Source organism: Musa acuminata, chromosome BXJ2-11 (genome assembly GCF_036884655.1).
Source record: "Musa acuminata AAA Group cultivar baxijiao chromosome BXJ2-11, Cavendish_Baxijiao_AAA, whole genome shotgun sequence".
NCBI classification, from domain to species: Eukaryota; Viridiplantae; Streptophyta; class Magnoliopsida; order Zingiberales; family Musaceae; genus Musa; species Musa acuminata.
In genome coordinates this window covers 6,796,653-6,854,910 of record NC_088348.1, presented here as the reverse complement: position 1 = coordinate 6,854,910, position 58,258 = coordinate 6,796,653, and the positions used below count along the sequence as shown (strand labels likewise).

Below are 58,258 nucleotides of genomic sequence, written 5' to 3'. Positions count from 1 at the left end.
TGTATAAAACTAAGTGAGACCATTGGAAACATGTACACTCGTTTTATGGATGTCGTTAATGGTCTAAAAGTATTTGGTAAAAGTTTTTCTAATTTTAAACTTTTTAACAAGATATTAAGATCTCTTCCAAAAAGTTGAGATCCTAAAATAACATGCATAGCACATGATGAATTTGAGAACAACTTTCCAAAGAAGAGGAATGACATGACACTTAGAACCATACCACTTGGGTGAAAACTTAAGTGACGATGATGATGATGACGACTTGGCACTTCTTACAAGAAGGTTTAAAAAAATTCTTAAAAAAGAACAAAACAAAACAATACACTAAGAACAAAAATGAACTCGAAAAGGACTAAATAATTTGCTTCAAATATAAAAAATCGAGGCACTTCAAAAATGAATGTCCCCAAGTGAAAAAAAAGCTATCAAAGAAAAAAAAGGCGCTCAAAGCAACTTGGGATAATTCAAATGCATCCAAAGATGAAGAGTCAATCAACAAAAACAAAGTTGCAAATTACGCTCTAATGGTGCTCAATGACGAGGTAAGTGACTCAATCGAATCTTATTTAGCTTATGATGATTTACTTATTGCTTTTAATGATCTATATGATGAATGTAAACTAGTTGGTCAAAAATACAAGTTAAAAAAGAACATGTTTCTCTTGTTAGTGAATTTAGTAAATTAAAAAATAAGCATAATGATAGTATGTTAGCTTCTTGATGAGATAGATTCACTTAAGAAAGAAAATATCTTACTATAAGAAGTATTAGAAAATTTTAAAATATATAATAAATCTCTAAACATGATCCTTGCTAATAAGGGTCATGTTCATAGAAAGGAAGGAATTGATTTAGTGAGTAACACTTAACAAAAGCCAATTATCTTCATTAAAGGACCTACATTACACACGTCTTACCTAGAGAAAAATATAATTTTTGTGAAAAATATGATCATTTTGCCTACAAATGTTCATTTAAAAGGTCTAGTCCACATAAATTAGTTTGGATTGCTAAATGAACCATAAATCATTCAATGATAGATAGATTTATTTATGAGGGACCCAAGGTTAAATTGGTACCTAAAAGAAAATTTTTTTTCTTATAAATATGTCTACAATCACAAGATACGAGCAAGAGATGATACCTTGATAGTAGATGCTTATAGCACATACCCGAGATCCAATATACTTCTCTAAGCTCACTAGCTAAGACAAAGGATTTGTCACCTTCGGATAATAATAAAGGAAAAATTATTAGCAAAGGAAATATATGTAATAAATCAAACCTTTTGGTTGAAAATGTTTTATTAGTAAATGGTTTAAAACATAACTTGCTAAGCATTAGTCAATTGTATGATAAAGATTATAACATCAAATTTGAATATAATGTAATCTAATGCTTGCATTATAGAAATACCACATATAAATAGATCTTTGATTGCCTTAATGACCAACAATGTCTATACTATTGATCTTGATGAGTTTTGTGATGAAACTTGATTTTCGGCATTAAATGATGCTGCATGACTTTGGTACAGAAGATTAGGTCATACAAGTATGAAACTAATTTCACAAATTATAACTAAAAAACTAGTAAAAGGTATGCCTAAAATTAAATTTGTCAAAGATAAAGTGTGTGATGTATGCCAACTAGGAAAATAAATAAAAAGTCATTTCAAATCAAAGAATCAAATAAGCACCTTTAGATCACTACAATTGATCGATATGAATTTATTTGGACCAATTGATACAACAAGCCTATGAGGTAGTAAATATACCTTGTAATAGTTGATGATTTTAGTATATACACTTGAACATACTTCTTGGCACATAAAAGTGATTGCTTTAAATATTTTTCGAATTTTATAAATTAATTTAAAATAAAAAAGGTTTTATGATTGCTTCTATTCGAAGTGATCATGGTGGTGAATTTCAAAATCATCATTTTAAAATTTTTTGTGATCTAAATAAGCATAACCACAACTTTTCTACTCCAAGAAACTCTCAACAAAATGGAGTTGTTGAGAAAAAAAATAGGAGTTTACAAGAAATGACAAGAATCTTGCTTAATGAGCATAGCCTACCCAAATATTTTTGGGCCGAAAATATTAACACGACATGCTATATCATGAATAGGGTTTTTGTTAGACCATTACTTTCCAAAACTCCCTACGAATTGTGGAATAATAAAAAACCTAATATTTTATATTTTAAAATTTTTTGTTGTAATTATTTTATTTTAAATGAAAAAGATGCCTTAGAAAAATTTGATGCAAAATCTACCGAAGGCATTTTTCTTGGTTACTCCTCTATGTCTAAAGCTTTTCGTGTCTTTAATAAAAGAACTTTGATTATAGAGGAATCTATTTATATTATTTTTAATAAGCTTTTCGAATTTAATAAAAATAATTTGATATTTTAAATTTGAATGAAAACTCTCTTCCCCAAGCAACTTGGATGCATATTCTTCTAAAGAATTATTATCTAAATATTAGAAGTACGTAGATGCTCATTCTAAGGAGCTAATTATTGAAGACATCAAAAAGTGTTCAAACTTATTCTTCTTTTAAAAATTTTGTATGAATGCAGCTTTTTTAACTCAAATTGAACCAAAATACATTGACGAAGCCTAAAAGATGATTCATGGGTTATTGCATTGCAAGAGAAGTTAAATCAATTTGAGAGAAATGAGGCGTGGAAGCTTATTTCTAGACTTAGTGACCATTTAGTAATTAGTATTAAATAATCTTTAAAAATAGTAAGATAAACTTGGTATTGTGGTTAAAAACAAGGTTAGATTAGTGGCCAAATGTTTCAATTAGGAAAAATTTATCAATCATGAAGAAACATTCGCTCTTGTGGCTAGGCTTGAAGCCATAATGATTCTCCCTGCCTATGTTAGTTGTAATAATTTTAAGTTATTTCAAATGTATGTTAAAAGTATTTTTTTTAATGACTTCATTTCCAAAGAAGTTTATGTTGAACAATCACTCGAATTTGAAAATACCATTTTTTTTAATCATGTTTTTAAGTTATCTAAGGCTCTATATGGTTTGAAATAAGCCCCAAGGGCTTGGTACGAGAGACTTAGTTCTTTTCTAATTAAGAATGATTTTTTGAAAGGCAAGGTTGATACCACATTATTTATTAAATATTTTAAAAATAATTTTCTTACAGTTCAAATTTATGTTGATGATATTGTTTTTGATTCTACGAATGAATCTTTATGTGAATATTTTGCCGAAAGTATGAGCCAAGAATTCGAAATGAGCTTAATGGGCGAATTAATTTTTTTTTAGATTGTAAATTTAGCAACTAAGTGATGAAATTTTTGTGAGTCAAACTAAATATGCTTTAGATCTATTAAAATGATTCAATAGGATAGTTGTAAGGCTATTAACATACCAATAAGCACTTCCATAAAGTTAGATATGGACCATGATAGAGAAAATTTTAATCAAAAAACTTATAGGGGTATGATAGGTAGTTAACTATAACTCACCGTAACTAGACCGGACATTATTTTTAGTGTTGGATTATGCGATAGATTTCAATCGAATCCCAAGCAATCTCACCTAAAAGCTGTTAAGAGGATTTTTAAATATGTAAAAGGAACTCCTAATTTAGGATTATGGTATCTAAAATTTAAAAACTTTGAATTAATTGCTTATACCGATGCAGATTTTGCTGGATGTAGAGTAAATATAAAAAACACATCACGAACATGTCAACTCTTAGGTCATGTACTTGTCTCTTGGTCTTCCAAGAAACAAAACTCGATTGCATTATCTACGGCCGAAGCTGAGTATATAGTAGTCGGTGCATGTTGTGCTCAAGTTATATTGATAAAAATATATTAAAAAATTATAAAATTTATTAAAATATATATATATATAATATGATAATACTAGTGCAATATGTTTAACAAAAAATCTCATTCAATACTCTAGAACTAAAGTTTCATTCTTCCTTTTGTCATAAAAATAAGAAGAGGAAGAAGAATAAAAAGATGAATTCATTCATCACAAGAAAAATCAAATTATAAGAACCAAATCCATGAAAGGATTTGAAATAAATCAAATCCATGAAAAATAAGTTTCATTTAATCAAGCTTCTACTATCGCAAAGAGAAAATGATTCATCATTAAAGATCAAAATGTGTATACTAAAAATTCATGAATCAAATCTCTTGTAAATAGAAGGAAGAAGGATTCATAAAAGATCAAGTTTACCAAAAATTCATGAATTAAATCTCTTCTTTAGTGAATTGAAAGAAGAAGGAACGAAGGAAACGATCTCGATTTAAAAAGAAAACTCAAGTTACGAAAAATCAAGAAATCCAAAAAATGTATAGAGGAATTCATGCATTTGGAACGAAGGAAACGATCTCGATTTAACATACATAATTCTCTTCTAATAAAATTAAATTGTTTCTCGTTTAAAGGTTTTATAAAAATATCAACTAATTGATGTTTTGTATCAATACATTCTAAAGATATATCATGATTATTAACATAATCTCTAATAAAATAATGTTTGCACAAACCAAAAAATGCTTGCACATCTAAAACAAAAATGCTAACTTGCCCATTTCAAAAAGCAAAAGTAGTTATCTTATAAAGTTTTTGCTTGCTTGCATGAACGGGTGAAGAAATTACTCGTATAGTTTAAAATACTTGCATAAATTGTTGAATGATTCTCCTTTTTGTTTTGTTGATGACAAAGGGGGAGAAACGATGAATGTTTTGAAATCACACCCAAAATAATGTTAATTATGTTATTATTATTGAATCTTGGATTTTGATGATGAAACCAATCGATAAATATTTATGTTTTAATCTATGTTTTGAGTGACGTAGGATGCTTCGATCAAGATGGGATAATTAAAGTAGAAAAAATCATGTTAGGCCGAAGGAACATGTCAGAAGATTGGACGTCGAGCCGGAGGAACGGTCGACGTATCGACAAAAGGCTTCGGGCATCGGGCCAAGAAGAGCGGATATTGCACCAAGGATATTGGAATTGTGGAGTCAACTGACCGATTGGGCAATAGGCCGCAAGAGAGGGTGATGCGCCAAAGAATCAGACGAAACGTCGAGGGACCAATGACATGCCGAACAACTTGATTAATGCTTAGTATTAATTGTCTAGATCGAAGTATATTTTACATGTGCAGGATTAACTACGATAGCAAGGCATATAGCAAAATGAAATCCCGGAGTCAAGATCGAGATAACGTTGGGAGTTCGAGAGTTCGTTGAAAGTTCGGACGTTCGTCGAAAGTTCTGTCGGAACTAGCCGAGAAGTCTCGGAGCTTGCGAGAGAAGCTCATCAGAACTTACCAAGAAGATCGTTGTGAAGTCCAGGAGCTTGCTGGGAGTCCGCCGGAACACTACCGAAAGATCGTCGGAAGTTCGTCGGAAGCTCGCCGGAAGAATAGACATATGGACTTGTTTAGCTTAGCAAATGTCTTAGGATTTCATAGTTAGCACGTAATTGGGCTTAGATTTGGGCCAACCTAATTAGGGGCCAACTAGGCCCATGTAAGAACTGTGTTGGGTCCAATAAGAGGCACAAACAATGCCCCAAGAAGTCTCACCGTTATGACACAGTCTTCGAGGTTATGTCAGGCGGTGGTACCACCAGTCTGGGTGGTTGTACCGCCCCTTGCAGGGTGCTAGGCGGTGGTACCGCTAGACTTGGGTGGTGGTACCGCCCAAGCAGTGTCAGTGTCAAATTGACACTGGGCGGTGGTACTGCTCGTGCCCGGGGAACCCGAGATGGGAAAGTTTTAGGCTCCAAGTTTGAATCAACTTGAAGCCTATAAATAACCCTCTCATCCCTGGTTAAAGAACACAAGCACAGAGTCTTCAAAAGTGAGAAAACGCTACTGCAATCTCTTTAGAAATTTCCTCCTCCACTCTAAGTTTAGAATTCTATAAGAGGAGTATGAGTGCTTGTAAGGGTTGTCTCCTAAACCCGTGAAAAGGAGAAGAGAGGTGTAAAAGGTGATTGGCCTTCGCCTATTGAAGGAAGGCCTCTAGTGGACGTCGGTGACCTCGTCGGAGGAGGAAGCCAGAAGTGGATGTAGGTCACATTGACCGAACCACTCTAAAAATATGGTTTGCATTTTATTCTTGCTATTACCTTACTGCAAACATTTTTAAGTGCTTACTGCCTTCAGTTCATTTACGAATGTGTTTTAAGTTAAGATATTTCCGAGTTCGGGTTTTATCGTACAAAAGATTTTCCTAAACCGATGTTTTTATCCACTGCACTAATTCACCCCCCCCCCCCCCCCCCCCCCCTCTTAGGACTGACCCGATCCTAACAATTATGCATGATGTGATAAAATTGTGCATCTTATACTTTGATGACTTGAAAGTATAATGATGTATAATGTATAAAATTTTGGTATGATATATTATATTTGATCACTATGATCGAAATTGTTTCACTTGAATTCAAATGTTGTGATTCATTTTAAATTCAAGTATGTCTTATCTCAATATGACATATAGTTAGGGAGAATTAAAGTTAACTCGGTCATCAATTAGTTATCATCATCAAAATGAGGAAGATTGTTGAATCTCAAATTTTGATGATTAAATCAATTTATGAATTAATAATCTAATCCATGTATTGAGATAAGTGATACCAGACTAACTACGATCATGAGATAGTCAAAATGATTAATGAAGAATCCAATGATGGGTCGGAGTCAATGATTGGGCATCGAATCGGATGAATCAATTGTGATATACCAAAGGATTTGATGATGTAGTGAAAGCTCGCCGGAAGTTCATCAGGAGTTCGTCGAAAGTTCACCATGAGTTTACCAAAAGCTCGTCGGAAGATTGATGAGAGTTCTCCGAAAGTTCACTAAGAGTTCGATCGAACAATTGACGTGTTGGACAACTTAGATTCCTTGTATCATAAATTGTTTTAGCCTTAACTATCATAGTTATGACTTTAATTTGAGTTAGTTTTGAGAGAAATCTTACTAACTCAATTAAGGGCCAATTGAGCCCTAAATAAGACTGAATTTGGCTGATTGGATGGCTCATTCGGTCGCTTGGAGCCATGTCAGACGGTGGAACCGCTTGAGGCTCAGCCTCTCAGGTGGTTTGAGCGATGGTACCGCTCAGACCAGATGGTGGTACCACTGACAGTTAATGCTGTCATGTGGTGGTATCGCCCTATTAGGCAGTGATACCACTAGAGCTTGTCTAAGGCTCTATCAGGCGGTGGCACCACCCAGTGTCAGTTTGCAAGTGGTGGTACCGCCAGTACCCCAGAAACCCGGAATAAGATGTTTTTATTTCATTTTTTAAGCCATTGAGGCTTATAAATATCACACCCTTTTATGCATGAAAGAGCACGTAAAGTGTGAACAAAAGTCCTCATATTTTGATTGTAAAAATGTTGAAAAAGTGCTAAGTGTCATTCTCCTCCTTCTTTAGTCTTGTGATCAATCTAAGAGATGTGTGAGGGTTGTAAAAGATTGTCTTCTAAACCTGTAAAACAAAGAAAGTATTGTAAGAGGGTGATTGATCCTCGTCCATTGAAAGAAAATCGATAGTGAATGTTAGTAGCCTCAACGGAGGAGGAATTGAGAATGGATGTGGGTTCCAACGATTGAATCACTATAAAATGGGTGTGCACTTTCTTGTTGCTTTTCATTACTATTGTTTTCTACATTAATTGCATATCACTTTTATTCTAAGTCGAGCACATTTTTAATATTTTTTCGATATGTTTTTATCTATTTGAAAGTTTCGAATTGATTTAATTTTTATGATAGTACTAATTCATCCTTCTCTCAGTGTCATTCACGATTCTAATAAGAATAAGATCTCGATGAGATATGAAGAAGATTCACGTATGTTTTTTTCTTTTATTTTTTAAGATTCCAAGGTGATTTGCATACTAGTTAGTTCACCCTGAATCTATATGTACATGCAATAGCAAAATAGAAATCTCACATTCACTATAACAATCTATATAGTAAGAGTGACATCTTTTATATTAAAAGGTTAGAAGTTAATAAAAAAAAATTCATACCTTTTACTTTATCATCTTTAGTTTATAGTTTCACTCCCAAAATGCTTTTAAAATGAAACAATCTTGAGGATTAGACCTTTACTCCCAACTAAAAAAGAAAATCATTCATTTTTTTTAAATATACAAGATATTTTTTGGACATAATTTGAATTTAGTGTCCCACGATATATGGTTGCACAATCCATATTGAAAGATATTATCCTCTTAACTTAAATATAAATATATATATATATATATATATATATATATATATATATGTTAAAATAAAGCTAGTCATTAGCACTAACAGTATAAATTGCAATGACCACCCTATGCCAACTAGATAATCTCGTTTTGTTACACTTAAAAACAAAAAAAATTGAAGGCAAAATACATCACCAATTATTATTATTATTATTATTATTATTATTATTATTATTATTTTCCTCTCAAAAAATTGAAGGCAAAAAGGTGGGACCCACACCTAGAATGACAATCTTTTTTGTTTTCCCTTCTTTCTTTTGAGATGTAATATATATTTTTTAGTGAGTTGTTGGGTTAGGGTTGGGAATTGCTATAAATGACACCCAAAAGTGACCTTCTTCCCCCTCTTGTTGGGTATTTTGGTATTTGGGCGACTTGTGTGGGCTTGGGTGGGGTTTTCATCTCATATTTTGTGGCCGTCTCCGTTTCGGATTTGGGGGGAAAACCGAATTGGAGACGTGAGCGCTTCAAATCCCCGCCATCCGCTGTCGATTTCATCCCGATCGGTAATCTCTCCCTCTCCTCCGCTCCCCCACCGCGGTTTCGCCGATCGTACTTCGCCGCCTGTTACGGCCGCTGCCCGCAAAACCGCGTGCCGTTTAGGGTTTCTATAGGTTCGCGCGCTCCGAGACTTCTGCGGCGTTTTCTGGCCTTCTTTGGGTGCGATTGTTCTCCGGGCTTTCTCGTTGCTTCTTGCTGAATACGTTCGTTCTCTTCCTCCCGTGCTTTGTTCTCAAGTTTGGTGTTTTGGAACCAGGAGATCGTTCCGGTTTAGCTCGTAAATTAGTCTTAACGCCTTCTTTGCAATGCCAGCATGTTGGAGTTCGTATATGTCGTTTTTAGTTAGAATGTCGAACTTTGGTTTCGTTTCCCCTGGAAATCGCTTCCTTTTGTGTTCTTCTTCCGGGGGAGAGGATCCGATGAATGTAGTCAGGCTGAAACTTCTTTTCTCTCAATGTTTGACTCTCTACTTTCCTTTTATTTTATTATTAGGGTTGAGGCGATTCGTTGGTCTGCTGTATCGAAGGAATTATGCGAGTTTCTAACTGTGCTGTAGATTATGTTTACTTTGGCCCCGTGCAGTGAGATGTAAGAGGAAAGGGGAGCATTCTGATTGTCGGAAAGAAGGTCGGAGAATGGAATGCAACAAGGATGAGGCCCTCAGGGCAAAAGAGATTGCTGAAAAGAAGTTCCTGGAAAGGGATTTAAATGGTGCCAAGAAGTTTGCCTTGAAGGCTCAAAATCTCTTTCCGGCACTGGAGGGCATTTGCCAGATGATAGCAACTCTAGACGTTTATCTTGCCTCAGAAGAAATAGCTGTCGGTGAGAAGGATTGGTATGCAATTCTCAGTCTCAGTGTTTCGGCAAATGAAGATACAGTGAAGAAACAGTATAGGAAGTTGGCTCTCCAGCTTCATCCTGACAAGAACAGATCTGTTGGTGCTGAAGGTGCTTTTAAGCTCATTTCAGAGGCATGGAGTGTCTTATCTGACAAGTCTAGGAGAATGCTGTACGACCGAAAGAGAAGTGCTAAAGGGTTTTCACAGAAGACTTCTCAACCAAACAAAAATAACAATGTTCCTAGTAATGCAAATGGGTTTTATAACTTTGTCAACACTGCTGCATCAAAGGCACAGACTGTGAAGAAAAGCACTTATGTGACTCCAGCAACTGTGCATCCTTCATCTGAGCCTCCGGTGCCAGAAACATTTTGGACATGTTGTAATAGGTGCAAGATGCAGTATGAGTATCTAAGGTGGTATCTTAATCATACTCTTCTTTGTCCAAACTGCTATGAGCCCTATCTAGCTAAAGAAACACAGAGTCCTGCCAATGGTTGTAATTCCTCGGTCCCTTGTTCTGCTTCTCAGCAGCGTCACTTAAACTCTGACCATAACACAACTAGCAAAAATGCTCATGGTCTGGGGAGAAGTAATTCAACTTTTCCAGGCATGGGAACTTCAAGATTCCAGAATGGAGCAAATCTGGGTTCATGCAAAAACTTCCAGTGGGGCCCTTTTTCTAGAACTGCAGGAGTTGCAAGTGTGATTGCCTCATCAGCTGCCACTGCACAGGCTGCAAATCTCGACCATCAGACTTATGACAAAGTGAGAAGAGAGCATGAAGAGACAAAAGCAGCAGCTAGAAGGGATGATACTATTCACAGGAAGAATAGTGCCCCAAAGAGGAATGCTAATGCATGTGGGATCCTTAATGCAGGACCAAATGTTAGTTTACCCACAAAAAGAGGACGAGGCATTGGTGATAACTCAACAGAACAGCTTGGTGCATCTGAAACAAATAGGATGAGTGGAGTTCTTGGAGACTTTAAGTTCAGAATGGGTGTGAGACATGACAACTTAGGTAGAGAATTTTCTCATATGGATATTCGAACTATGTTGATTGAAATGAGTAAGTTAGCAATCGATAAGAAGATAGCAGAGTGGAAATCTGCTGCCACTGTGAAAATTGATGCAAAAGAAAATGCTAAAAAGAAACAAAAACTGGGTGAAACTGACAAAGAAGAGGTAAATGATGTGGTTCATGGGGATGCCACTAATCAAGACAGATCAGTTGAGTCTGTGACCAACACCAAACAGTTTACCATTGAGAAGAATTCATCAGATGTCCAATCTGCTGATTCAGATAATGAGAACAATGAACCTGTGTCGATTGATGTTCCTGATCCAGATTTTCATGATTTTGATCATGACCGTTCTGAGCGATCTTTTGGAAGTGATCAAATATGGGCCACTTATGATGACGAGGATGGTATGCCTCGTTATTATGCGCTGGTTCAGCAAGTTATTTCTTTGAAACCTTTCAAGGTGCGCATGAGTTTTCTCACTTCAAGGTCCAATAGTGAGTTTGGGCCTCTGAATTGGGTTGCATCTGGTTTTGCAAAAACCTGTGGTGATTTCAGGATTGGACGATATGAGGTGAATGATACAGTTAATATCTTTTCACATAAAGTCAAGTGGGAAAAGGGTCCCCGTGGTGTCATCAAAATTATTCCAAGAAAAGGTGAAACTTGGGCTCTCTACAGAAATTGGTCTCCAAAATGGAATGAACATACTCCTGATGATATCATCTATAAGTATGACATGGTAGAAGTCCTTGAAGACTATAGTGAAGAAGAGGGTGTATCTGTAATCGCTTTAGCAAAAGTATCTGGATTTAGAACAGTATTTCGTCGTCACATGGATCCAAAGGAATCAAAGAGAATCCCAAAAGAAGAAATGTTTCGGTTTTCACATCAAGTGCCTTCTTATTTACTGACTGGTGAAGAGGTTGAGAATGCTCCGAAGGGTTTCTTTGAGCTGGACCCTGCAGCAACTCCTTTGGAGCTTCTTCAAAAAATCTGTGAAAGCAAAAAGGAAGTGGCATTGGAGGCTGTTGAACAGGCAGTCAACTAGTAGCTGTTGCCTTGGTATTTGTTAGAACTTTCAGAATCATGTCAATCCAAGTCCATTTTGACATTTAGTTTCTGTTGCTGTATAGTATCAAAGGGTATATAATTTCAAAGATTTTACAGTTGGCGACTGGGACAAAGTTGCTGGATGAAGAGTTGTTTTTGCAGTTACTTGTAATAGGTGTCTGGCAATGATTTTGTCTGCAATAGGAAGATAGCTGAGACTTAAAAAAATCCGTTGAATACAGATTGCAGAGATTAAAGACTTTGCTTACTACAGCTTTTGCAGGTGTTTCCTTCAGAGATTGATACTTTGCGATTGGTAAGATGACCGCCACAGTCTCCTATTTATTGTACTTGGATGATTCATGCAGAATCTGTATATATTCCACTAATTTTCTATTTCTTTGTGATGTCCTTCTTGTATTCTTAGGTGAAGAAAATTGCATTTATTTTTTCTTTTATTTCTTTTATCTGGCATACTTTTTTTCTCATAGGAGACTGAACCCACATCCTGATGCTACTTTATTAAATGTTGTTTTCCTCAATGTTGTTAAGTATTACCTTGATGGCATTTTCATGCTGAATTGGTGGACCATAATTATCAATTTTGATATACACTTTCTTGTTTGTTTTCTGGAGAGGCATAGCTATTTGTTGTCTTCTCATGTCTTCTGGAATGTTATTAATTTTGATATACTCATTCATGAACGTTTTCTGGAGAGGCATAGCTATTTTTATCTTCTCATAGATGCCCAGATTGTTATCTATGTGGGAGTTATAGCTGTTGGCTTGAGATGCTTGCAAGCAAGCAGCACTATGTTGATCACATTTGCCAAACTTAAAGTTTGAAGGCTTTTAAAGAATTGGATCCAGATTGAATGAATCCTGTTTTACTATATATGTAAGTGCTCATCTTCTAGCTCATGAGTGAATGAATATTTATGGAGTTGAGGCATGCTGTTCCTCTGCATGTGAGACAATTGATAATCAATAGTGGATCTGTTTGAATGTCTCCTCCCCTATTTTTTAATATTATTTTTTTTCTCTGCCCTTCCTTCTCTTCTATTTTTTACTGTTGGATATAAACCTGCCCCTGACCCTTTTACCTAGACATGTTCGAAGTTCTAAGTAATCAAATAAAACATACCAAAGACAACTGACCATTAAAAATATAAGTCACTGCTACCAAATTGCTATAATAACAGACAATAGCTACATAACTGCATGGCATTGCTACAATATCACAGATTACTGCTACAACACCATCGTCCTCCAACATGGTATATCTACCTTCATGGTTCTGTTATTAACCCATCCAGCACAAACAGAATCTGCTATCACTAAATTTAGCTTCAAGGCCAGTTGTTGGATAAATTTGACTGAACAAAAATACTTATTAACCCATCCAGCACTAACAGAATCTGCTATCACTAAATTTAGCTTCAAGGCCAGTTGTTGGATAAATTTGACCTAACAAAAATACTTATGAAGAATGGCCTGGACAATAAACGTTAATTGTAAATTTTTCAATTGATCATAACGTTCTGCAAATTTAGATAATTTTGGACTATTGACACTCATCTACCCGCAAGATTGAAAAGCAATATGCTCAGTCATTTCAGGTCAGTAATGCTATCTGCCATCAACTTAATAATTGACAGTTGCATTTAATGTTTAAATCAGGCATGACAGAGTGGTAGCCCTTGTAGACTTTGCCCCAGTCCTGTATTAATCTTGCCACTCTAATAGTAAGTGATTCAAGAGATTTCTGCATCTTCTGGCAATAGTGTCATTCCCCAATATTTTACAATTATACTGCCAAGAAGAGTTATTAGATGCAGAATCACTTCAGTTCAGTAGGAAATAGGGACTGCAAACCTATTGTCTACAGTGGTCAGCTGTTCTTCTAAACCCATTAGGATGGCTCCCATGAGGTAAAGACGAAATAGACTTGAATGGGTGATCACAATAAACAAAATGCTACTTTTATTTGTATGGGCAAGAATATTGTGTTTACTATTATGGAATAGTTATATCTTGATTTCACTAGTTATTTATTATTTTTATTAGCGATTATGTTCCTTTTTTGGTATGGACCACTTGAAACATTGCTCAAGTAGTCTCTCTCTTAAGACATGCACAGACACATCCCTCTCTCCTGACGATTAAAATGGCATGTTTTGTTGATTCTCCTTTTGATTGTCACTTGTGCTGTATCAAGTTTACAGTTGAGCTTTAAGACCCAGAACATGGTTATGTGACAGTAATGGAGCTATGGGTGGTTAGATTCACATGGAAAAGAGAATAAAAAATAAGGTAAGATATACTAGGTGTGGTTTCATAACTACCAACTTAAGCTTTTCAATCGTATTCCAATTACCATGTTAATCGTCTTGTCAGTTTGGTATTTACATCATTGGATCTCATTGTTCTTGGTTATGTCGACTGATGGATGCTATGTGTGTCAACCTTTAAATGATGATGGCTAGACTATAAGGTACATTGAGTCAAGGATTTCATAGTTCACTTACGGATTGGCTTGTGAAAGGAAGTGTGATTATGTGGTTTGATAGTCTCACATTAAAGGGAGATTGTTAGCACATGTGGCAGTGGTTACTGGTTACTCCCATGTGGTTAAGAAAAAGCAAACTCAGCAAGATACTCTAGGTGTTGGCACATAATTTATGAGCTTCAGTTTTTTGAATTTATTGTACTCCGGTTACAATATTGATGCCCTTGCCAATTTGGTATTTTCACTCCCGATAAGGAAAGATCTCCCTAACAAAGACGGGTTCAAATGGATTTCAAGATTGGTAAAACTTCAATCTATCTTTGGATGTGTTTGATTAGAACATTTTTCAACAACCATGCGTGTTATATTGATTCCTCAAATTATCACTCATCAAGCAAGCATTTGAACAAATAATACAAGAAGTCAAGTCTATCAGTGCCTACTTCAATGGATTGTGAATGCAAAATCATGGTCCTGGAAGCACAGATAAAGCTCATTAAACATAGAGCATGTGATAAGATATAATGCTAAAGGTCACGAATAAATCATTATGTCACTAAGTTTGGAAATTGACATATATTGCTGGCAAAATGACTTCTACATTCAGGAATGGTTACATAGACTGTCATGTTGACAACAATAAGCCATGTTAGATATGTATGTATGTCAGAGCAGGACATCCCTTTGACTTAAGTTGTACTATTCCAATACCTGACAATATAACATGTAGGTACTCTTATGATTCAAAGGTTTCTTATTGCCACCGCTAATTTTTCTTTCTTCCATAGTATAAGATGGATATTGTATTTTCTTTTGTATTTAGCTATCCTTCTCCATGCATCCTCTAACCTATATTTTCTTTCCTTGACAAATCAATTGTGTTGTATCTGCATTTGTATCATTCAATACTGCCTAGAAGGCTAATCATCTCAATCTGCATTCTGTTGCTCAATGTCATTCTTGAGCATTATAATTGTGATAATTCTGAACCAAAAGTATATGCACCATGAAAAGCAACTAAATGCTTTTGCAGGCATCATGCTTGATGATTGTATGCCCAAACATAAGGATCCAGTAACCTCACATTACTATGATGAATCTTTTGGTAATAATTAAGCTGGGAAAAAAGATGATTCTCTGGCAGTGTGATCTTTGGATGAGATCAGTAGAGGAGTAAGTTGATAGTCTATTTTTGGTGGAATTTTGTCTTCAAAACATACAGGTTACATACTTCAGAAAGCATGAGAGCTTTGGGTTCAAGCTGCCATTTAGTCTTGAAGAAACTCAAGGTAGTTCTATGAGATGAAAATTTTGAAGTGTGAAAAGATATGAAAAAACCTTTGGTGGTCATGACCCAAAATTGCTGTGGTTGGCTTTGGGATCAAAGTAGTTTAGATCATTATAAGCACAGATCAATATAGGATTGATGTTATTGTGTCACAAGATATTGAAGACAATTACTGATTTTTTTTTAAAACTTCTTTTGAATTATCTGAATTGTTTTTTAACTTTTATTCTTTATGGACCCTGATTTTCATAATTTAGTCAAGAACACTAGATATTCTCAACAGATTTCCTTCCCAAGCAGGTCTGGGATTTGCTTCTATATAGAGTTTCTATTAGCATTAATCTGTTTTTTCTTAATGTCGATTCAAGGCAACTTGCCAACTTTGCATAGATATTATTTTGGCTGCTTATATGGAAGTTGTAACAGTGTGGCTTCTGGTTGTTGTTACTGTTTTCTGCTTATATGGAGCTTCATAAAGAGGCTATCTTTATTTTCATGCTTGACATTTTTAGTCAAGCTGTTGCCCTGTAGGTTATTGCAAATGCTTAATCTGGTAATGAATAATTTATTAGAGAAAGCAAATAGAAATAATCATGGACTAGTCAGTCAGTGGAACCAAACTTCAGCAGATTCAAGCATTGTGATACTATGAAGTGTTACTGATTTTTGTGTATTTTATTATCTCAATACATTGAGGATTATCTGACAGTGTTTGCACAAAATCATCCTTTTGCTTTGATGAACTGAATACTCCTTATTGTTAAGTTTTAGTTGCTTAAGTTTGTCATTTGTTTTTACTATATTAGGACCTATTTCTTATGGTCATTGTTACTAACTCTTTTTTAAGTTTTCTCATGTATCGAAAAAAGCAGAATGATTGGAAGTTGAAACATAGAAATTAACATGATTTTTTCTTTCCATAAGAATATAAATGCTTTGCATATGCTTCACTTCAATTAGCACTTCAATATTGTGCAAGAAAAATTAGATATTGATATTGATAATTAACATTGTCCCTAGAAACAATTCAATTCAAACGATGCAGATTTTGTTACTATCAACATAAAAAATCAAAATCATATTTATATTTGAACATGCCAGTCTTATGCTTTTTTTCATGCCACACAACATAATTGGCTAAATTTTTTGTATCATCATTGTTTCATGGCTCAATAATAGATCATTTTATAATTTTGAAATTTTCTTAAGGTGAATTGAAGAAATAAAAAACAAACGCAGATGTATGAGACTAAGAGCTGGCTCTCTATTTTGATTCTACAAGGCTAATAAAATTCTTTTAAAGAGGGAAAATATAATATTTTCATTGTTCCATCCTAATGCTTGTGCCATAGGGCAAGAGTGTCATTACATCTGATGCTTGGATGACCATAAAAGGACACTCAAGATTTTTCATGTGAATCTGATTTATGATTTTGACTAGACAATGGGATGTGAATTATTCTTGTTGTTTATAGAATTTGTATGTTGCTGTTATGTTGACATGACTGATATTATGTTTTGCTGCCTTTAGGAAAACTCAGAGATAAGGGTAAAAAATTAACAAAATATTCTTTTGTGTTGATGACTTATCTTGGGAAAACTCAAATGCTAGTTGACCAAGACACAGATTGGTGCCTTATGATTTTTATAAAATATGAACCTTGAATTGTTATCTGTGATTCTTATCTTTATCTGAATTATGATTTAGAGAATTTGTTTAGTGACTTGACCTGGTGGAGAATTCAGCTAAAAATGGTACAGATTGTACAATCCAAAATACTGGTACTATACTTGTGTCGAGACTGATTGCCATACTAGTATTTAAAGCCATATTTAAGACATATTTTCATCTATTTCCTGTGTGCTCAGTTACTATTCTCTTTTATTTTTACAGCTTTTGAGCTGAATTTCCAGACTAAAGACAAGTTTTGATGAATGCCCACCACCGTCTGTGCATAGCTGATAAAGCAAGCCCAGAGGTCTGGGCATGGTGGAATTTGACCCGGTTGCTTCTGGAGATTCATTCCCTGGGTTCTATGGCTGATGGGTATAGATTTTACCATGTTTCCCTCTTTAGTGCTTTGCTTGTTTCCATTCACATTGGAAACATCAAGGTAACAGGTTTAAGAAGATCATGGGAGTTTGTTATCGGTTGCTGATGATATACAACTAATGGTGGGTTTTGTTCCTCATTTGCCAGACCATGCTTTATACCATGGCTGTGAAATGGTTGATGATTGAAGACTCCTTGTTAAATTCCACCGATCATTCAACAGGAATTTTCCTTTCTCTTTTTACATATCCTAGTGTTTCTTTCAGTTGCATTTTAATCCACTCATATTGCCTTGCACTCAGAATATGAGGTTTTATTAATCTGACTTAAATACTTGGGTTTAAGGCTTGATGCCAGTGGTTATGGCCATGTTAAACCCTAAACTTAATTTGACCATTTTAGATGCCAAGTGAGCTAGTTTATAGGTCTTAGTTTATAGGCCAACTTAATTGTCTGTCCAAGCACTAAAATTGGTGAGTTGGCTGTTATATTCTCAATGGTTTATTGCATCCATCAATGACATGCATGGAAGTCCTGCCTTCTTTTCCTCAGAAATGCTAGATTCCTGAGAATGTTATGTCAACAAGCTAAAAGATTTTCTATATACTTTCTTGTCTCTGCAGAGCAATAAGGTAGCAAGAATGTTTTTCCTAATGTGTTTTCTACTTAAGATGCATCCATGTTTGAAATCTGTTTCTAGCTAGAGTTGCCACTCTCTCTTCCAGGATCTGTTACCTTATGCATCAATGTGTGTCAGTGGCAACATCGACCATCTGCCGCAGGTATCCAACTTAATCTCTACTTTAATGCTGTCAATACACTAGCCTTTTACTCCCCATTCAACAACTGCTTCAGATTTTGTTATACTTACATTTTTTTTTATTGTGATTAGACGTTCAATTTTAGCTTCTGGAGGCTCCAAAAAAAATTAAATTATCTTCATTCATTTCACGAGTTATTTCTGATCTGGAAGTCAAAATGGGGTTCACATGTTTATGACTATAGAAGAATGGTACGTGATATCTTATGTGTGTTTAGGTCGTGTGTATGTTTAACATTGGACGAGTTCAGAATTAGTTCATCTAGCTGACCATATGATTGATATATGTGTGTTTGAGAGAGAGAGAGAGAGAGAGAAGAGAGAGAGAGAGAGAGAGAGATTTGTAGTTATTATCTGACAATTGATTAATAGCACAATGAGATGTTAAAAAAAAAGATGGAAGTAATAAAAAGTATTTGAGTTTAGTGGACAGATGCTACTGGGAATCATCTAAATATTTGGAAGGGTAAATTTACAGGGGCAAATATGATACTTCCAAACTATGAAAGGATAGATGTGTAGAGTCCCTTTAAACTAAAGAATGTGTCTGTTATCTATTTTATTTGGTTGAAGTAAGCGCCTACTAGGACAAGGTTATATCCATAACATTTTCTTAGTTTCCGACGTGTATTCCTTTAAATTATACGTAGTAGGGCACTTTTTGTAGCTTTGTGTATAATGTGACGTCGTCTATCTCTCTCTCTATCGTGAGCAAATGCTCCAACTTTTTGAGTCACAGTATTGAATGACATAGTTGGCTACTCTGTTTTATTATCATCTGCAACACCCTCTCTCCCCACGTATCGTGGAAGTATTCGGGCAGTGTTGTATATATGTACTCTGAGGAGATCAGTAGCCCAAAAAGATACAACTTCGTTTTACCAATGTTAAACAGTGAAAGTCGATTTAATCTTATGATTTTGTTGGTTGGCATCTCTAAAAAATTTAATGCATAAGTTATGAATATTAAACATCTAGTAAATTGACTTTGACATCTCAGATTGAATGAGAACTTGATCAGTGGATCCGGTGAAAATTGACTTGAAATATTTTTGTAGGGAGATTTTGGTGTGACCCAGTCATCATCAGGCACCTGCTTCCTCTGATTGATTGTTAATGGAGCCGATGATGTTTCTACGGACAAACCCATGCGACCGGCCCCCATCACGCAGATAAGTAATATATTAGCCATTGCATTCCATCATTGTTTGCCGGTGCCATCTGCTGTGCCTCGAGGACCTTTTGCCCCAGCCAGGATTCACATAGTGATGATACATACAGCGACCTCGCTGCACTTGTACCATCCTAATGGGTCACTATTGTTGTGTTATGCTTGTACCATCCCACGTTCGTGCTTCGATAGCTCAACCATATATTCGCTCTTCACCTATTTTATTTTCTCCCTTTGCAGGTCTTGTGAGATCACAAAAGGTTAAAGGTACGTTGATTTTTTCAAGAGTATGTGTCAAATGAATTCAAAACATATTACATTAATCCATATCTTTATACAATAAGCAGTCAAATATCTTTTTCTTCTTTCTTTTATTATTACTTTAATCTGGCACTAGCATAGCAGCAGTCTCTGTTTATGTGCATGGCATGTGATTTCCTTAGTGTATAGCTAATCACTGTTCTCCAACCGATGGAGCTCCCATAATGAGGATCATGGAGCAACAGTGCCAAATGTTCTGCTCCTAACATCCTCTCATCAGTCACATATAAATGATCCTTAATCCTTTATAACTAGAAAAATATTTTCTAGATATCTTTTATTACGATTTTATGATGATGTAATGTATTCATTCGGCTTGTTGTTTTCTGATAGGTTGACCTCCACATGCCCGGTCTTAATACAACGGCGAATAATGCCCGTATTAGGTTGATCATGCAGCCGCACCCATCAAATCGTATGCGTTGCCTCACCAGCAAATGTTACGCGACGTACTCATCCTCGAAGTTAACTTCTTGGAATTGAATGTTGCATCGAGATATGAAGATTGCATGTGCATATAGAGCAAAAGATTTTGCTTTGATGGGCACTTTTGAATCCGATTTGCCATGTGGATCAGCGGAGTTAGATCGATGCCTCACGGTGGCCCCGAGCATTGGATTCCTCCATGCAAGTACGAGGGAGGGGACGAAGCTCCATGCACCGCCGTCCACCCACCCATGTCCTCGATGAGCAAGCAGATTAATCGGCAAACATATGCGTTCGTCTCTGGATCATCAACCGAGAAAGGAGAACTGTTGTAGGATTTGGATCATCAGAAAGCCTCGGTGACTTCAGATCGGAGGAAATGGCTCCGTTGAAGCGGAAAAGATAAAGCTCCGTTCCCGAGGAGCAGCGCGGCAGAAGAGGACAGGGAGGAGGGGGGAGGAATTTGGAAGCAAAGCTGAAGACGACGAAGCTCTTGGCTGCGTGAGACGTGCCAGTCCGCACGCTTCGCACGTGCATTCTCTGCCACGTCCGCCAGGCCTTGTCCCTACAACCGCGTCTCCTCCATGGCCTCTGCTACTTACTGCGACTGAGGGAGACGAAGGAGAGAGCGGGAGCGCTGCTTGCCGGCTTTGCTTCGTTCGCGAGCGTCGAGCGACATGGGAGAGGTATCGGAAGTCGAGGTTTTCGATTGATTTTTGTTGGTTTTCGGTTGGTCTCGCTGATTCTTGCGGAAAGCTCCTATCTTGTCCAGGAGGAGAAGAAGCCGGAGAAGGAAGGGAAGAAAGAGCCGCCGCCGCCGCCGCCACCGGCTGCTGCGGCAGAGGAGGAGAAGGAGAAGAAGGATGGAGGTGTCGGCGACGGAGGCGAGGGGGAGAAGAAAGAGGGAGAGAAGAAGGAGAGCGAGAAGGCGGCCGAGAATCCACCGCCTCCGCCACCGCCGCCGCCGGAGGAAGTGGTGATGAAGGTCTACATGCATTGCGAGGGGTGTGCCAGGAAGGTGCGCCGATGCCTCAGAGGCTTCCAAGGTACCAAGATGTCAAAGCATGATCTTTTAAGTTAAATTGCTCCTAAAAATGGATCTTTTTTTGGTGCTTCGTCTGGATTGGAAGGCGTGGAGGAGGTGGTGGCGGACAGCCGGACGCACCGGGTGGTGGTGAAGGGGAGGAGGGCGGCGGAGGATCCCATGAAGGTGGTGGAGAGGGTGCAGAAGAAGAGCGGGCGGAAAGTGGAGCTGCTGAGTCCCATTCCACCTGCGAAACCGGAAAAGGAGGAGAAGAAAGAGGAGAAGCCCAAGGCAGAGGAGAAGAAAGAGGTGAAGCAATCACATCACTCACCACTCTTCTTCTTCTTCTTCTTCCTCCTCCTCCTGTTCTCATCTCAACTTGTGCGCCGCAGCCGCAGGTGATCATTGTCGTGCTCAGAGTCTACATGCATTGCGAGGCCTGCGCCCAAGAGATCAAGAAAACGATCCTAAGAATGAAAGGTTACTCCTTTACATCATTTCCCCATTTGAACTCGGAACCATGCAAGACTTGTTCTTGCAAGGATCAAAGCTCGCGTCTTTCTAACAATTGTAGATGATTCGATCTGTTGATGGATTCTGAATCGCATGACATTGATCTAAATTTCTAGTTCTTGTTCCACGAGCTCGCACCTTCTCATTTGGGTTTGCGGAAACAGGGGTGCAGACGGCGGAACCGGACCTGAAGAGCTTGGAGGTCACGGTGAAAGGCGCGTTCGACCCGGCGAGCCTGGTGGCGTACGTGCACAAGCGGACGGGGAAGCACGCGGCGGTGGTGAAGCAGGAGCCGGTGGAGAAGAAGCCGGAGGAGCCAGAGAAGGCCAAGGCCGAGGAGCCGCCACCAGCTGAGGCGGCGGGAAAGGACGAGAAGAAGTCCAGTGGTGGAGAGAAGAACGAGAAGGAGAAGAAGGGTGGGGAGAACAAGGAGGAAGAGAAGAAGAAGGAGGAGGGCGGAGGGGAGGACTCGAAGAAGGACGGCACCGTCGCAGCGGAGCAGAAGAACGGGGACAAGAAGAAGGAGGAGCAGGAGGAGAAGAAGGAGGCCAACGGCGGCGGCGAAGGAGTAGGGCAAGGGGCGACGGAGGTTCCGGCTGCCGTCGTGGCCGTGGCGGCGACGGCGATCGACGGCGGCGGAGCGGGTAAGCCGAAGAGGAACGAGTTCTATTACTACTACCCGCGCTACCCCGTGGAGTACGCTTACCCGCCGCAGATCTTTAGCGACGAGAATCCTAATGCATGCGCTGTCATGTGATCAAAGGTTTGTGGATGGGGAAGCATAACATTCCATGTGTATTTTTCTTCTCCATTCCCCTATGAAAAATATATATATTATATAAATATTCCTAATAAGATGTTGTCATCTCTAATATTGTTCTCTTTATTTCTCTAGAAACACCCTACTTTGGTTATATATATATATATATATATATATAAATGCGTTTAATTCGTTGCAATTGAGGTGAGGATCATATGCTAATATGTGAATAATCAAAATAATAAAAAATAATATCCAAATGATTCTATAAAAAGATAATGGTAAGGGTGTATGTATCGATTGTTTGAGAACTTGAAGATTCTTTGACTAAGTTGTATATGAAGCGTAAATAGGTGCAAGACATGATTAATAGCAAATATGTACCACCAAGCTTGGACGTCATTTATGCTACTCTCATCTGCTCCTCGAGTCACTATATTTCACGAGCCGGTGGCGCGCATCTAAACCATGAGGAACAAAGGCGAACTACGTACATATATAATTCATCTCTCTCCTGGAGCCTTATCATGATGGTTGATCAGAGTCAGGGGTGATGGCATGTGAAGGACGGTATTGATTGCTAAACTCCAAAGAGCATCACATCATTCCTTGTACGTGCCATTTTGATGTGCTTGTGCGAGGCCGTGACTCCACAGCCGGCGACCTCTCGTACTTGACAGAGACTGCCACTGTCCACAGGGACGAAGTGCCTCCCATCCCCACCCCACCCCCCCTACCATGTTGGAGTTGAACCCAGCGTTGTCTTTCTGCTGCTAACACATCACTGAGACACTGAGAGACTTGCATGAACAATTAATTGCTTTGGTGATATACATGTAAAGAAAGTATACCTTAAGTGCTCTGAAGCCTGTACATACTTTTCCTGCACCCTCAATCTTCTCTGCATGTTGGAGTTGAATCCAGTGTTGTGTTCCCGCTAAAGACACCTTGAGACCTTCTGCTACAAATTGATCAGCTTCAAGTTTTCTGAATCGTGTTGCCTATATATGATGTGGTTGAAATATAGGCAACTTCATCTACAGAGAGAGAGAGAGAGAGAGTTCTTTGGTGATACATATGTTATCTCAAGTATTTAAGCATCAAACTTGAGTTTTCCGAAGCCTATACGTACTTGTGCTGCACGTTTCATCATCTCATCATGTCTGATACGTCAAGTGAGACAATAGTTTGCCACCCCCTGGACCGATAGATCAGCCCTCGGACTGCTGTATTCTTTACTGCTCATCAGATGAATGAAGGTGGTTCTGTGGGGTATAAGATGACTCAACAAGAAGAAGCAGTTGTGTAGAAGAACTCCGATTTGATTCTATCCATGATGTTTTCCGCAGTTGCTCCAGCTGATTTGTGGATCTTGCCATTGCAGCATACTCTCATCAAGAATCATTCTCATGTCCAAAGTCTTCGATCACTCACCTGTTCAGCTATGTATCTCACATAACCTTCTTGTTTCTTGGATAAGAAAAAGCTGAGCGTTTTTCCTGCATCACAAGCGACTGAACATCTTACGCATCTCTTACAGATATCTGAAAGCTCCACCACTCTCTCTCTCTCTCGGGTGGATAGTGTCGATGAACATGGGACAGATCTGAATCTTACCATAAAGAAAGCCTCCGTAACTTCTGATGGAAGTGGGTTCATCACGAATGCTAAGGACTTCATTTCAGTCTTCAACGTGACCGATCATGAGGGCCATGAATTCAGGGTCGACCATGATACCCTCAGCTGTTTGAAACCCGCATGAATTCTCGCATTAGCTATCTTATAACATTCGATGAATGCATACCTCAATATCATATATATATATATATATATATATATATATATATATATATATATATATATATATATATATATATATATATATCCACCAAACTGTAGCATTAACTTGGTCCAAAAACGAGAAGATACCACCGTAAGAACATGCAGTAGCAATGCCTAGCATAATCCTGCATGCATGCATGCAGTCCCTGGAAGCAGATGTCTGCTGCCGCCCTCCATGGATTACACCTCGATCGAGCTTGTACAGGCTGCAACAGACGTTCCCTGCTCTCGGAAGTACGTGCTGTTCTCAGAGATCACGACTGCAACGTAGTGAAAGTGAAAGCTGAGGTCTTCCACTGCAATGTTCTTCGAGGGAGGGGAGAGCCGGCTCGCTGTGACGAGCTGCACCGAGAGAGAGAGAGAGAGAGAGAGAGAGAGAGAGAGAGAGAGAGAGAGACCACACAGTGGTTGCTTTGAGGTCCACGGATCGATTCAAGCTTCTGTTGAACACGCCTCTTCAGTGTCACCTTGATGGGTCCCAATGGGCCCATAGCGTTGCTCCTCCAATAAGAAGGCTGGTTGATGAGAGAGTTAGCAAATGATGGGATGATAACAGTCGCATTTTCCGTTCGATAATATCGAATAATTGAGGAAAAAATAATAGTGGAAATTAATTAGGACGTAATTAAAGATGATTGATTACCAAATCAAAATTGTAATTTCTTGTATCAGTATTATTAGATTGCTTCCAAGTCACAATTAAGGAATTAAAAGATGAATTATAGTCTTTCAACCGCGTGCCGACTTTTGGAGCAATGAAAGCGATACTAATGGATCGTCAAAGAGAGAAATCAAAGAACAACTCAAGAAGAATTGGGACATTTGGGGGCGATCGAATTGATTCGGAGCTGCCCGCCCTCAAATCGAGGCGAAATTTGAAATCCCCTCAATTATTTTTTGTTTGCCCCTCGTAAAGCGTGTCCAGATCCGACTCACCGTCGTGGTGGTCGTCTTGCATCCGGCGATGGTCACGAGGCAGGGTCCACTCTTCGTGTGGTCGATGAGCCACCGAAATGTACGGGTCCCGTAAAAAGATGAGTTGTTATTGGTTGGTTTCAGGATTCAGCAAAAATTCGTGCAATGCATCCGTGCATCTTTCCGCCCTCCATAAACCCTCGATTCTCCTCTGCCGCCAACCGTGAACTCTCTCCCTCTCCCTCTCTCGCCTAGGGTTTACTCGCCATGGACACTGAAGCAGGGGAGGAGGCCAAGAACGCCGGCGACGGATCTCCCACAGCAGAGCAGGAGGACAAGGAACAGGGGGATGGCTCGTCCGCGGCGCCGCCTGAGGCCGGAGGAGAGGAGAGCAAGGAGGAGGGCGGTGATGTGGCGAAGGAGAAAGTAGAAGGTGAGAAGCGGAAGCGAGGGAGGAAGAGGAAAGCGGCGTTGGACAAGAGCGGAGAGGAGGGGGAGGGGATGCCGAAGGAGAGGAAGCGGCGGTCGGTGGTCGTGCGGGAAGGAGCCACCCCGGTGGAGAGGCCGTCCAGGGAGCGGAAGACCGTCGAGAGGTTCTCGGAGATGTCCCTTCCGAGGTCTCCCGTGCCGAAGACTTTGTCTTTCAAGCAGGTTAGGCGTTCATTAACTCAGGTTGGATGGATCTTGAAAGCTCTTTCTTTCTTCTCTAAAAGATTTGGGCTTTCTCTGTGGATTTCAGGGTTCTGGAGAGAAGCTGAAAGACATTCCAAACGGTATTGGCCGACCCCAGTCGAGCTTTATGCTGTTCCTGTTATCATTACGTTTCTCGTAATTATTTGGATTCCATTACTTCCCATAGCAGCCAATGATTGACAATTTTCATGCTTCATCTAATCTTGACTCAAGTCTCCATTGAAAATTGTAGTGAAAATGGGTTAGGACAAGTTGTGTGCAACTTTAACACTAAGCGACAAATTAAGGAGAGAATGATGAAAAAGGTTTAGGCTTTTGGATTAGATTCAAAATCTATGGAGGGACTAGGAAGGGTATAACTTATAGACTAAAGTAGGATGGTTAAATTGGAGAGATATATTTTGTGTGATATGCAATTGTTTCTTACTCAATTGGTTAAATGGTAGATTTTATATAAGAACTTTTAGATTTAACATTCTTTAAATGCCAGACTAGGTATCATGAAGTACCAAAATGTGTAAGCTTTGGATAATTCTCGATCGATTATGAACAAAAGGGTGAGTTCTCTTTATTGAAGTTGGTTTGCAGGTTCTGGCCCAACCAATCATGTGCCATTGTTTGTACCTTGGGGGCTGAGATCTCCAGTTGCTGATTGTCTGTTCCATATCTCTAACCTTCAGCTATATTATTATCCTCACATTTTGGAGGAGTAAAAATGGATTGCTGATTGGATGGCAAACTTTGGAACGAACAATTTTGTTTTCAGAAGGATGCTCCTAATTTTTATATTGTTTTTGAGTTGTGACAGCTTTCCCTCTTTCCATGAAAAATTAAGACAGTGAGAAAAAAGCAATCTTACTGGCTAAGAACAAGTTGGCTGGAACAAAAGAGACCCTAGGAGGTCAAGATCAGATTTTGGAAGACAACCAAGAAAGTAATGATGCTCCATAGTTAATAGGCATAAACGTTTTGCGGTTAAGATGAGGTGTGACACAATGTAGTAGAAAAGCTATCCTTTTTGAGAAAACCTTATTAAAATCATTCAGTTGTGTTATTGTAATAATAATCATAGTTGTAATTGGGAGGTAGCACTAAGAAAATAAGGTGGTAGACAGTTATGTCATCCCTTGAGAAATTAGTATGCGTCTTTTAAACTAGAGGTGCAACAAAAATCTGAGAAAGAAGAAGGAATCGTAGGTTTAATAAGACATGAAGTGTATGACTGTTACATGCTACCGGCGATATAGCTCTTAATACAATTTGGTTGTTTTTGTTACTTTTAAGCATCAATTTTTTTCTTAAAATTCTGCTGACTTTGCTAAATGCTGTAGTTTTTTTTAAGTTGTCAAAACGAAAATCTGATGACAACCTTCAAGCGCTTCATGGCATTCTTTTTGGAAGGAAAGCAAATGTAAGGTTTTGTTATTATTGAAGTTCTTTTACATGTGCCATTCCTATTTTCTTTATAGTGATGTCTTTCTCATTCAGGTACATTATCTTAAGAGAAATATTCTCCAGTTCTCTGGATTTGTTTGGAGCGAGAATGAGGTACCATGTCGATATGTGCATAGATTCATGAGTTAAATTAATAACGTTTAGTTTGTCTACATTGGATATTGTTTTGGGTTTCTGATGCGCCAAATTGAAAGTGAACCATTAACAAGGAATACCAAATCGTAATGCCCATAGCTGATGCCAGTCTTGAAATTGAGCTTGTAGATTGCACTGATTCCAACATAATTTCTGAGAGGATTTTGACAGGGTTTCTCACAAAACAAAGGATAGTTTTCTTGTTACTTTCTTTATGGTGAAGAAACTAAATGTGTAGACAAAGAAAGGTGTAGATTTATGGAACATGGAGTACATCACAAAAGTGATTCATTTCCATTGCTAATTTAGGCTTGGCTGACGGCTCTTTCTTTCATACTACTTGAAAAACGACTCCAGGATAACAAACCTGATAAACTTCTTTATGTTTTCAGTATCTAGATTCCTCACTTCTGTTAAGCAAGTAATTTTTGAAACATACTGGATATATTTGTCACCTCTGTAGGGGAATCTATTTTGTAAATCTCGAGATTTTGGACAACTGTTTTGTTACAACCTTTGCTACGTGTTTGAAATTTATAGATGAACTGTGACCATATATCCATGATGTCATTGCTTTTTTAAGGGGAAAATCTATCTTTGATCAATTGCCTTTTAATTTGTTTTGAGTAACATTAAGAAGGCTGCCACTAATGAAACATTTTTTAGGAACATGTTAAAAGTTACTTTTTTGTTTTGCTTTTGGGTGGTGCTAAAGCATTTGTTTTGTTCAGGCAAAGCAGAGGGCAAGGTTTAAAGAAAAGCTTGATAAGTGTAAGAAGGAAAGGTTGCTTGATTTCTGTGACTTACTTGATATTCATGCTGTAAAAGCCTCTTCCAAAAAGGTAAATCAATTGAAAATTTCCCCTAAATCAATAGGTAGATATATTGTTCTTATCTAGAGAGTTTATCTTAAGTTGCTTATTTTCAGGAAGAAATTATAGCAAATTTGATGGAATTTTTGGAATCTCCTTGTGTAACTAGAGATGTAGTACTTGCTGAAAAGGTGGAATTTTTGTGCTTGTGCTGTTTCTGAATTGTTGTTATTCTTTGCATTTAGCTATTAGTATATGCAAAACTTAGTCTCACTTCATTTTTAGGAAGAAAAGAAACGAGGGAGGGCAAAGGGAAGAAGTCATTCAACACCTGGAGAAGCATCTTCAGATAGACGAATTAAGGTTTATTTATTTGTCTCATGAGTTTATTTTCTGTCCAAAAATTTGATCATGTTCTAGGGATAGTTCTTGAATGTGGTTTGCATAAGATTATTGTATATTTGACAGATGAAAGACTACTAGTATCCTCATTTTTTAAGAAAATAGAATAGTTGTGAAATGATGCCAAGTGGTATCCTTCAAATGCTTTGTAGCATTACTTTACTTTCTTTTATTTTTAATGTAAAGAAGTGGTCAGCATTTTCTAGTTGTTAGTTTGATAAATTATAAAGCTTGCTCATCATTGAGATGATATTTGCGACAAACAAGGAGCTCTTGTTTGGAGATATTGCAGTTCATTTTGCATCTTTGTCTGGTCTCTGATATTGTACAAGGTAGAGAAAAAAAATGATGAGCCATCGTTAACCTAGATGGTTAATGTAAAATGTTTTTGGTCAAATTTTTTTTAGACATTTTAAGTTTCAACTGTGAAGCATTGATTTTGGTAATGTTGGCTATGTACTTTTCTTGTACTTGACTCGTTCTTCTGGAAAACTATTACAATTAGCTCCATGTAGCACCTCTTAATGTGCAGAAACAAAGAAAGAGCCACAAGCAATCAGCTCAAGACGAGAACGAGGATAATGAAGAGGGTGCTTCAGTTGACACAAAGGAAGCATCTAGTGATGGCGAAGGTGATGGGCATGCACAGGAAGAGAGTGATCGTGATCTGGATCATGAAGAAAATGAGGAAGATGAGCAAGAGGAGCCTGAAGCCACTAATAAAAGGTGTGCTACTAAGCAAATAAAGAAGACTTCTAAGTCATCTAAGATGAAAAACAAAGTTTCTCCTGTTAAAAACATAACTTCCAATAAAATTTATTCAAAAGCTGCTTTAAATGTCTCTAGCGAAGATGAACCAAATTCAACCCATGGAAACAAAAAGGGTTCTTCCAAGGAGATGAACAAGCAAGGCTCAAGGGCCTCAACAGAAGAGAAATCTGCAATGAGAAAGAATTCTGCTAAGGTTACTAAAAGTGCCTTATCATCACCAAGAAAAAGTGATCCCGTGGATGATAGTGATTCCGAGCCACGTTCAACCACCAAAAGCAAACAGGAGGGTGGAAGGAAGGGACGGGCAATTGAGAAACCTCCAGCTACCAAGGAAAACACCAGGAAGAAAAGATCTGCTAAGTCAGAGTCAAAGGTTACGGAGAAAAAACGAGGTAGCTTCATGTTTTATTTGCATTTATGTTTTAAAATAATCTTTAATGCCTCCTGATCATGAAGGCCACTTCTATCATCAAAGCCTTTCTCTTGTGATGCATAGGAAAAGTCAAGACTAGTAAGGCCACCAACAGTGAACCTAGCACAGAGGAGTTGCATGCTGTTGTGAGTGATATACTGAAAGAAGTGGACTTCAATACTGTACGTAGCTTCAGACTCGATGCTCTACATTTACTTTCTTTGTCTCTTGATATCACCAAATTCTGTTCATGGCAGGCAACTTTGGCCGATATTCTGAGACAGTTAGGTATGATAAAATCAACTCATGAACACGTGTAGCTACTTTCTGCTGTTTGCTGCTTGTTATGTTAAATCTTTTAGATCGCACAAGCTAGAATGAAGTAGATGCTGTGTATGATCTTTGACACTTCAATTTAATCGCATACAGGGGCTCACTTCAAGATGAATCTGATGGACAGAAAAGCGGAAGTGAAGCGCATAATTGAGGATGTCATAAACAGTATGTCTGACGATGAAGACGGTGAGGATGAAGATCGTGCCGAAGATGCCAAGGAGGACGACACAAAGGAAGGTTCTGATGATGGAGATGGTGATAAGTAGCTCGGTCGGATGGGTTGACAAATTAGCACCTTCCTCGTGAATGCGTGGCATACCAGCACCATGCTAAAACCTATTTTATCTTCGGAAAATGTGATACTGGTGGCTTGGGTAACCCTAACCATTTCATAGAAATGTGTATTCGACTGCTGTGGTAGCTAATTCGTGTTGTTCCATTAGCTCATTGTACAATAGCCTTCTTAATTTTATGGAAGATTTTCCTTTAGCTTTACATAGTCCTGACTCCTGACTACAATGTTCTATTTGTGTTGTTTTCTCTTATCACCAATTGGTTCAACAACACGTTTCCTAGATTGTGTGTTGGTTCATCCTCGGACATGTCGAATGTCATGTTGGTGTTGCTTGTGTGTTGATTCTGACCTAGTGCTGTTCTAATGCTTTCTCCTACTTGAAGGGAAGGGAAGCATTTTGTCTTGACTGATGCAGAGGAATGCCTTTGACAAAAGCCTTCAATTATCACTGAGTGTAGAGAAATAATAGGGATTATGCTTTGAAAGCAACTCTCAGTTATATTGTGTAGCTGACAACCATTTGCCGTATCATTTACCTTTTATTTCCGTGGGATGCACAATGTGACTAGACATTCAATATGACTACAGCAATCAACAGTATCTCTACAAACTGGCGTCCTGCTTCAAGAAATTGATCACTAATCAGTTTCTTACATAAAAGTTTAGTAGAGCAAATCTTCAACCATTATGGTGCATGTAGTATATATATCATGAACAAATTATACAGCACCAAAGCATTCCAGGTTTGCATACAGTTCTTTGTAACCTGTCATTGCCGGGTCAATGGCGGTGGCGGTGCCGGTAATGGTGGTTGGCCAAAGGTATTGGGCCCCTCCGATGCTTGAACATTGTGGAATGGATTTGGAGCACTTGGACCGAGATGAATGCCAAACATTGGCGGATAATTTGGGAGAGGTGGCAGAGCTGAACCATAGACATATGGGATGCCTGTCATAGGTCCAGCAGCTGACGGCATGAACTGAGTGGTGATAAGTGGGGGTGGTGGCGGCTGTGCTGATGGCAGTGAAGTTGATGTAGACGGCAGCGGCTCTACAATGGGGCTTGGATGAGTCCCTGGTGGTAGCAGCGGCAGCTGATGCTGTAATTGAGGATGTGGAAGAGATGGCAACGGTGGCTGAAGCGGAGGCTGCAGCAGCAGCACATGAGAAGGCACACTGTTTTCTGTTTTAAGCCTCTTATTGTCGGAAGAAAAATCTTCTTTGTTTGCCTGGCCAATGACACCCTCCGAGGCCAGAGAGGAGAGGACATGGCACAGCATTTGGGCGGAGGAGGCAGACGCGGTGAGTTTTGCTGCCACTTCAGCAGCTGCCGTTCTCCGGTGTTCACTCTCAGAATGAGAAGAATTATTTTCGGTGAGAGGTTCCTCCTGGGTGCATCTGGTGGAAGTTATTTGTGCTTCGTCCGAGGAGCCAGCAGTAGCTTCAGGGGCAAAACCAGGAGAGGTCTCAGAGAATGCCAATGATGATTCCTTGGTTCTCTGCTCGGCTGGGGGTTGTTCACCATTAAGCTGTGCGGAGGCAACCGTTGCTCTCTCATATCGTGATTCAGCCTCCTGGAAAATGATTGAACAACGGTGATCAGTTGGAACATCAAGAGTCTCATGTTCTTTGATAAATCAGCACAAATGAATATTTGATAAATCCACGCATTCTTTGTTATTTTTTATTATGCAAATCTACAAAACAACTACTCTCATATGATAATGCATTACTCAAAACCATAAATACATGTGACGGTACATTAATCTACAAAAGAGTGTGTTGAGCATCTGGAGCCTTGAATATTTTGGAGCAATTTAGACTCACCCATATATTCTTCAACCACAAAGTACAATAATCTTACAACAGATTCATACTGCCTCCATCTTGTGACTGTCCCAAAAAGGCACCGTGCGTGGTACAGAACCTGTGCAAAATCTGCCTGTTGATATATTTGATTTCATAATCCTGAGAGGAACTCTTGACTTTTTTTAATTCTTTATATAACTCCAGTGGCAGACCTTAAACGATGGTGACTCAGCTATAGAAGTCTGGACCCCGAGATATCTAGGAATTGACATTATAAACATCATCATGAAAAACACCACAATCGTGGATAGTGTTTCCACTATATATAGTTCGACTTATCAAAACTTGAAGAACACTCAGATACAGCATCACATATGTATTAGTGGCCTTACTAACAAGAACAAGAAGCACCATTTTTTCACTTTTACATATATTTAGGTAAGGCTATCACTTAATTTATCTGTCACTGTGCTAGCCATCATGTGTTAAGAAGAAACTGATCCATTATCTGAATTAACGTGTGCTAAGCTTTATTTATTAAATGATGCTTTTGATAGATTTGGATAAACAATACACTAAAAGTGCATCATATATTACTTTTATGTAAACAGAACTAAGAAAGTCCAAGAAGAGTACCTGAAGTTGGTGACGAACTTGTTCGATCTTTATTTCCTGAAAAACCAATCCCAAACAGAAAATAAAAAGTGATTAGGAGTATACCTGTGACTAGAAAAAAAAATCAGTAAATTAAAAGCTAGCATAGGTCAAACATAATGACATCTGCCAGTGACTCACCTGCTCATGGAGGGCTTCTTTCAAATACGATATCAAAGTTGCTCTGGACAATTCAGCTGCCTTTAGTTGTTCTATGCACTCTAATAGCATGTGATGCTGCATCTGCAACTCTCCCATGACTTCAGATCCATTTATACTCCCTATTCATCAACCAGAGTCACAAAAACTCCATGTGGGAAACAAGAAATACAAATATGAATACAATCATATGTCTACACAACACATACCCTGAAACATAGCTTGACAGTATTTAACAGCAGTAAAAATGGTACAATCACAACAAAACTAAATGTATCCAATGACTACACAATACTACTACCAATCTACAGATGAAGCATGGACATGAACACGATACAGACACAACATGATATGCTGATACGGCAAATCATAAAAAGGAACACAATAAGGTATGCAAAATACATATCAATATAAATGAGTATTTCTGTATGTCTATATGTAGATATAACATGTCCACTTTAGAAAATATATAATCACCAGGTATGTAACTTATGAGCTGTGTGATGCTTGTCATATAACTATTCACCCTAAAAGCACACGAAAGAAACATTAAGGAGCCTTCTCACGTTCATGTTCAGGGAAAAAGTCTAATACATATGTATCCCTAGTACATGACATGCCCAACAGCCTTACATAGATGATATGTATTTAACATACATATCATACATTCAGTATCCTGTATATGTTATGATGTCCTGAAATATCTTAAAAGTCTGAAGCAATATTGAATATATATATATATATATATATATCAAAGTCCAACACAAAATCATTTTAAAGTGTCCATGCTCCTCCGTGATGATCGCTCATTTTTCTTGTAAAATGCAGAAAATGTGAAGCAAAGAATCACAACACTTGAAGGAAATTGATCTGTCATTGGTGAAAGAAAAAAGTTCAAATATAGTGAAGCAGACCTAATAGGAACTTAATATGTCAAATGACAGATGATTATTTGCAAAAGAATAAACCATCCTCGTAGTCTCTTCAGATTGACCAGACAAGCATTACGGTTAAACACAGATAGGTAAGCAGCTTAAAATGTCCATGCTTGTGTCCTCTTTTGTGAAGAAATATGTAGCAGAGGCAGAAAGAAATTGATCTGGCTTCGGTAAGGGAAACTAGAATTCTTGTTTTAGTGAACTGAACCAAATCAGCAACTCAATATGGTACAAGGCACAAATAATTAGCTAAGGAAAATCAATCTAAGCATAATTTTCCCGATTGACCATTGTCAACTTTGTTTCTCACAATTCCTTGACATCCCACAATATTACTGGTGAAACTGTCAAGAATTAACCAGAATCAAAGATTTTAGGCCAGTAATACAGGAAAAGAAATATAATCCTTTGTTACGAAAAAATTTAATAAATGACAAAAAAGAGATGAGGAAGAGGAGAATATGGCAGGAGCGAAGAAGAAGAAAGAGGAATATAATGACGAGGAGGGGAACAAAAGAAACCAACATGTTCTTCACCCGACAGTCATCAACTGCTTGTCAGACACTGCTCATCTGACTGCCCATTCTCAATTGCCAGATCAAGTGCCACTATACACTGCATGCCCGCTTGCTGGGCATTGGAAGGGAGAAATCAGACATAGAGACAAAGGGAAGCTCACTCAAAGAAAGGATCTTTCAAATTTTAAAGTATAACAAAATTAGAACATTTGATGTCTTTCGTTCCTGCTTTTTCTTTTATTCGTTTTAATATTTTTATATATTACATTTAAAAGAATATTCAGGTTGATCTGAATTCACTAGTCTAACCTAGTCAATCTGGTCAATTCCAGTACGAGAACATAGGGCCAACCTTGTCGCTGATCTTGGCAGGTCTTGCATCTTAATGGAGAACATATAGATCCATTCAGATGTAAAATTACATAGATTGACCATTGCTAGCCTGAAGCATGTTCTCTAGAAGCTGGAAAAACCTGAACAAGCATCTAAAGAAAGAGATCGCACTTAATACCTTTGTTAAAAGCAATGACATTGATAGGATAGCCAGTCTAAAACAAAATTTGACTGTTCCACCCCAGAGCCATGAAGCAATCCTAGACATGACTCAACAATTGCATATTTTATATAATCAGGAATCTAGATAATCCTATTCCCTATTTCATTAATGTACTGTATTCCAGCCAAATATTGGCATGATTCAGGTGGATGCCAAGGTATTGGCATGCTACAGTAAAAAATGTATATTGGCCTTTACCATGTCATATTTACCAAAGTTAGATTGCCTATTTGGGCATCGTTAGTCATACAGGCAGGCACAGTAGGAATGTGAAGTCAAAGCACAGGTCATCACAAATAAAAAAAATGATGTTTGAATAATACAGTAGTGATAACAGTCTTCATATTTAAATTTAAAGCCTTTATTTTCTTTTTCATGCAGTAGTGAGGTTAAAAGAACAAAAGGAAATCAAAGGAAATATCTCTCTCTCCCCCCTCCCTTCTATATACTTCTCCCTCTCTCTACCTCCTCACTCTTGTATGAAACCCCATCTCTAGTACCTGCATAAGCATGCAGAAGATAGCTCTCTTCAAGGAAAGTTAAGCCCTGAGGTTTAAGCAAAGAGTCAAAATTGTTGTCAATCTTGAGATAATAAACAGATTAACTTTTCTAATTTATTCACCAGTTTATCAGTGAGATAATAAACAAAATGAAAGTTATGTTTTCATTTCCCATATCGTGTGAATCAAATGAGCTGGCCAATATGACATTCACTAGGCACAGAGTCAACGACTGTTAACAGTATACAAGCCGAGGTACAAGGACCTCAGTTCAGGATAGGGGCTAACTTTTTCCAATACAACCTACTAGAGTTGCATCCCTATTGCTCAGGTTATTGGCCGTGTCTTTCTTGCATATGTTACAAGAGCCTAAAGTCAAAATATACTCTATGGTGTCCTACTGAACTGAAATGTTCACATATGCACATATAATCATGTAGCATGAGTCCATTGATTGATGATATATGTTTGGTGATCACACAACTCCTGTAAGTCTAAACTTATTCTGTACATTATGACATATTGATGTATATGTGTATATGAATACAATCTAGTAGCTTGTTACATTGGTTAATATACTGTTATTTCCTTTTGCAATTCAATGCCTCTTAAAATATATTTTTCTTTCAAATTTGCTTATAAAACTATAATGCCAATATTCGATACATTATTCAGGAAACGTATAAACGGGGATATTCAGGTGTACGGTGTGATTGTCAGCGAGAACATAAATCTGAAAATCACTCAAAACCAAATACTTTTAGCTGCTACATTTCATTAAAAAAATCATATATAATCTACGATATTAACTATAAACTGATAAAACCACCACAATTTGCTTGTTTCAACATGGCAAAGCACAGTATTTGGTAACGAGATGATAAATGAAACCAGTATGGTACATATGGCTTTACTCCTTTGTCACATCCAAAGTTAACTTATTATGTGATCCAAGCATAACTATATAAACAAAGCGAATGAAAGTAACTTGAACATTTCCGAGTAGATTAGAAAGGATGTAATATGTACCATATTCAATATCACTCCCAAGTTCCTTTTCTAATTTATCAACAATGCTAATAGCACTTTGACATTTTCTAAATAAAGCTTCTTCATCACAAACATGATCATAGCTTGAAATGATCTTCTCCAGAAATTCACTAGATTGCTTCTGCACATCATACATGCAGACAAACATTAGTGGTCAACATCTTGCATGTTTTCATGCACAAACTTACATCAGAGCATGCTCACATAGTCAAAGATGTGATTAAGGCTTCTTACCGACTTGTAAATAATGGCCTTCACATTTTTATTTCCATTTTCAAGCCTCCTTCCCGATATTTCTTCCTTAAGAATTTGTCCACGAGAACCGAAAACTTTACGTTCATCCCATATGTCAACCTGAAAAGATAATCAATTTTAAAAAGAAATACATCAAGTCAGCTGATGAGATCGGATAAGGCTGAGATGTGTGTCTGCGGTCATTAAAAAAGAAAATAAGATGTGTTTACATTCATGAGCAAATAAGTGTGCATGGTAGAAGATAGAATAAGATAATTCCTAAAGATGGTCCAAACGTGTCAAAAGAAGATCAATACATGTCCCAGTCATCCAAGGTGACTAATGGGATTGGTGGTCAAGAGGAAAAATGAGAACACTTAAGAAACCTAATTAGAAACAATAAAATGATATTCAACTTATCATAGTTTGACTAGTGCTATTGCCCTAGATAAAGATCCATGGTGGGAAAAAAAATCAATGTAGTCAACCAAAAACAAAGGGAAGTATTTTAGTTTACCGTGTGTTAGAATAGGGGAACGGGAAAAAAAAGGACAATATAATAATAGAAATATCGCTTCTTTTTTCTTCTTCTTAACCAAAAACAAGGGTAGAAATCTAAGAGATAGTGCCATGTTGTCACGGACAAACTTCTAAACAAGGTGTTCGATGTAATGCTTATACATGTCCGTGTCTTTTGGCATGTTCATGCCTTGTACAACATGTAGAGGGGCGGCCGAAGGCTTAATAGTCTCATTTTAGTTGGGTTGGTGGCCTCTTTAGGCTTGTAAATAAAGGTTGTGTCATGTGGACACGTGCGAGAGATTTTCGGTCTGTAATGGACCATTTTACCCTTTGTTGTGCCACTGTTCAGAGCTTATAAAGTATGTTTGTAATTTGCATTGTCTATGAAGTGTTTTTCGGACATGTTTGCTTGTGGATCCCGATTGAGGCGTTCTCTCTAACCCGTTCTCTCTTTTGGTGGTCCTAAGGGACAATGGGAGGCTTCGGGGAGGCTGACCTTTGCGGACGGACACGCAAGGGTGCCGCACGACTTAGGCAAAACCAGCTAAGTCCGTGTCATATGGTATCAGAGCGGGACAAGCACTCATAAAAACACTTAGTATGCAAACGTGGGGGACCTAGCGGGGCTGCGTTGAGGGCAGTCAGCACACGCGTGAACGTTTGGGGGAAAACGGGCATGGAGATGTAGGGGAAAAGGAGTCGCTCAGAGGAGCGAGCATCTGAGTTTGGCATTCAGAGGAATGGCCAACCCTTCGCGCAAGAGGCACCACGAGAACAGGCAAGCTTGGAAGAATGTGGAGCGCACAAAGGTTGGGATGGCTGAGTTTGAGCTACGGCTCAACGTTGACAACTTTACTTGATGGTGCTCAAGGCAAGCGAGGCGCTTGGCAAAGGACGAGACCATGCAAAGTGGAATGAGTTGCTCAGCGACCGAAAGAGTTGTGCAAAGCTCACAGAGGTGAGGGGAATTGCTAACTCGAAGAATTCGGTACTCATGCATGGGCTTGTATGCGGACGATGGATTGTTCGTGGCCATCCCAAGGCGGTCGAGACTCGGCGCCATGGAGCATTGAAACTTTCTCTTCGGCATGCGAAGGATACGTCCGGAGGAGGCTGAAGTGTGCAACGAGTTCAGCATGTTGCTAGGCCTTGAGGGGTGCAGCGGTGGTTGTATTGACGTGGAGGCGCAATCTAGCAAGTGCGTTTGCAAGAGGCAGAACAATGCACAGTTTGTTCAACAGATCGGAGTAGTCCAAGGGGATGGTGGTCTCCGAAACGAAGAGAGATGTTGCTCCAACGGGACAGTTATCCAGGAGGGATAAGTCTCGGCTCTCCAGAGGGAGAATCATGTGAGATGGACTTCACATGTTGAGGAGGAGTACCTCACAAACAACAACTCCACGAAGCTCAATGGACCGAGCAAGCAGCGAGGAGTTGTCGCATGATCTCGCTTGAGAGAATGCATTGGTGGATGCATTGCGAGATCAAGTGGGGGAGCGACCTGAAGCAACTTAAATGAAGGTACACTTAGAGTCGATATGGAGATCGGACTCAAGGGAGGGCTGACCCGTGGAATGGTGGGCACGAGGGCCACCATCGACTCAATGCGAAAACGAGGAGCGGAGCAACTTGGGTGTAACTTGACGAAGTACCCAAGCCGCATGAAGGGAGCCAGCAGAGAAGTTGGAACATGGAGCAGAAGCACAGTGCTTTCCTTAGACAGAGGTCAAAGACATGAACTCTTGCAGAGGCAAGGGTAGGATCATGTTGTTCCATGGGTCCTTCATTCTGACGGAGCGGACTCATCTTGCATGGTGCCAAAGACGAAGGGAGCTTCTGGGCACATGCACCTTATCTCGGAGGAGCATTTGATGGAGGAACTAAGGCGACTCAATTTGCGGAGGTAAAGTTGGGTTCAGAAGGCCTTAGCACGGGGCAAGAGGACGCAGAGACGGGTACTCTTGAAGAATATGCCACAGTGTTGCCATTCAAGTTGCCATGAAGGAAGCGGTGCGCAGTGGAGATTGTGCTGGTAGGGGCAGAGGCCCAGGATCCAGACAATGGTGCACAAACTACAGTGAAGTCGGGGGACTTCGGGAGCTACTAGGCGACGGATTGTCCTAGAGCGGTGCTTCATCTAGGTGTGACCCAAGAGTGGGTGGATGAAGGTCGATTGCCAAAGGAGCGAACAAAATCGAAGGTGGAGGAGACCCTGCGATGTATTGGCAGAGGCCACACATAGAGGGTTCACAATTCGAGTTTATTCCACAAGGATCAGAATGCAACAGAGATGTCACCAGGAGGCGACATGGTGCAGCGGATCGTGGTGGAACAGTTCGTAGCAATGCGATACACACGACACAGTCCCGTGAGGGATGAGATCATATGGAGGTATGATCGGGAGCTACTAGGAGCTCCGCTTTGGTGAACAACACGACGGCAGGAAGGGCTATGGATTCAAGGAGTGAAGGCCATGGTACCGCAGAGGCGGGTCTTCCGGGCGTGCACCGAATTTTGCATCGGATGAAAACCTTGGTCATCAGCATATGGGGGCTGGGTTCCACCAAGGGAAAAGTTCGAATGCAAGTACCAATGAGTCCCATGGGAGGGACTTGATCATGCAGAGGTATGATCGAAGCAGCTGGAGAGTTGGACTGCTCCAGAGTTCATATTCGCTTAAGGGAGCCCGACAAGTCAGAGGACAAGGTCGAGTAAGCGAACGTTACTACCAAGGAAGCTAAGGAGAACAGAATCGGTGCAAACTCTACAACGTGATGGCAGAGGCCATGCATGGGAGTTGCAGTCTGTCTTTCCATCGACAAAACGGACTGCTTGGAAAACACAGAGGTGTTGAAGCAGGGGGTCGAAAGGGGCGAGGAAGCGACGACGAGTCCAGAGGGACTTAGCTACCCAAAATCAAGCATCAGTTAGAATGGAGGTGGACTCAGAGGAGTGCCACAGAGACATATCTACTGATTGTGAAGAAAAGGGATTCAGAGGCGAGGCGACGGATAGTAGTGCCATGGGCATGGCAGCGCCATGGTACCGCAGAGGCGGGACCTCCGTGAAAGTCATTGATCCCTTGCTCTCATGGAGGGAGAGCGCTTGGTCGTGAAAGGGGCCGAGGAGGTGGAGCATGCAGAGGCAATCTCCAAGTACCGAGACAAGGCTGAAGGGCAGAGGCCAAGAAACTTCGTAAGACCGGTGTCAACAAGTTTCTCATCAAGATAGCCGTAAGTGAAGGACTTCGGGTCATGCAAGAGTGCACGACCAAGGAACGAAGCAAGCAGTACGCGGTGTTGTACCTTTGTTACTCAGTGGAGTAGGCGGCAGGGTTGATGGAGAAGACGGTACAATCCCAGGGGCGACCTCATCTATCAGAGAATTACTCCAAGTTGGGGTGAAAACTTCCTGCATTCCAGAAGTTCAATGGCATTGAGAAGGTGAATCACAGTAACTAACTCAACGCAAGGAGTGCAAACACTTCAAGTGCTTCAGAAGTGTGAGCAAAGAGCAGGCGAAGGCCAGTAACCAGCTCGATGCATGAAGTACAACCTCGAGGAGGCGGGCGAAGTCAAGTAACTTTTGCCTTCTCAACTCTTAAGAGAATGGGCGAAACCGAGTACCCCAATTCTCTTATCTATCCAGCAGAGGAGCTCTGCACAAGTTCAAAGACCCTTCGAAGATAACGGAAGACAATAGTTGTCAAATCCTCACCAACGGTGATCAGTGCTACTGAGAGTAGATTGTCTGCTTCATTTCCCAACGAAATGCCAATCGAAAGCGGAAGTGATGCGAACCTACTTGGATGTGACAACTAACTGAAAGAAGAGTCAATGAGCAGATTTTGTGGAGGAAGGACCCAAAACTTCAGAAGTTTACGAGACGATGCTCGTTAAAGCTCCAACAAGCATCCACCCAGTTCGAGCAGCATGTGGAATTTCTGAGAGACTGGCGCAGTAAGGATGGTCTTTTCCTTCATCTGGGAGATCCGCAGGAATCAATGAGGATCAACACAACTCAGCCAACCCCACACCAGAGTCAGAGTCATTGGCGAGTTGAAGCAGCATGGCGGATCAAAGGTTCGACTACTCAGAAACAGCAGCGGAGAGCAGCTGGGAGCCAGGAGGCGCATTGCAGCTGGAGCAGAAGATTGAAGACTCAGCAAAGGCGAAGAGTTGCAGTGTTCACAAAGGCTTCGACGAGGACGTCGAAGGAATAAGTGGGGGAGAATGTCACGGACAAACTTCTAAACAAGGTGTTCGATGTAATGCTTATACATGTCCGTGTCTTTTGGCATGTTCATGCCTTGTACAACATGTAGAGGGGCGGCCGAAGGCTTAATAGTCCCATTTTAGTTGGGTTAGTGGCTTCTTTAGGCTTGTAAATAAAGGTTGTGTCATGTGGACACGTGCGAGAGATTTTCGGTCTGTAATGGACCATTTTACCCTTTGTTGTGCCACTGTTCAGAGCTTGTAAAGTCTGTTTGTAATTTGCATTGTCTATGAAGTGTTTTTCGGACATGTTTGCTTGTGGATCCCGATTGAGGCGTTCTCTCTAACCCGTTCTCTCTTTTGGTGGTCCTAAGGGACAATGGGAGGCTTCGGGGAGGCTGACCTTTGCGGACGGACACGCAAGGGTGCCGCACGACTTAGGCAAAACCAACTAAGTCCGTGTCAATGTGGCAACTTATAACTTTGTATCAAGATCCCTTCTTTAGTACTAAAGTATCCCAAAAAAAAACTACACTAAGATTAAAACATGTTAATTTAATCTGAATCCAAGTTCATCACCATTTCAAAGGGCTTCGGATTGACCTCTTCTTTCCACACCTAGTATAAAACCGAAAACGTGTCTCAATTTCCATCACATAAGACTCGACCAAATATCCTCTCTAAATGAGTCTGATAAAAATGAATCAAGTTGGACAAAACTACTGCCTCATATGTGAGAAATATTCTGTAGAATTTTCTACACACCAAGCAATAAGCTTGATTAAGGATGACCCTGGGTGTCACAACAAGATTACTTCTTTGCTATCTAGGTGACCAAGGTTCCAGTCATGTGAAAACTTCTCTGCTAGCAAGGGTCTGACAGATAACTTTCACCGTTGCCAAACACCAAATTAGCTGGAGCCTCGTGCACTTGGCCGCTCTTTTTTGTGAAGCAATCTCAATACAGATTGGTGTCAACTGATATTCCCCAATCTGTAAATATCAGATGGCACTTATTGGTCCAATTGGCATTCAAATCGACACCCACTACACAAATATGCAGAAACAAGCAATAAAATTGACATGCACATAAATGTTCACAATAAGTTACTGCCAGTAGTTGGTAATGCTTCTTCATAACAAGTAAAATTATAGAAGCCCATGCATGTTTAGTCCTTGATAGAAACTTAAGCATAGGCATGAAAGACATCTGGGCACTCATTTTCATCCTTACATAAGAAGAAACACCAAAAATGTTTCAGCAGAAGGTCATGGAATCATGCTTTTAAATGATAATATGAAAACACAGAATATCTAGATCATGAGAATTGACTAGTTTCAATTACCAGTCTTAGTACAGTTTTCCTTCCAAATTCATCTCCATTACCACATACATCATTTAAAGCATCAGGAAGAACTTTCCAGAATTCATTAATGAACTCTAAACCTTTTCTCCGGCTGTTCTGCAAAATATCATTAGCAAGGTAGAGAAATGATACTCTTTGTTCCCTCGGAGAGCAATAAAATTGTCTCTCCCATGTTTCCACAACTTGTGTTGCTTTGTTCATGTGGAAGATGCACCAATGTGATAAAGCTTGTTAGAAGTTAAGTATGTTACATCACATGGCTCCACTTGGGTAAAAAGAAGGGAGAGAACTGAAAATAACTTAATTGCTTTGACAGTTGGAAATAATTTAACCTCTATAGTGTTAATCATTAACCTCTAAAAAGGTGACCAGGTTCACATAATTTCAGAAAAGTTTGAACAGTAGTTTGAGAGAGGAAGAAATACTGGCCTCTTATGTAAATCTGGTATATATATGCAACAAGAAATAAATAGAGGGAGAATACTGAATATCATATAAAAAGACAAAATATATAATTAATTCACTTATAGTATGTTGTATAAGCAAAATATTTGTAATTCGTTTTATATAGTTCCAAGAGATGCAACTTATCATTTATTCTAAAATTGCTTGAATTTAAATTAACTAGCATTTTTATAAGTCCAAGAGCACACTTACACCACATTTTATGCAGTCCAAGTATTACTTAACTCGTTCTTGATAGAGGACAAGCACATGAAAAAATCATGCGACTTATAATTTTCTACAATAACTACAAAAACAAAAAAACAAATCATCTGATTTGCTATATAGTTAAGGTCCCTGAGTATGTTGATTTTTTGTAATTAACAAGGCACACAAGTAACAGCAAAATAGCAAGGTAATCATCACACTGTACAAAAGCATGAAATACTTCCAGTCATAATAAATACGAACACCAAGTTCATTATGTGCTGCCATCAAGAACTAAGCTATTAATTTATTTATTTTCCAAATTAATTTCTACTAATTCAACTGAAGGATACTCTCTATGCTCTGCTGCGTATTGTTGAGCTTAGCAAGCTTATCCACCAAAATCTGCCCATTAAATGATCCGTTCATTATTCCTGATCTGAAGTTCGGAAATTCAAAATACCAGAAAACCTGCAAAATGAATTATCAAGACAAGTATAAAGTGATGATGCAAAGAAGAAGAAACAATAGACATAAACTAAAAAAATAATGAACATGTCCGAAATGAAGAATGTATATTCCAACCAGGCATGAATATTCTTCACGTAACAACTTCATGAGAGAAAATAAATTCAAATCAACCAATTGTGAAGAATGCAGGTGTGGCAAGAGAACATCAGTGAACTCGATTGTCTCAGTAACTTGATCACAATAGATATAAAAGTAGGAGAATATTCATTGTTTTAACTGAAAAGGCTAGCTGAAGATGTTTTTAAATTTCACAGCAAGGGGCATGCTGTGTTGAAATTACAACATAATATTGGAAATGTCACAGGATCCACTCCAGGTGTCAGAGATGCTATACCAAGCTAGTATTCTGTTGGGATGCCCTCAACACATCATGAACCATCATGCTATTATGGTAAGAAACAGATGGAATGGTCAAAAACTTAAATCCATAGGGGGAAGAAAACCCCAATCATTTTATGAAATCTTACAACTAGCTATTGACATGATAATAATCTTAGCAGTGCTAAAGCATCACATTTTGAGAAAGGGCCAAATACTATGCCATCAAAATAATGGCTATTATTATCTATATAATTTTTCTCATTTGTTAGTCTATGTTGCAGTTAGGTTGTTAAGAACTACAGTTTGACAATTCTAATTTCAGGTGGCATAGCAATTTAAAATAACCACAAAATCCAAATCTTATGATAACAGAGAAACAGACATAAAACCTCCATCAAGCATATTCCTCAAATTATCAAGATTTATCAACTCCACCAAGTAAAGCAACAATCTTAATTACATTTCTAATTAGACCATAAAACTAAGAATTGAAATTTATTGAACACGATAATCATCAGATCATCAGCATAAGGGCCCCTGGAGTTGCTAACCTGAAATGACCCAGTCAAAAAAGTTGGAGCCAAATTCCCAGCCAAGACATTTTCCGTCAAAAGAGAAATCTTAATAAAACTTGAAAGGATAGTTGGTAGATTGAAGATCTACATTTTTGGTTGTACTTCAATCCATGTAATGTTAAACCCCTCTAAACATTAGCATTAAGAATTGAAACAACAAACTTTCCTATAAGAAACAATGTTTATGTGAGAGACGAAAATAAGCCAAGGAGCTGATGGAACAATATCACCTAAATGGAGCACAACCTGCTATGGTACTGAAACATATCCAAACTAATGTGAAATAGTAACTGGATAAAACAAGAATGTCATACTACAAAGATTATGTTTGTGTATTGTCACGGTGACATCCAAGACCACTAAATAGTCCTTTCACTAAGTCAAGAGCACCACTAGGAACTAACATAGACGTTCAGATTATAAAGCAGTAACAGTAAACCAGAGTGAATATTTGATTGATGCTTGGGAGGAAAAAAATTTTGACTCTAAGGGAACATGATGAAAAGATCATTAAGAAAAAAAAATTCGCTTTCAAGATAAAAACGTCAAGGGTTGTCTGAGAAACACCGATCAATGTGCTCACCGGTTGCTACGTGCAGTAACCAACACAGTACGTACTTTATGCGACACGCACCATGAAACTAATTGATACGATTATTTGAAACCGATTGCAAAACAATCTAAGAATCGGGTCAGCATTCATCATCCGCAAAATTCTTTTTTTATCTTGAATTAGTAGACACCATGAAACTGACTGGCTTGTACCCGCGACAATTTCTTTATTATGTCAAGCCCTAGAACAATCGCCAGCCAACATAATTTTGGGAGTAAACTTCAGTCAAACGTCCCCAAGACGTCAAATTTGGTGATTCTCGACAGAAACACCAATCGCGACCAACGAAGCTAGTAACCCCACTATGAACGAATTGGAAGGGCAACAAAGAACCACGGCAAACAACGAAGATAAAAGAACAAGCAACAGCATCAGCAAGAGGGGAAAGGAGAGGGCGAAACCTTCGGACCAGCTAATCGACTGGTAATCTTACATGCAAAATCTAGTGCGGGCGGTGGAAGAGCAGATCCAGGGTCCGGGATTGCTGCATTCTTGGGTGGGATGCCGGAAGGGTTAGGGTTTTGCCCTACCTTCTTTTCCTGGCTCGAGACGAGAGAGTCGGTTCGGATGAGTTTTTACACATTAATTCTTTTTTTAAATTAAAATTTCCTATACCCCCTTATAAATGTTAATATAACAAAAAACAGATTTAACATATCTATCCTCTGTATATATTAATTTAAGATTTCATATATCTTTCTTATAAATTAAGAGGAGAAAAATGACTTGGTCATCCATGTCTTGATATCAAATCAATCATAGATGATAAGTATACAGAGAATAGTATGGGCGACATAGACGTCAAATATAACATGACGAGAATCAATAATGGAACATCATAACAGGAGTTAGGCTATACGACTACAAGGAAAGGATTCACGAGAGATGGACGAGGTTATAGGACATCCTGATAATATTATTTTTTTTTTAGAATTATAAAAATTTTAAATAAAAAATCATGATACTAGTTGAGTCCAAATAAAGTAAAGGAGATAGGAAATAATATATAATTATCTCGAGATAATATACCTTCTGCAACGAGAATGAAAAGAAACAAGAAACAACACAAGACCACCTGCCGTCTCTAGCAAGATAAGTCCTCTCTCTCTCTCTCTCTCTCTCTCTCTCTCTCTCTCTCTCTCTCTCTCCTTGTTTTGTGCATGTCATGGAGGTCAATTATATAGGAGAGTTGCAGGAGTCAGCTATCTCCTTGTTGAATTCATACGTGCTAGGAGACAACTAAAAATAGTTGTGTCATCATGTAGAAGAAAAAGAAACGTATATATATGGTATTTTATGGATATGGAGCTAATTGTGAGTGCATTACAATCACATTGAACACTTTCATGTGCCTTAATGTGGCATGTGATATATATTACACTTTGCTAAGAGTAGCATGAGAAGAGGTTTATTGTTTCATGTAACAATGTATGCTTCTTTTCTGACTTGTCAAAGTTGTTCTTGTATTCATCTTTTTGTGATACATGAGACTTGTTCACCTGCTACTAATTGGTTTTCATTTTGTCTTCTTTCTGATTGAGCTTATTACATATGTTAAATGAATTTAAAGTCATCAATATAGTCAGCCATACATATAAAGAGGTGATTATAATGAATAGGGCCGAAACCATAATATATTTTACCTTTTTCTTGATGAAAAAGGATACTTTTATAATTGTTTGATTAAGCAATATATTTTACTCTTACAAAAGAAAGAAATTTCATGGAGAATTTCATCCAAGAATTGTCTTGCATTAGGGGAGAGGAGGAAGATTTCTCTCTCATTCCTTATAGCAACTTTTATGTTGGTTCTGAAAGCATTGTGGAGAAGTGTTCATCTAGAAACCACACTGAAAGGAATGAGATGGTGAGATGGGACAAAGTGAATCACTTTGTAGGTAGAGAAATGTACCAGTCAAGCTAACATATTTACCATGACATCAATCACCTTACCAAAGGTCTTTAAAGTCATCCAACTTCTAGGAATGCACTGAATCATGCAGGCTTTACTTTCACTCTACTAAAAAAAAAAGAGTTGCAATCCTTTGGCTTTGCATATGATGATTTTTCACACTTATTTACTGAAAAATGACTTTTGTCTGTAGCAAAAGCAGAATGACAAGCTCACATGACTGGAAGAAAGTTCTCACACACACATGTTGATGTTTCTTAAGAGTAGTAACTGCAATGACAGGTAGTCCATGATGCTCATATGACTCATAATTTGTGAAAAGATAATTATCTGAACATTGTTACAGTTTCTCTCCTCCTCTGGAATATATATATATATATAAAGTAATTTTCATATTTAACCTCTTTTAAAGATTAGCATACATATTCATACACCATTATAGTAAACCTCCATTAGTTGGTTATTAGTATAATGATATTGAAACTTAAGTTGATAGGAATTATTCATCCAAAAATTTTGGAGAACATGAGAAGTGAAATATTTGATGAAAGTTATTAAAGGTTTTTTAGATATTTAAAATTTAGTAATGATAGGTGTTGTTAGAGATAGTTTCTTTAATTTATTGGATGGATGTTAAGGGAGTGAGATACATAAAAAAGAATATATATATATATATATATAATATGTAGATGAGGTGACATCTGCACCATTGTCTTACTGCTATGGTGACCACTGGAAAAGTAGGAGAGTGGAAGAAGTGGTGAGAAGAAAGGTTGGGTGCAAAGTCTTCTGCATGGCTTTGCCAAAATGTCCAAGGATGTGGTTAAGTTTGTACCACCATCCAGATGAGAATAGAGACTCTGAGGAGGCCTTTTGAGGTCTCTCAGCTACTGCAACTCACAAGGTTTTTACTGCATTTTGGCTGCAGGACTGTCTTAAAATTACTGGGCTTCAAGTCTTGTCTATGGAATGTTGTTTTGCTGAACATAGATAGTGCAGTATGGACCTCAGCTTGTGACATGACAAAATGTAGTGGTAACTGCTGCAAATGTTTTCTTTTGCTTCTCTTACTAGACACCTGAATTTGATCAATAGCAATTACTTGGAATAGCAGAAAGTTAAAAGGAGACATAAGATCTCTTTCTTTTTTGGCTTCAGAGAAGCATGCTGATAAAAGGTACTGATAAAAAAGGGCAGTGACTTTTTTTTGAAGTCACTCAAACATTATTTAGAAAGGTACTAGAAAAATCTACTTGGGAATGGGAACTAAGTCTCATTTTTAGAGAAATCAACTTAAAAAGTCTTGCACTATTATTCTTAAGGGTGTTTTTCTTGGAAAAATCCTTTTCTTTTCCGACTTATCCCTCATAGACCACCACTATTTTTTTTGGGGGGGGATCTAAAAATAATGGTCTACTCCGATTTAATTAGTTAATGTCGGTCTAATAACTGTTGATTTAAGAGACAATATGAGAAACCAAATGAAAAGGAGTGAATCATCACCTTAGCAATTACAAAAAAGTGAGGCACTCTGCTGGAAAAGAAAAAACCAAAGTGGAAATAACCTACAGGTAAAAAAAAAGTGAAAAAGAAAGATTTATAGGATTTTTTATTGCCCTATTCATAACGATACGTTAATGTATTTAAACATGATTGCCTAATGAACCGAGAAAAATGAATCTTTACTGAGACATCCAAATTAATCAATGAATTGTTACACAAGTAATAAATCTTAAGTTCAAGTTTATGTATAATCATCATATATTATTATTTTAAAAAAAACTATAAGACGATATCCTCTCCTCTTTTGTCCATCTTCTTCCTTGCAGACCAAGCAAATCATGGGAGATCTAAATTTTCAAGGACGAATCGAGTTTGGAACTTAAGATAACGATAACTATGTGGGTTGATCTGGGTTCAGACATAGGCGCGTGCAATCCAAGCTAATCTATCACAACTATTAAAGGAACACCATGGAATTCTTATCAGACCACCTACATAAGAATCAAATACCTTCTTTCCTATCCGATCAATCTTAAGCAGAGATGTTCGGACATCCATTAATGGATCTAACTTGATCAGTTTCTCAACCAGAATCCATCAGACTACCTCCAAAAAAATCGGGTCTGGATTATTAGGTTCTTACAAATTAATCTCATTATTCTTGCAATATTATTGCATCAAAGACCAAGAGAAAGCGTAACAAAGTAAGATTTGTTCATCGTGCATCCCATGAAAAAGCAAACTTATCTGGTCTAGAAATCAGTGCCGGCAAACTAAGATCAAATACTCATCAGATTGAAAAAGCAATTCGGGAAAACCTGGTCAGTTCACGGATAAGCAATTCGTGGGGATAAAAGCATCATCAAAAGAAATATGATCTGATCAGCAAATGGAAACACCGCTCATTTCTTAAATTCCTCCCGGAAGATGTTGAAATGACAACTGGTATTTACAGCTAACTTCTTACCATCATTCAACCACCATTGCCAACATCTAGGGCCTCTGTGGATTTGACAAAGCGACCCTTGACTCGCTTCCTGGTGTCAGCCCTTGCTTTCCTGGACTCGTACCGAATGCGTTTATCGTAGCTGCGTATAATCAAAAGCATGGATGGTCAGAAAGGAACTCATCTGCAGCAGCAGTCTGATACAAGTAACATGCAGCAGAAAAAATCAGCACATTATTTATCCATGCCTGCGAGTTTTTCTTTTCTCCTTATACCGCAACATTGCGTCGCCCCTGTTTTTGACTAGCAGCTCATTGTCAAGCTTCTTTATTTCTTTGACCACCTCATTTCCAATTAGGGGTTCTCCAAATGAAATTTGTTTGGCACCACCGGCGGATCCATGCTCATGTGATGAAGCAACCAAAGGCCTTATCATGGTCGACATGTTATTTCCAGTGGCTGTTGGTCCCTTGACTGCCGGGTAGTTTGAACTGTGCTTCCACTTGGCAGTAGTGTTTATAGTGCTCAGCTGGAGTAAACAGGTCAGAGAGGGTAAGAACTACATGCATAAGAGAAATTAAGGAACTATATCATACTCTACATTTAACAGAAAATTAAATTTGCTCCTCGTATATAAGAGGAAAAAAGAAAATGGACAAATTTCATCTTGAAAAGATAGAGATATACTTGACAGAAATCCATGAACGCTTAATTGATTGTAAAGATTGCTAATTTGATAATCATATTACTAAACTGAGAATTATCTGATTGGGTACTATTATATTGGATGCGTTGTAAAAGTTATTGTCTTAAGAAATAAAAATCAAGATGACTCACAGTTTGAGACTGCATATGGTGGACATTAGGCGACAAGAAATCATCGTTTGAAGGACAATTTGCATCACCTATGTCTTCCAATACTTTCGTAGTTGCAAAAGGATTTTCCTTGAGAAGGTCATTGTAACTCTTGATCATAAATCCCTCATTGTTTGCACCATATGCAAATTCAAGTGCATAAGATTCCTTCTGGTCTCTAAATCTTCCAAGATTAAAATCCCATATCTGGACATCAGCAAATAAAGTTTATGGAGGAGCAGCCATGAAGTTGCAAACAGTATACATTGTCAGTACTGACAGTAAGGGAGCAGAAAGAAAGAAACATGATAGGCCAACATATAACTAACCTGTTGGATGACAAATCTGAGTAGCAAAATAATCACATACCTATGACCAAATATGGAAATTTCCACCAGTTTATCATAGAGTGAGAACACACCCAAGATCAAATATAAAAATTTCTACCAGTTCGGCTTTTAGAGACACCGAGTTTTAGGTGCAAATTATAAAGCTCAAATACACCTGAAAGGATTTAGCATGAATTGCATGAACTACTAGTCAAAATTGGCCATAAATCTCAAAAGGAATACTGTATACAACGAACAGAAAAAGATGGCGAATGAATCAAAATGTGACTTGATTTAGTCTCACATCGAAAGTAGAGGATGTATATATAGAACTAAATGGATCTACTATTATTAACTTAAAATTATCTAATCAATTTGGATCACATAATTCACGGGCATAAATTTAATGCGTTGGTTTTTCTATCGGATCACTCGTGACGATTGATATTAGACTGAATCTATTGGATTGATCACAATAATTGGTATCAAACTAGATTTGATATTAGGCATGATAAAAGATCTCATGTCACAACATGGAGCTATCATTAGGCTGAAATTTACTAGATATGAGTTATAAGTTGGGCTCTAGGTTTTGACAAAGACAGCAGGCCTCAAGTCAAATTATAATCCATTCGTACTTGATGGTGGCACCTCTGAAAAACGAACTGAGCCATCTTTCAGAAAATTAGATCTCCGAAAATGATATGCATGAAGACTCCAGAGTGCAGTGATAAATAATTGTGACTTCACGGTGCATTGACTAACAATTGCTACCTAGATGAAATTAATCCCTAAATCTGTTTCCTCGATCATTCAGTTTGCCACAATGTAACATCACCAATACAAAAGTATCATGTGCACAGTTACGATACATCTGTATGACCATGGATTTCGAAATTAGAAGAATCATGATTAGAATGCACTTTCAACCAGACACATTCCTGAGCCCATATAACATAGGTTTAAATCTCAACACATGATAAGGTACCATAAACCAAATTGACCATCTCGAGTAGACTAGTTTCTTCACTGTTTTGTCAATATTTATTTTATTCATAAAGTTATTGCACAGTCTTCCATGGTGTATCCTACTTGATGGCTTGCTCTACAATGATGCTTATTTAGAGTAGAAAGGAAGGGCATTTACTTCTATCTTTGGCCCTTTCTTTGTGAGTCGCAACTGCAACTACGAAAAGGGTGTTTTTCTGCTATGACATAATGAGGAATCAACCATAGAGCTGAAGCTTTATTTAGTTGTAAGATCTCAGAGACCCACCAGATCTCCATTGGAACCAAACAGTAATCTGGTTCTTTCAGTGAGAATTCAAGATTATCCAATAGAGGATGAATTACAACAAAATACCTAACCAAACAAACAAACTATGAAGCAGGAAGGAATCTGATTTTTTTCCCAAGCAAAATAGAATATTGCAGGCATCTTAAAGTGGTCAGAATATAGAGGGTACAAGTACAGGTAACTTGAGCACAGAAAGAACAAGGGACAAAAGATATGGTTGCTAAAAATATCTAAATCTGGCGCCTAAAGTTCCACTGGGTCAAGTTCTTTGGATATCCAACGACTAGATCTCCGGTTCAGATCAGATCTAAAATAGGGAAGTGACATTTTTATCCAGTTTCAGTAGTTCCAGTTAAGAGGTTCAGGACAAATTCTAGGGGGCTAACCTGTGAAATCAAGAACTGTTCAGCTACAACCATATCTAAGATCAGAATGTTCAGCTACTCCATTCTGCAATCAGCCTTCTTCCTTTCCACCGTACTAATCTTTGAGTTCATACTCAGAAATCACAAACTAATCTTCCAAAAGACGTTTTCTTTGATTCTAACGAAGTCCAACTATCACAAGAAAATCCAAAAGAGTCTTTGATTAGAAGAGATGTAAAGATGTAGAGTACGAAACCTGAGAAGGTTGTTCCGGAGGGCCGCAGTCCCACAGCAGATCCTCCTCCTCAACAAGACGATCGGTCCCCTTCAGCTCGGTCGGTGCCAACATGAGCAAGGAGGTGTATGGCATCGGCTGCGATTCCCGGAGCTCCTCGTGGCCTCTGCCGGTCTGGCACGGCGTGCTCGGGCTGAGATCGCATGCAGTCGACGCCGTCAGCTCCGTTTTGGCGAGCTCCATTAGCTGCTGGAACAGCGGATGCTTGTTCTGAGGGTTCTTCTGCCGCCTGACCATGCTGGGGATTTTAGGTGCGCAGGGCACGTAGAGGTCTCGGAACAATGGATCTACGGCCAGGGTCGAATCCATGGTCGACCAATTGGAGAACAACTGGTCCGGTATCGGGTATAGAGGAGGGGGATGGCTCGCCTCCTTCACGGAGAGATCGAGGCCCCAGGAGGCGGCGAGCTCGAGGGCGGTGGGGCAGCCCGAGAAGCCGTCGATGGGGACCCTCGTGTGGTGGTGCTGGTGGCCTCCACCACCTCCATCTCCGCCGCCACCGTGGGAGTCCCAGTCACAGTCGGCGCAGAGGGCGAGGCCGTCGGCGGGGCAGCGGGCCGCGGCTGGCTGCGACCCGCAGTTGTCGCAGATCGGGGACCGCACGTGCTTCTGGGACAGCGCGTTCGCCGCGTGTACGTGGCGGTCGCACGCGACGCAGAGCCGGGCGGCGTCCGCGCGGCAGAAGAGCGTCGCCGCCGCGTCCCCGCAGTACTCGCATCCCACCCCCCGCCGGCCCCCCACGCCGCCGTTCTCGGCCGCCATCCCCGTATCAAGAACCAAGCGTTCACCGCACGAATCGTTCTCCACCAGACGACGACGACGAATAAGTAGAAGAACCCTACCGGAAACCTTCAGCTCGGGAAAACGAGAAGGAAAGGCTGAAGCCCACCATTTATGGAGGACAGCCCCCACCCCCCCCCCCCCATCCGCGCCCCGAAGAGCCATCGCAGAAACCCCACATGTGGCGCACGCGGGAAGCGGAGGAAGAGCCGGGCGCCAAAGCTGTCCCACCCCAAACATCAAACACCACACCACAACGTCATCCACCCCGTCACTTCATGCCGACACGTCACGGAAAATCGAAATACGAGGCCCAAACGTCATGTACCGTAGCGACAACGACTTGATTCCTACCCGTACGGCTATTGGCACAATCTTGGTGGGGCCAAGTTCTCGCTGTGCCAGTGGTCGGTCCGTACCAACGTCGGTCTCACTCCTGCGTGCGGTTAAAAAGAAGATAAAGGAGGAGGGTGCGCCGCTCCAAAAGTGCGTGCTTTCTTTGTCCTCTGTTCTGGGTACTGTACGTCTTGACGGCCGAGAGATGTCGCCTGTGGCTCGAAGCTTTGGACTCTTCTGTCGTCGGCCAGCCGACGGTGGAGCGCACACACACAAAGAGAGAGAGAGAGAGAGAGAGAGAGAGAGAGAGAGACGCAAGGTTGGTGACTTGTGAGATGCAAGGGGAGGAAGCATAACCATGGGGCCGCTTGACCAAGGGTGGGTGTTCTAAATGATGACCAAGTTCATCCTGATGTGGAGACCTTTCGGCACATCCTCCTGTATCCGTCATGGCCGATTAATCTGTCTCACCGATTTTGGTAGAGCTTGTCAGCTCAAGGGTACTAACAGTAACCATTTCCCAATCAAAGAAGAAGGTGCATGCATTCTCCAAAGGATGCTGCCCTGTCTCTCTCGCTCCTCCAGTCTGCACACTCTTTACAGATCTGAGGTATCTCCCTTCGCTTGTGGGAGCTGCTGTTGCCATCCTCTCATGGTTACCTACATACAGCTCCTGCTGGATGACAACTGTTTCTTGCAAGAAGAACCACTCCATGGACTGGTGCTCTCCAGGGGATGAAACTATGTCTCAGCTCTTCCTCCTCCATGTAAGGTGTTGACTGTTGTGCTCAGGTTAGATTTAACCTTAGGGAGTTACTGCCATGAAAACACAAAGCAGCAAATCATTTGAAAATGGAGATGCATAATTTTCTATAGCTGCTGCAGAGTTTGGACTGAAGAAATAAGCAGGAAAGGCAGATTGAGCAGCAGCATGTGATGATGGTTGAGGAAGGGAAGAAAAAGGACACTTTTTTGCATTGAATGCTCTGAGGATGGCTAGCAGAGGATAACATATTTAATTCTGTGATCCATCAGCCATTGGCCCAATGGGTAAACTACAGTTACTTTCAGGGTGGTAAACTACACCATGAGTTCCTAAACTTCAGACTATAGTAACCTACTCTTCAATCTTAATTAGAACTTTAATTTGTACAGTGCAAAAAATCTACTTTTGCAGCACTTTGAATATGAGTGTGGCAAATAATATTGCTTGCCAAGACTTCTCATAATTGATCCTATATTTGCATTAGAGTAACAACAAACAAGTCATACAATATAAATATTTTTTATAGGTTTTGATTGTAATTTTTTTCATTCCAAAAAAATAATCTATGAAAGTTGAGATGCTTCATATTTGGGAGACCCACCAAGTCTCCTTTATGACTCAATAGATTTAAATGTGAACCTACATAGAACAGTCATGTTTGACCAAAAGAAATATACATTTCTTTTTCTTCATTATGTTATTGGAACACAAAAGAAATATACATTTTTCTTAAATGGTTGAATGTTTTTTTGGACTTGGTAGATAATTATGATGTGTTGTCTAAGTCTCCTGAAGTATTACTAGTATTGTTTAATAGCAAATGGTGATACATTTGTATGTATGTATGTATAGATATAAGTTTTTGATCAGATTTCAGTCTCAAAATTAATGGTTTTTGGCATTACATCTCCATGAATCTAGGAATAGCTCTTGATCATGAGGTATGATGTTTTGTAATGATGTGGTCCAAATTGGCATCCCAATAAATGATAATTTTGTTTTGTTCCAGTGGTGGATAGACCCAAATTGATCTTATCATCACAACATTCCCCAATTAAATTTCAATTTGGAAGGCTTTTAATTAAGTTACTTATCTAATCAGAATACATTATTTACATGACAAAAAAGTGCTATTTATTGTCATTGTTTGTTTCAAATTGGAATAAGAGATGAGATTGTAGCACCAAATGTATTTACATGTAGTTATTATGGAGTCTTAAAGTATCAAAATATTTGCATGGATAAATATACAAATATTAGTCTATAAGAAATTAATATACATATATTAATATCATTTTGAATTTTATATTTTTGACAGATATTGATAGTCAATGGTTGAAGATCAAATTTATGGTTAGAGAATAAATACAAAAATCACTAGTTTTAGAGGGATATATGTTATATAGAGGAGAAATAAATAAATAAAATAATCACTAATTTTAGAGGAAAAGAGAGGGTAAGAATGGGATAAGGTCAAGCCTTCCCATTGGTCGACGCGAGCGGGTCCCACGTCAAAAAGCGCATCCCCGAACACACCCGATGAGTCAACTTTAGATAAGAGTAAGAGACGGTGGTCGGTCCCACTGCGGGCCCCAGCCGTTCTGAGCTATCATTGGTCATCTTCTCGAGGTGGAGACCGGATCCGATATGATGGCCCCCCCAAGTCGGACCCGAACGCTTACCCATTCGCCACGTGCCAAAATGTGACATAAGGAATTATTACGCTAATATAATGATTTTTAATATCATAAATGTAAATATTGGGAGCATAATTTTGAGAATAAGATCGTGGTGATTAATCTCACTGGAGAGTCCTGAGTTTGATTTAAATATAAATAAAATAAAACCAAAGACCAATGGGTTGACTTTTTATGAATCAAATCAATATGTAGCTTCAACTATTTCCAACAACTTACCAAAAAAAAAAAAACTATTTCCAACAAATTTCAAAATATTCCAAAAAAATAAAAAATTTCTTTTCACTCCTATTTAGAACATTTAGTAGCTGCAGTCATTTTCATGGTTTTGATTGCTAATAAAAAAAAAATTAAAGGACCTTTGGACTTCAAAATAAAGCCACAAACTTTCTCTTTTCATTTTTGATCTTTTGTATTCTTTATAAAAAAAATATTTTTTTTTCGATTAGCTATACGGTCTCATCTACTAATTGAGAACTAATGATTCAATGTATATATTTTTCACAAATCATATATATTTTTCAACAAAGATATATGATGAGCTTCGATCCTACGATTTTATTATTAATAATTAATATCTCAAATTATCGTATCGTATGAGATTTCTAATTCTATAAATGATCAAAATATAGTATCAACGTATTAATTAACATCTTGATGAAGTATCAAACCATAAAAAGTTGTTGAAAATTGTTTTTGAGTGGCACCAACTCCATTTTCAGAGTCATGAAAAGCACAAGATGATCCTCAGCATAGGGGGAAGACCAAAGGAAAAAAAAAAAAAAAACTCCTGCCAAGGAGTCAAAGCAGCAGATTTTGACTTGTCAACATGTCAAAATGATACTTTTCTTTTCTTTGACAATTTTGATTGTGATGCATTGATGTGTTATGGGGATATGGTCCCCTGCACATGTCCTTTGATGGTGGATGAAGTGGGCTCAGCATGCAAGTAGGTTTGCCTTTTTTTTAATTGAGTGATTAAAATCACTCTTCAGTGAATCTATTCCTATTTCTCTCTCCAATTGGTCAAAGCAAGTGCATAAGAATCCTAAGAATATGATCATCATGAAGAATACTTGGTTGAGTTTTGCTCCATTCTGTTTCTCTCTCCAATTGGTCAAAGCAAGTGCCAAAGAATCCATCCTAAGAATATAATCATCATATAGAAGACATTGGTTGAGTTAAGACTCCAATTGGGGCTTCAAATTGGAGTTTTTGAGATGTACTAAAACAAAAGTTCATCTACCAACACTTAGATTAGGATTTAATCATTTTGACCACTTCAC

At 38.8% G+C, this 58,258-nt stretch overlaps 5 protein-coding genes across 14 annotated transcripts; 3 read left to right on the top strand and 2 right to left on the bottom strand.

Moving 5' to 3' along the window:
* The first annotated feature begins 8,669 nt into the window (after positions 1-8,669).
* On the top strand, positions 8,670-17,823 carry LOC135627886 (uncharacterized). 6 transcript variants are annotated; one of them, XM_065134316.1, is made up of 4 exons: positions 8,670-8,815; positions 9,303-12,043; positions 17,419-17,638; positions 17,725-17,823. In XM_065134316.1, exon 2 carries the CDS (start codon positions 9,446-9,448, stop codon positions 11,723-11,725), a length of 2,280 nt encoding a protein of 759 aa, XP_064990388.1. In that variant the 5' UTR covers positions 8,670-8,815; positions 9,303-9,445; the 3' UTR covers positions 11,726-12,043; positions 17,419-17,638; positions 17,725-17,823. The 6 variants fall into 6 exon arrangements, with proteins under 6 accessions (XP_064990388.1, XP_064990393.1, XP_064990385.1 ...); XM_065134321.1 differs by having other exon boundaries at positions 9,393-12,043; positions 17,419-17,823; XM_065134313.1 differs by having other exon boundaries at positions 17,419-17,823.
* Positions 17,824-18,444: 621 nt separating this feature from the next.
* On the top strand, positions 18,445-22,750 carry LOC103970714 (heavy metal-associated isoprenylated plant protein 7). Of its 2 annotated transcripts, XM_009384611.3 has the most exons (7): positions 18,445-18,589; positions 19,456-19,835; positions 20,223-21,001; positions 21,088-21,361; positions 21,446-21,648; positions 21,732-21,819; positions 22,017-22,750. In XM_009384611.3, exons 3-7 carry the CDS (start codon positions 20,993-20,995, stop codon positions 22,607-22,609), a joined length of 1,167 nt encoding a protein of 388 aa, XP_009382886.2. In that variant the 5' UTR covers positions 18,445-18,589; positions 19,456-19,835; positions 20,223-20,992; the 3' UTR covers positions 22,610-22,750. The 2 variants fall into 2 exon arrangements, with proteins under 2 accessions (XP_009382886.2, XP_064990399.1); XM_065134327.1 differs by lacking the exon at positions 18,445-18,589 and having other exon boundaries at positions 18,704-19,835.
* A 2,753-nt stretch (positions 22,751-25,503) lies between these two features.
* On the top strand, positions 25,504-30,880 carry LOC135627887 (DEK domain-containing chromatin-associated protein 1-like). 3 transcript variants are annotated; one of them, XM_065134322.1, is made up of 12 exons: positions 25,579-26,020; positions 26,109-26,142; positions 27,394-27,473; positions 27,551-27,610; positions 28,384-28,494; positions 28,581-28,655; positions 28,750-28,827; positions 29,382-29,592; positions 29,718-30,029; positions 30,134-30,231; positions 30,307-30,337; positions 30,479-30,880. In XM_065134322.1, exons 1-12 carry the CDS (start codon positions 25,637-25,639, stop codon positions 30,649-30,651), a joined length of 1,647 nt encoding a protein of 548 aa, XP_064990394.1. In that variant the 5' UTR covers positions 25,579-25,636; the 3' UTR covers positions 30,652-30,880. The 3 variants fall into 3 exon arrangements, with proteins under 3 accessions (XP_064990396.1, XP_064990394.1, XP_064990395.1); XM_065134323.1 differs by having other exon boundaries at positions 25,585-26,020; positions 29,399-29,592; positions 29,713-30,029; XM_065134324.1 differs by lacking the exons at positions 30,307-30,337; positions 30,479-30,880 and having other exon boundaries at positions 25,504-26,020; positions 30,113-30,231.
* A 402-nt stretch (positions 30,881-31,282) lies between these two features.
* LOC135627888 (uncharacterized) lies at positions 31,283-46,483 on the bottom strand. Of its 2 annotated transcripts, none has more exons than XM_065134325.1 (8): positions 46,325-46,483; positions 44,205-44,322; positions 43,180-43,427; positions 37,098-37,217; positions 36,843-36,984; positions 33,284-33,423; positions 33,125-33,160; positions 31,283-32,253 (listed from the first exon to the last, which is right to left on the bottom strand). In XM_065134325.1, the coding sequence occupies exons 2-8, from the start codon at positions 44,278-44,280 to the stop codon at positions 31,450-31,452; spliced, it is 1,566 nt and encodes a 521-aa protein (XP_064990397.1). In that variant the 5' UTR covers positions 44,281-44,322; positions 46,325-46,483; the 3' UTR covers positions 31,283-31,449. The 2 variants fall into 2 exon arrangements, with proteins under 2 accessions (XP_064990397.1, XP_064990398.1); XM_065134326.1 differs by having other exon boundaries at positions 46,293-46,447.
* Positions 46,484-50,185: 3,702 nt separating this feature from the next.
* LOC135627885 (zinc finger protein CONSTANS-LIKE 13-like) lies at positions 50,186-54,267 on the bottom strand. Its single transcript, XM_065134312.1, has 4 exons — positions 53,355-54,267; positions 51,090-51,314; positions 50,501-50,781; positions 50,186-50,394 (listed from the first exon to the last, which is right to left on the bottom strand). The coding sequence occupies exons 1-4, from the start codon at positions 54,153-54,155 to the stop codon at positions 50,280-50,282; spliced, it is 1,422 nt and encodes a 473-aa protein (XP_064990384.1). The 5' UTR covers positions 54,156-54,267; the 3' UTR covers positions 50,186-50,279.
* Positions 54,268-58,258: the final 3,991 nt, after the last annotated feature.

Coding starts and splice junctions, on each gene's coding strand:
- LOC135627888 (XM_065134325.1), bottom strand. CDS start 44,280: ATGAACGGATCATTTAATGGGCAGATTTTGGTGGATAAGCTTGCTAAG. Junction 43,428..44,204: donor TACGCAGCAGAGCATAGAGA/GTATCCTTCAGT, acceptor ACTTCTAACAAG/CTTTATCACATTGGTGCATC. Junction 37,218..43,179: donor GGAAAACTGTACTAAGACTG/GTAATTGAAACT, acceptor TTATCTTTTCAG/GTTGACATATGGGATGAACG.
- LOC103970714 (XM_009384611.3), top strand. Junction 21,362..21,445: donor ATGCCTCAGAGGCTTCCAAG/GTACCAAGATGT, acceptor CTGGATTGGAAG/GCGTGGAGGAGGTGGTGGCG. Junction 21,649..21,731: donor AGGCAGAGGAGAAGAAAGAG/GTGAAGCAATCA, acceptor TGTGCGCCGCAG/CCGCAGGTGATCATTGTCGT.
- LOC135627886 (XM_065134321.1), top strand. CDS start 9,446: ATGGAATGCAACAAGGATGAGGCCCTCAGGGCAAAAGAGATTGCTGAA.
- LOC135627887 (XM_065134322.1), top strand. CDS start 25,637: ATGGACACTGAAGCAGGGGAGGAGGCCAAGAACGCCGGCGACGGATCT. Junction 30,030..30,133: donor GGTTACGGAGAAAAAACGAG/GTAGCTTCATGT, acceptor TGTGATGCATAG/GAAAAGTCAAGACTAGTAAG. Junction 30,232..30,306: donor AAGAAGTGGACTTCAATACT/GTACGTAGCTTC, acceptor TGTTCATGGCAG/GCAACTTTGGCCGATATTCT.
- LOC135627885 (XM_065134312.1), bottom strand. CDS start 54,155: ATGGCGGCCGAGAACGGCGGCGTGGGGGGCCGGCGGGGGGTGGGATGC. Junction 51,315..53,354: donor CTCCGGAACAACCTTCTCAG/GTTTCGTACTCT, acceptor GCTGATGTCCAG/ATATGGGATTTTAATCTTGG. Junction 50,395..50,500: donor GAGAAAAGAAAAACTCGCAG/GCATGGATAAAT, acceptor GATTATACGCAG/CTACGATAAACGCATTCGGT.